Source organism: Elgaria multicarinata, chromosome 11 (assembly GCF_023053635.1).
Source record: "Elgaria multicarinata webbii isolate HBS135686 ecotype San Diego chromosome 11, rElgMul1.1.pri, whole genome shotgun sequence".
NCBI classification, from domain to species: domain Eukaryota; kingdom Metazoa; phylum Chordata; class Lepidosauria; order Squamata; family Anguidae; genus Elgaria; species Elgaria multicarinata.
The window spans coordinates 19,264,015-19,335,420 of record NC_086181.1 but is presented as its reverse complement, the minus strand read 5'-3'; the positions used below and the strand labels follow the sequence as shown (position 1 = coordinate 19,335,420).

Here is a 71,406-nt window from a genome sequence, read left to right as displayed (position 1 = left end):
GGAAAGTTGCTCGTCACCCTTAGCAGAGCTTTCTGGGGGTCCCACCGCGCCTCTTTCTGAGCCAGTGGACGGGGCAGAGCGGCTGCCCTCCTCCTAGCAGGCACGAAGGGAGGGCAGGGAAGGCTCACCCAGCGCCGCTCGGCCCCCGTGCCACGCCCAGCCACCAACCTGAAACTCCGTAAAAGGCTCTCTCGGAGACGGTCAGGAGGACGAGGAGAAGCAGGGAGGACGCGAGCGGGACTCGACGGAGCCGGCTCATGTCGGGATCTCGGGCGGCAGCGCGCGCTGAGCGGCTCCATCCCTCCCCGGCGGCGGGGAGTTTATACGCTCCTGGCACGCCGCGCCCGGCAGGATGGGGCGACCTCCCCAGCCCACCCCAGGGCTGTGCTGGCAAGTCCCGCCCCGTCGGGCTGCCTTTGTGTGCGGGAGCCCGGGACGGCCACTGGGTTGTCCAGCACTCATGGAAAAGGAAACAGCGAAGCCGTTGGCCGGGGGCCAGGAGAATCGGGGCGGAACGGCCTGCAAGGGCGGCGGGCGGCCGCTTTAGATTACCTTATGGGTTTCTTCAGTCATGCAGAACGCGGGTAGCATTTCCTCCACCATCACCACCGTCATCCCATGCTTTGAAACGGTACAGTCCTTCTACCTTGCAGAAGGGGGCAACTCTTGGCCCTCCGGAAGTCCTGGCCTACAACCCCCATGAATCATCACCCTTGGCTCTGCTCCCTAGAGCTGATGGGAGTCGTAGGCCAACACCGCTCAAGGCATCGGAAATTGCCCACCGCGTTGTTAGAGCAAACAGCAATAAACGTTGGCCATCCCTTGAAAAGATTCTGAGCCTGTGCAGTTTCACGTGTGCAGAGTCATAGGCCAAAACCTCTCAAGGCATCGGAAGTAGACAACCCAAGCGTTAGACCAAACAGCAATGCAGAAGAAGGATAGGCATATTCCCTTCCTGGTGAGCCTTCATCAGATATTATGACCTGGTTCGCACTTCACAGTAAGCAATATTCTAGGGTAATCCCAGGGTTGTTTAACTCTTGGAAGCGTGGGTGCAGCTCAGCTAGCTTCAAAAATAAAAAGGCTGATACGTCCATATGGAATGGGAATGGAGGGACTCCAATCTCCCTTGGCTGTGATCCGTGCTGACCTTCCTTCTGATTCTGGAATGATATGCGAGCGTCAGAAGGAAGTAGGAACTGAGGTCCACAATTCTACTTCCTTTTTCTTCATGCTCTTGCCTCTCAGAGAGGAGATGTCCCTGGGTCCCTCCATCTTGAGTTGGGGACCCTCTTACACAACATATATTTCCTGCAAGGAATGCAAGCTTTTTTTTCCCCTTTGGCCCAAAGTTCCCTGCTTAAAGCGTGCTCCTTCAGCTAAGATTCCATGCAGCTCAGCCCTTGTCAGGTTCTCATTGTTGCGCCAACACACACAACACGACAAGCCACAGCATGCCTCCACTGCAGTCTGCATATACAGTCTGCATATTCAGCCTGCATATACAGTCCTTCTACCTTGCAGAAGGGGGCAACTCTTGGCCCTCCGGAAGTCCTGGCCTACAACCCCCATGAATCATCACCCTTGGCTCTGCTCCCTATAGAGCTGATGGGAGTCGTAGGCCAACACCGCTCAAGGCATCGGAAATTGCCCACCACGTTGTTAGAGCAAACAGCAATAAACGTTGGCCATCCCTTGAAAAGATTCTGAGCCTGTGCAGTTTCACGTGTGCAGAGTCATAGGCCAAAACCTCTCAAGGCATCGGAAGTAGACAACCCAAGCGTTAGACCAAACAGCAATGCAGAAGAAAGATAGACATATTATTATTATTATTATTATTATTATTATTATTATTATTATTTATTCATATAGCACCATCGATGTACATGGTGCATATTCCCTTCCTGGTGAGCCCTCATCAGATATTATGACCTGGTTCACACTTCACAGTAAGCAATATTCTAGGGTAATCTTAGGGTTGTTTAACTCTTGGAAGCGTGGGTGCAGCTCAGCTAGCTTCAAAAATAAAAAGGCTGATACGTCCATATGGAATGGGAAGGGGGGGACTCCAATCTCCCTTGGCTGTGACCCGTGCTGACCTTCCTTCTGATACTGGAATGATATGCTAGCATCAGAAGGAAGTAGGAACTGAGGTCCACAACTCTACTTCCTTTTTCTTCATGCTCCTGCCTCTCAGAGAGGAGACGTCCCTGGGTCCCTCCATCTTGAGTTGGGACCCTCTTACACAACATATATTTCCTGCAAGGAATGCAAGCTTTCTTATTTCCTTTGGCCCAAAGTTCCCAGCTTAAAGTGTGCTCCTTCAGCTAAGATTCTACGCAGCTCAGCCCTTGTCAGGTTCTCATTGTTGCGCCAATACACACAACACGACACCACTGCAGCCTGCATATTCAAAATGGTGGCCGGCAGGTGTCTGGGAACCCCACAGGTGAATAAATGCTCAGTGGATTATCATGGTGCTACCAAGCAGAAGACATTGTGCAGCTCTGTAAAATTCCGTGAATGAGGAAGGTTGGGGGCTTGAAAAAGAGGCTTGTCTGGAAGCACCTGGAGGCTTTTATCATGCAATTGTCCCACCTCTTTCATAGAATTTGATGGGGGGGGGTGTCAGATAACATGCATCTTGTAAACCTCATCTTTGGTCTTTTTTCATTCCACCAAAATAAAAACCCTTAAGAAGGGAAAGAGAAAAGCTGTACCTTGTCTTTTGGTTGGTAGCACTAGGAGTCCTCTGTCTGGAAGCACAAAACGTGATAGGAAAAAGGACAGAGGATGAAGTGGATTGTTATCTGGAACCCTCCATCAAATTCCATGAACAAGGCAAGATGATTGCGTGATAAAAGCCTCAGGGTTAGATCGGTGCCGTGCTTTGGTTCCAGATCCAAAGCCTTTACAGCTACCATAGTTTCCTACATTTTATTTCAGAAATTAGATAGCCTCCAATTTTATTAAAAAAATGGTGGCTCTCAGAGAAGCGGATGGCTGCTGGGTGTGAATGGTTGGGTCAGGTATGTTCTGGCCGCTCACTTGGCTCAGTGGGCAAAGGGCAACAGCTTGGTGGATTCAGAGGGAGGGTACCCTATGGACTCCTGGTTGGCCTCGTGCCTGGAAAAGGACCTGCTTCGTATGTCCGGATCTCGCTCCAGATCCTAAGCTGGTTAGACCAGGTCTGGATCAGGCTGAGGCAGTTTGGGGCCAATTCAGAAGCTCCAAATCGGCCTTCAGGGGCACAACCCTACTCAGGGTGCTTCCAGAGAAAAAGACAAAAGAAGTAGGAAAACGTGGAAGTTACAAATGGAAGACAGCTTCATGTGGATCCCCTGTAAGAGTCCATCAATAAGTCAGGGCGATGGCATGATCAGAAACCTTGTCTGGAAGCACCTTCTCTTTGCCACATTTGTGCATAACACTTTGAGGTGTGCTTGCATTGCCCCCATTCACCAGCCAGAAAAGGAACAGCTGCCTACTAGGGATGGATGGACTCACCCATGTCCAGCCCCGTTGGACACTCACCAAGCCAGCGCCCACTACAGCTGGCTATGAAGCTACGGGCCCTTTCACGCCTTTCATCTTTTTAAACTGGGGCCTTTATGGCCACCATTTACACAAGGTAGAAAAGACGTGATTTCCAAAGCCTCCATTGTGCACAACCATGGAGGCTCTGGACGAAGGTGGACGGCTGCCGGGTGCTCGTTAGGCCACTGGGTGCTCAAATAGCCTGCCCCCAAATGTGCTGCAGCCCAGCGTGCCAGGTCAAGGCGGACGCATGGAGTCCGTCTGACTTCGGAACCCAGTCAGACATCTGCAGTATCCCTTGCTACGCAGCTAGCTCTCCCCTTCACCCCCTTTTTTCTTTTATGTCATGTCTCTTAGATCGTAAACTGCCCTATCTTTTCATCTTTGCAAATCACTAAGAAAGGTTTAACTGCTTCCTATGTGTATAACAACAAGTAGAAGAATTCATCTTTTTTGAAACACGATCAGTCTCTTACAAAACATAAGACATAAAAATCAAAACTGCGAAAAAGAGAAGTTTAGGAATTAAATGTACTAAAGTAAAGTATCAAAAGCAGCAGCAATAAAAACAGACCAGCTGAAAACAATAGTCATTCGAGGTTCTAAAAGCATATAAGGAAGCACTAAAAGCATAAAGCAGGAAGAGGAGAAGAACGGTGTAAGATCTACACATGTTAGGGCTCTATGGCTCCTTCTTGTGCAAGAAGGATCTATCCCACACCTCCTTCAAGAGCTGCTCCTCCGCTCAAATCTTAGGGCATCTTAGGTTCCTTTCTTATGTAGTGTTGGTAGGACTGGAGCTGCTGCAATGTGTTTACCGTACTTTTGTCTTTGAAACCAAATCAGATCCCACTCTGTGTATATTAAATTCCCCATATCCTGCCCAGCTATATATAGGCGGTAGGGATGTGCTCCGCTTCTCCTCAAACCGGAGAAGCAGGAGCGGAGCGGGGGGCTTCGCCTGCCCTTAAGGCGGAGGCGAAGAGGATTGGGGGGCCGGCGGAGCTTGGCGAAGAGGATCGAGGTGAAGGCGGATCCTTCGCCTCGATCCGGAGCTCCTCCAGAAAGGTAAGGGGGGTTTACCTGGCCCTGCCGCTGTCGCCCATGCGGCGACAGCGGCAGGGCCCGGTAAACCCCCCCTCCTTGCCCTTACCTGCGTCCATCCGCGGTCCCTTGGCTTCTTCAATTGAGCCCGTGGTTCAACCAGGAAATCTAGGCTGCACTTGCGGCCCAGACTTCCTGGTTGAACCGCGGGCTCAATTGAAGAAGCCGAGGGACCGCGGACGAACACAGGTAAGGGCCCCTCCCCCTTGGTCCCTTACCGGGCTCTGCTGCCGTCGCCGCACAGGCGGCGACGGCGGCAGGGCCCAATAGCACTCCCCCTGCCCTCTTCTCCCTGCCTTACCTGGCGCCACTCCCCTCCACTGCAGAGCTCCGATTCGGAGCTGGAGCTCCGCGGCGAAGAGGAGCGGAGTATGGGCGGAGCGGTGCGGAGCGGAGTGGGCCGATCCGAAATTTTTGGATCGGCCCGCGGGGCGGAGCGGGGGGTCCGTGCACAATCCTAATAGGCGGTGTTGGATCCAGATTTATGTTGGGTCAATTGCACCAATCGAAGTGTACTTGGCATCCCCTCCCGCCCCCGCAAAATGCTACAAAGTCAGGAAAGCCTGCTCAGTGGGGTGATCTCTGGAGTGGGGGGTGGGAATCTGGGTGGTAAAACTTCATGAGTGTTGCCCTTCCTTCAGCAGAAGGCAGTTCCTGAATTCAATGCAATACATATCACACACAGAGAGAGAGAGAGAATACAGAATCCAATTCTGGATCCAGCAACAATGTTTGTACATGGAAAGCCATTGGTAAAATCTTTAAAAGGAGGAAATAATATCAAGCCAGTGGATAAAGTTCAGGCAATAGTGATGATGAACAGAATGTCCGTACATATTGGAGGCCCACCAATAGCTAGGAACTGCAGCAAAAAAGAAATGAGATATGGAATACTTTGGAGGAGTGTTTGAATTAGAAACAAGAGTTTTTTAGTCAGGCAAAAGCATTGGTTCCACAGGTCTCGCTTTCGTGCAACTTAATGCTTGTTTAATGAGAACTGTTAGCTTCCTTTCTGGCTAGAAGCCACTAGCTATTGCACAGTGTACCTTCTTGGGTGGTGGCTGTAGGGAACACTTTGCTAGTTTAAAAGTAAGGGGGGGGAACGAGAAGCAAGTCTGAGTTTTTACTGCCTGCTGGAAAGGAAGAGCCTTGGGAAAGCTTCAAGGCGATGCTGCTTTGCTTTAGGGGACATTATACTCCTTTAAAGAATGCCTGTGTCTGCCATGCTGCCTGCTTTTCTCAGCATATGCATTTGTGAATAGAACGTTAGCACAAAACACTGCAAATCTCTAGAGACTCATCTACACCAAGCAGGATATTCCACTAGGAAAGCGGTATATAAAAGGCAGGAGCCACACTACTGCTTTATAGCAGTATTGAAGCACACTGACAACTGTTGGGGCCTACTGACACATGCCATATACCACTTCCATACCACTTTCATAGTGTTAAACCCAACAATGTAGATGTGTCATGGGCCCCAACAGTTGTCAGTGCACTTCAGTACCACTATAAAGAAGTAGTGTAGATCCTGCAGCGCACTTCAATACCGCTATAAAGCAGTAGCCCTAGGAATCTCCCTGCCCAAGGGAACTGAGTGGGGAGCCTCCAGCTAACTTGATGAAATGAACTTAAGAAAAGCCCTGCTGGATCAAATCGAGGGTCCATGTAGTCCACTATTTTGTTCACAAAGTGACCAATGAGCTGTTGGCGAGGAATCAACAAGCAGGACGCAGTGCAACAGCATCCTCCCATCCATGTTCCCCAGCAACTGGTGTATACTGCTTCTGATACTGGAGGTAGCACCTGGTCATCAAGATTAATAGCCATTGATAGCCATCTCCCCCAGGAATTTGTCAAACCCCCGTTTAAAGCCATTCAAATTGGTGGCCATCACTACATCTTGTGTTAGCAGATTCCATAGTTTAATCAGATGCATGCTTACCTTTGAGTAAACCCCATTGAACAGAGAGGGACTTACTAAAATGGGGTTTACTCAAAGGTAAGCAAGCATCTGATTTTAGTAGGACTTGGATGCAAATGCAGTTGAAAGCAATAGGATTTACTCTTGAGTAAGGGAACCAGCAGATCTCTATTTTATGAACTTGGAGATGCACAGCTTCGCATGATCAAATGAAAGGAAAATCGATCCTTCACTAATGCAAACAGGTGGAATTTCACACAGGTGGAATTTCGCACTGGTGGACTTGCGCACTGGTGGACTATCAGGAAAAGGGTTTAAGGGGCGGAATTAAAAAAAATCTTAAAAAGTCAAGGGATGAACTGATCTGATTCAAAACCCTCCTTAAGAGCTATCACCATGCCTAGTTTGATCTCTTTATCTTTAAAACTTGTGCAGATGTCTGCATTTTGGTTACATTGGAGCAAAGGAGGGGACCTGACCACCTTTACAAAAGAAATAAGTTAAAATGATTGTTCATCTGCCCACCCTTTGAAACAAGCAAAACAAACCTTTGCTCTTCTTCCCCTGTAAACCTTTCCCATGGGGTGGGGCAGGAGATTTCACCAGCATAGTAGCACTCCAGGTGAAAAGATACATGAGCTGAAGGAGCGCAACAACACAGAGACATGGAAATGCCCAGCACTCCACTCGCTAAGGAAACAGAGGGGGAAACTGCGGGTGAAAACTGGATAAAAAAAGGTGTGATGGAGCCCTAAAACGGCTACATTTCTACTGAGCTAATCTTGGGATATTGCTGCCTTATTTAGCTTAATGTGTTAATTTATTGTTTTAACGGTTTTAAACAGATTAATGCTTTAATGTTCTTGATGTTTATGATGTTGTAATGGTCATTGGCTACAAACAATAAAAAAACGATTCTGATGTGACAGGATCATGGCATTCAAGCAGTGGGAAGAGGAAAGTTGAGGTAATGAAACTAAATGGGTGCATGTCTTCTGTAAACTTCAATTATTATTTTTAAAAATGGTTTGACTAGTAGGGATAAGGACTTTGGGAATTGCAGTTTGGAAAAAGAACTGAGTATTTTCTGTTGAAGTTCTCTCTCACATACACACACACTTCTTTAGATGAGTGTTTCATCGCACACTCATGACTGTCCACTCACAGATCTTTGCGGTTCATTTTGATAGTGCATCAACCCTACTGCCTGTCTCCTGCTTCTTCTGTTGTTTTTTACCCTACAAAATAAGACCTGGGAAACCCGTTTCTTCTTGGCTCTGACGATAATTGGTGCCATTTCCTGCTGTGTGCAGGAGAAGCTGCGCTATAAAAATGCCCACTGAATTGGTCACATGGTTGTTACTTGCTTCCTCATGTGAAGAAAAAGGATGTGGATTGTCCCTATCGTGGGACGGAAGTAGGAGGCAAAGCAATAGTAGGACAATGGGATTCCCCCACCCCAACTGAAACGCTCACGCATAGTTCCCAAGGAATGGGGCATGAAACCAATTTTATGCATAGGAATATCTTCCTGAAATCAAAACCAATAGCAAACCAATTTCAGCATCAGCATCAGCATTATTATTTCTTTTTTGAAAAAACTAATACTTTCTCACAACTACATTTTTGGGGCTATAGAAGAAAGCTGAGATGTAAATGAATTGCTATTCCTTTATTTTTTAGAAAGCAATGGTCAGGGCTGCACACACACACCCATTTCCAATTCACTCCAGAATCCAATATAAACTTCTCCTGTTGACCTTCAAAGCTTTTCACGGCCTAGCTCCTGCCTAGCTCTCCTCTCTCATCTCACACTATTGCCCCGCTCGTGCTCTCCGCTCCTCTGATGCCATGCTTCTCGCCTGCCCAAGGACCTCTGCTTCCCTTACTCGGCTTCGTCCTTTTTCTTCTGCTGCCCCTTACGCCTGGAACGCTCTTCCAGAACACTTGAGAACTACAAACTCAATCACAGCTTTTAAAACTCAGCTAAAAATTTTCTGTTCCCTATAGCTTTTAAATATTGAGTTTGTTCTGACTCTATAATGTTTAGCTTCACCCTACCCAGTGCCTGTTTACACTTCCCTGTGCCTGTTTGCATTCTCTTTCCCTCCTTATTGTTTACTACAACTTTATTAGATTGTAAGCCTATGCGGCAGGGTCTTGCTATTTACTGTGTTATCTGTACAGCACCATGTACATTGATGGTGCTATATAAATAAATAATAATAATAATAATTTCCCCCACCAACTGGTGTACATAAGCATATTGACTCTGATACTGGAAGCAGCATATAGCCCTCAGGACTAGTAGCCCTTGATGGCATTGTCCTTCATGGATTTATTCAATCCCCGTTTAAAGACATCCAAAGTAGTAGACATCACAAATGGGTTCCCACCAAGTTGTGTTCTGTCCCCTCAATCATATGGTTGGCCTTTTCTGCTCCTTTTCCCAACACTCCAATACCCCTTTTAGAGGTGTGGTGACCACAACCACACATGTTATTCCAAAAGTGGACATAGCAGAGTTGAGATCACATCACTGAATAAGTGGACCTTGGACTATCCAGCATATAATTGATTCTCCAGACAATAATTAAAAAAATCAGCTCCACAGACCGAGATTAGAAAAATTTATTTTCATGTGTGCAGTGTGCCACTCCTTCATCAAATCATTTTTTCCCCAATCCAGGAGAATTAGCAGGAAAACTTCCTGTTGGTGTCCTCTGGCATTTGGATGTTGTAATGCGTGATCAAAGCCTCCATCATTGCGCTGGCTTATTTTCAGTACGCTAGACAAGGTTGCAGATGAAAGCATGAGAAACTGCAAAGAATTTGGCCACTATTGGTTCTCATATCGCCTCATCAATATCTGAACTTTCTCTTGCATCTACTTCATGCTCCCAACTAGAGTCACCATAGTACTTCAAGAGCAACGTGTTGCCAGCCTGCAGTCAAAGGGACTAGTGCCATTGACTGTAAATCACTTGGTATCTGTAAGGAGGTGTTCTGGCTAGGTAGACAGTATGCTTGTCATCCCTATGATAGTGGATCTACAGATAAAGCAATTCATAAAGGTCCCAGGGCATGGTCTGCAGGCACACAATTCAGCTAAGCAGGTTCTGTGTGTGATCGGTGCCTGGCTTTTAAAACTACTTATAGATCAATCTCAGGGGGGGAGTGCAGATGGACCTGTAGCCAAGACAGAGCCAATTGCAAGAGGTGTCAGCATGCTCAGGGGAACCATGGAGTTTGCCGAAATACAGAAGAGGGGGGAGGAGGGGGGGGGACACAACAAAATCTACAAAACAACTCATTAGAGAGCTAGTGTGATATAGTGGCTAGATAGTTGGACTGTAAGTCGGGAGATCCGGGTTCTAGTCCCCATTCAGCCATGGAAACTCACTGGGTGACGTTGGGCCAATCACAGACTCTAAGCCCAACCTACCTCACAGGGTTGTTGTTGTGAACATAAAATCGAGAGCGGGAGGATTATGTATGCTACCTTGGATTCCTTGGTGGAAAAAAGGTGGAATATAAATGCAAAAATAAATAAATTTGCACTGTCAAATGGAAAATAAAGGCCAAACGTCACCCGTACAACTACCTACTACACCGCTATTGTGGACTACATATTGAATAAATACAATTATATATTACCTATCACTATTAACTCACACTTATTGCTATAGACTGTGATGAATAAGAGAACACACATTGGCTGCATTCACACTTAATGATAAACCAGGAATCCTAGATTAATAAACCGCAGTGTGAATGAGCCATGTGCTGGTGCACACTGCCTGTTTGCATTTATTTTCTTCCTTTGCAGGAGCCTCTAAACAAACCAGTAAGCTGTGAGCTTCACATGATGTCCAAACACAAATTGTGGTTAAAGGTTCCCAAACAAGCCTGGTTTAAACGGGGCTGACTAGTTCGGGTGCGCTTGACCATAATCCTGGATTCGGATTCACATGGAGCTCTCCGCTTCCTGGTTCAATTACCCAGTCAGCCAAAGGAAGGAGCAAATGGGCTCCATGCACCAGCACATAACTCATTCACAACATGGTTGATTGACCAGGATGCCGGGCTGATGGTTATGCAAAACAGGGCCTATTGAAAACAAAGCTGCAGTCATACACGCAGGGTGCTTAAATTTTCATGTAGAAAAATAGGAATTCATTTTATATCATGTCAAATTGTGTATCCAGCATAGTATTTTCCCCAGCCTTGTCTGGAAATGGGAGGGCTTGAATCTGGGAGGGTTTGAACCTTGCATGGAAGGCAGGGGCTCCATCACTGAGCTACAGCCCTTCCCTGTACTCCAATAACAGTGAACTGTGCCTCAGGCTGCAGCCCAGGTGTTATTTCAAAAGGGCTCCGCCATGTGCAGCTATTGTTCCAAAGGGCTCTTTCTAGCCTAGGCGTCTGTTGTTCAGTTCACTCCTCGCAATGCTGAACTTACCTCTTGAACTTTGTCCACTAGCTCCTGGACCCATTTTGCTTTGGGATCCAGGCAGGTTCTCTTCAAATTCTTCAAGAAGATTCTGAAAGATAAAGCAGTAGGAATACCCTGATGAGTGAAGAGCATTCGCACAGACATTGTTTGTTGGAAATGATTTTTCAAAAGAGCTAACCGGGATAGGGATACTTGCATGATTTCGATACGTTGGCAGAAAGGCTGCTTGGAGAAAATCACTATACCAGCCATGCGGCTCTGTGGGACAAACTGAGACTCCAGCCGGAAGCACTTGCAATCTAGATTCAAATGAGCTGGATATAGAAAGAACAGAGATTCATGGGATATAATTTGCAAGTCCCTCTCCTGGACACAAACCCTCACAACCCTCACCTAACTGCCCCAAGGGAGTGCAAGGAAATAACCCCCCACTGACAGATGCAGGAAGTGCATTTTTAACTGGGGGGTGGGGGGGATAGATTTCTTTTCTCTCTCTTTTTCAATGTAGCATGTTTCATTTTTAGGAGTACATTTTTATACTTCACAGCTGCATGCGGAGTTCTACGCATGCACACGCACGTACACACTTGGAATAGTAGCTGTAGCTCTCTAATCCTCCTTCTATTCTTGATCTGAGCCAGGTCTCAGACAATTTTTAACCCAGGGCTCAGGGCTACACTACATGCTACATTAAATGAAGAGTGTGGAGTTGCTTCTAATCCCCCCCCCCCAATCTAGCTGGAGAACAAGACACAGAGATAGGGTGTGTTAAACCTCCCCAACCCTAAATTCTATCCACTTACATTCACCCCTCCTCAGGGCCAGGCAATGTTGGTATTAGGCCCGAGCCAGATCATAGAATAGCAGAGTTGGAAGGGGCCTACAAGGCCATCTGCTCAATGCAGGAAAACAGATGGGAATATTGGCCCCATTTCAAACTGCTCATTAAGTATTTTTTAATCAGTTCTACATACATACGAACTAAAACAATTTATAAAAAAGGTAATGGCAAGCAGTTTTTTTTCAAGATGTTGATAAGACATCACTTCTCCACTTTCAGAAATGCTTTAAGTACTTTTCTTTGGGCAAATTCATCAACAACAACAACATCGCTTGATCTAGCCTTTTGTGATTGCTCTCAGCCCCATTTATGTGCTTTTGTCTCATCTCTGCTGGAGATGGGGGGTGAAGACACCTTGGCTTTTGGGCTGTCTCAAAATGGAGTCGGTACTGCTCATTCACGGGTGAGCTATTCTGGGAGATGCAGTCCAACACATCTGGAGCGCCCCAGGTTGAGGGAGGCTGCTCTAGAGGCTCATCTACACCAAGCAGGATATTCCACTATTATTATTATTATTATTATTATTATTTATTTATATAGCACCATCAATGTACATGGTGCTGTACAGATTACACAGTAAATAGCAAGACCCTGCCGCGTAGGCTTACAATCTAATTGTACGGTAGAGATCTGAACCCCAAGTTCCACATTTCCAAACCCAACACTAGCCCTATTCAGGAATTTTGCCTAAACACCATGAGGCCACAAAGTGTGTAGGGGGCCTGGGGCCTGCATCCCAGCCCTACCCACTCTACGCCTGACCTTCACATGTTTTGAGTGTGAACAAAATAATTCAGTTTTAGTTCATCCACTAATAAAAACCTCTCTGGGCAGATTACATGATAAACGAATACAAATAGGACACAATGAGAACAATATTCAGCACAGGAAATATTAAAATATATAATAGCAGTCACGATAGCATTCTACAGGCGTAGCTAAACTATAAGAGCCGGAATCTAAAGTGCCTAGGAGAAAAAGTGGCAAAAGAAAAGTAGCGTGGGTGTAAGGCAAGCTTCCTTCCAAACTATGAAAGGCAGGAGCCACACTACTGCTGGCTGGGGCATTCTGGGAGATGCAGTCCAACACATCTGGAGCGCCCCAGGTTGAGGAAGGCTGGCCTATGCCAAGTGGCCCCACTGCCCCCCCCCATGCTCAGCCTTGCTCCTCCTGCTAAAGAAAAAAACCAAAAAACTCCATTCTATGTTTAACCCATCCATGTCCATCCACGTGCAGTAGTCTCCATTCAGGCTGAGGCCCTGCATGCTTCACTAAGGTGATGTTCACTAAGGCGAGGTGATGTTTGCCCTGTCCTGGATGGGGTTGCACTCTCCCTAAAGGATCGGGTCCGTAGTTTGGGGGTGCTCTTGGATCCAGAACTGTCACTTGAGGCACAGGTGAACTCAGTGGAAAAGAGCACCTTTTATCAGCTTAGGCTGATATACCAACTGCGCCCTTATCTGGACAGTGATAGCCTAGCTACAGTTATCCATGCTCTGATAACCTCTCGTTTGGATTACTGCAATGCGTTATACGTGGGGCTGCCTTTGAAAACGGTCCGGAAGCTTCAGCTGGTACAAAACAGGGCAGCCCGTTTACTAACAGGGACTGGCTGGCGAGATCACATTACGCCAGTCCTTTTACAACTTCATTGGCTGCCAGTCCAGGTCCGGGCCCGATTCAAAGTGCTGGTATTGACATTTAAAGCCCTAAACGGTTTGGGGCCAGGTTATTTGAAGGAACGCCTCCTCCCATAGGTACCTACCCGGACCTTAAGATCATCTACAGGGGCCCTTCTCCGTGAGCCCCTGCCAAAGGAAGTGAGGCAGGTGGCTACTAGGAGGAGGGCTTTCTCCGCTGTGGCACCCCGGTTGTGGAATGAGCTCCCCAGAGAGGTCCGCCTGGCGCCTACACTGTACCCCTTTCGTCGCCAGCTGAAGACCTTTTTATTTTCTCAGTATTTTAACACTTAATTTTAACTTAAATTTAAATTATACTGTTTTAACTCTGTATTTTAACCTTATATCAATTTTGCTGTGTGGTTTTATCCTGGTTGTGCTTTTTATATTGTATTTTGTATTTGTGTTTTTAACTTGTTGGTTGTTTTATGATGGTTTTAATTTTTGTGAACTGCCCAGAGAGCTTCGGCTATTGGGCGGTATAAAAATGTAATAAATAAATAAATAAATAAACTAAAGTAAGAAAAAGAAGTTAGGATCAGTGACATGCCACACAAACGGCTTTGCAGAGTTGGTCCGAAGATATGATTAGGAAGAGTCTTATGCACTGCTTTGACTCCCCGGAGGAAGCACAGCATAAAAACGTGTGATAAATCAAGTCTCTAGATTATTTCCCAACCTTTTTGGATGCGTGGAGGCATTTGGGAATTTAGGATACTGCTGTGGGCAACACCACAGGATGCCAAATCAATGGGCTGCGTCTTATTCAGCAAAAACATTTGCTCCCTTTCTGTTGGATACTGTGACATCTCTTTCATAAGGGATTGTCTAATTCAGCCAAGTGCTGGAAGTGCAATACAGGTAATAAATGCATTGTTAAAGCTACATTCTGGCAATGTCCAGTAGATGCTTCTTTCTGTGGGGAGGCTGTTACACGGGGTGGGGGGACACACATACCAAAGTCTTTAATATTCACTGACCTCCTAGATTTTAATTAGACTTTATAGTCAACGTAAATGGATTTTCCGCAACCTTTTGAGTACTATGAGACTAATATTAAACACTGGAAGGATAAACGTTCAATTCCTACAGAATAATGCAATGGATTGAGGACCTCACAACACTTCCATCATTGAAAGGGTGGCAGATAGATGTCACTTTCAAATGGATTCTTGTTAGGATATTTGGTCCACTTTTGTTTCATTGTATGTGTATTTTTTAATATGGAATCAAACAGGGATATGCATACAGATCCACCACGTTGGGTATCCACATGCACAAGGACACCCATGGCACCATGCTGGGGACCCCTGCATTATTTGATTATGGATTATATAACCATTTGCAAAATACAGTACTTATACTATTGCATAACCTCAGTCAGCCCATACACACCTGGACTAAGAATGGAGGCTTGAATTTGGCACTCTTCTTTCTATGAATTAAGCTTTGCCTCCTCTCTTCACTCAGCTCATAATGTTTTATTATTCATTGGCTTGGAACCAGATTTACTCTGGGTAAACTGCACTGGTGGAAGTGGAATTCTGCTCCCCCACTTTCCACCGCAGCCCTGCCAGCCCCAACAAAGTGCTACACAGAGAGTCAGAAGACCCTGGGGAATGGGGTGAGCTGTGGTGGTGGGGAACCCAGAAAGCAGGTGGAGATCCTGGATCCAGCCCCTTACATCCATGCATTTATTACGTCAACTTCCACAATCCCTTCCAGCTCTAAAAAATGTTCTATCCCATCCCCCCTCAAGGCGCTCAAAGTGGGTGCACATGGTTCTCCACTGCCACTGAATCCTCACAACAACCCTGTAAGGTAGAGAGTGACTGGCCCATGGTTGATCCACGAACTTCATCTTTGGGGCGGAGGGTGGCGGACAAATTTAGTAGTACTTACTATACCGCCCAATAGCTACAGCCATCTCAGCATGTCATAAACATGCGTAGGACTAGCACTGGACACTACCCTTCGTGTTTATTATTACTTTGGTGCCTAGGAATACGCGCGGCAAGACCGTTTTTGCTGGCGCAGTGCAGATCGCGCTTTATACAGGGGGGAAAGTTGCTCGTCACCCTTAGCAGAGCTTTCTGGGGGTCCCACCGCGCCTCTTTCTGAGCCAGTGGACGGGGCAGAGCGGCTGCCCTCCTCCTAGCAGGCACGAAGGGAGGGCAGGGAAGGCTCACCCAGCGCCGCTCGGCCCCCGTGCCACGCCCAGCCACGAACCTGAAACTCCGTAAAAGGCTCTCTCGGAGACGGTCAGGAGGACGAGGAGAAGCAGGGAGGACGCGAGCGGGACTCGACGGAGCCGGCTCATGTCGGGATCTCGGGCGGCAGCGCGCGCTGAGCGGCTCCATCCCTCCGCGGCGGCGTGGAGTTTATACGCTCCTGGCACGCCGCTCCCGGCAGGATGGGGCGACCTCCCCAGCCCACCCCAGGGCCGTGCTGGCAAGTCCCGCCCCGTCGGGCTGCCTTTGTGTGCGGGAGCCCGGGACGGCCACTGGGTTGTCCAGCACTCATGGAAAAGGAAACAGCGAAGTCGTTGGCCGGGGGCCAGGAGAATCGGGGCGGAACGGCCTGCAAGGGCGGCGGGCGGCCGCTTTAGATTACCTTATGGGTTTCTTCAGTCGTGCAGAACGCGGGTAGCATTTCCTCCACCATCACCACCGTCATCCCATGCTTTGAAACGGTACAGTCCTTCTACCTTGCAGAAGGGGGCAACTCTTGGCCCTCCGGAAGTCCTGGCCTACAACCCCCATGAATCATCACCCTTGGCTCTGCTCCCTAGAGCTGATGGGAGTCGTAGGCCAACACCGCTCAAGGCATCGGAAATTGCCCACCGCGTTGTTAGAGCAAACAGCAATAAACGTTGGCCATCCCTTGAAAAGATTCTGAGCCTGTGCAGTTTCACGTGTGCAGTCATAGGCCAAAACCTCTCAAGGCATCGGAAGTAGACAACCCAAGCGTTAGACCAAACAGCAATGCAGAAGAAAGATAGACATATTATTATTATTATTATTATTATTATTATTATTATTATTATTATTATTATTATTATTTATTCATATAGCACCATCGATGTACATGGTGCATATTCCCTTCCTGGTGAGCCCTCATCAGATATTATGACCTGGTTCACACTTCACAGTAAGCAATATTCTAGGGTAATCTTAGGGTTGTTTAACTCTTGGAAGCGTGGGTGCAGCTCAGCTAGCTTCAAAAATAAAAAGGCTGATACGTCCATATGGAATGGGAAGGGGGGGACTCCAATCTCCCTTGGCTGTGACCCGTGCTGACCTTCCTTCTGATACTGGAATGATATGCTAGCATCAGAAGGAAGTAGGAACTGAGGTCCACAACTCTACTTCCTTTTTCTTCATGCTCCTGCCTCTCAGAGAGGAGACGTCCCTGGGTCCCTCCATCTTGAGTTGGGACCCTCTTACACAACATATATTTCCTGCAAGGAATGCAAGCTTTCTTATTTCCTTTGGCCCAAAGTTCCCAGCTTAAAGTGTGCTCCTTCAGCTAAGATTCTACGCAGCTCAGCCCTTGTCAGGTTCTCATTGTTGCGCCAATACACACAACACGACACCACTGCAGCCTGCATATTCAAAATGGTGGCCGGCAGGTGTCTGGGAACCCCACAGGTGAATAAATGCTCAGTGGATTATCATGGTGCTACCAAGCAGAAGACATTGTGCAGCTCTGTAAAATTCCGTGAATGAGGAAGGTTGGGGGCTTGAAAAAGAGGCTTGTCTGGAAGCACCTGGAGGCTTTTATCATGCAATTGTCCCACCTCTTTCATGGAATTTGATGGGGGGGGTGTCAGATAACATGCATCTTGTAAACCTCATCTTTGGTCCTTTTTCATTCCACCAAAATAAAAACCCTTAAGAAGGGAAAGAGAAAAGCTGTACCTTGTCTTTCGGTTGGTAGCACTAGGAGTCCTCTGTCTGGAAGCACAAAACGTGATAGGAAAAAGGACAGAGGATGAAGTGGATTGTTATCTGGAACCCTCCATCAAATTCCATGAACAAGGCAAGATGATTGCGTGATAAAAGCCTCAGGGTTAGATCGGTGCCGTGCTTTGGTTCCAGATCCAAAGCCTTTACAGCTACCATAGTTTCCAACATTTTATTTCAGAAATTAGATAGCCTCCAATTTTATTAAAAAATGGTGGCTCTCAGAGAGGCGGATGGCTGCTGGGTGTGAATGGTTGGGTCAGGTATGTTCTGGCCGCTCACTTGGCTCAGTGGGCAAAGGGCAACAGCTTGGTGGATTCAGAGGGAGGGTACCCTATGGACTCCTGGTTGGCCTCGTGCCTGGAAAAGGACCTGCTTCGTATGTCCGGATCTCACTCCAGATCCTAAGCTGGTTAGACCAGGTCTGGATCAGGCTGAGGCAGTTTGGGGCCAATTCAGAAGCTCCAAATTGGCCTTCAGGGGCACAACCCTACTCAGGGTGCTTCCAGAGAAAAAGACAAAAGCAGTAAGAAAACGTGGAAGTTACAAATGGAAGACAGCTTCATGTGGACCCCCTGTAAGAGTCCATCAATAAGACAGGGCGATGCCATGATCAGAAACCTTGTCTGGAAGCACCTTCTCTTTGCCACATTTGTGCATAACACTTTGAGGTGTGCTTGCATTGCCCCCATTCACCAGCCAGTAAAGGAACAGCTGCCACAACTAGGGATGGATGGACTCACCCATGTCCAGCCCCGTTGGACACTCACCAAGCCAGCGCCCACTACAGCTGGCTATGAAGCTACGGGCGCTTTCACGCCTTTCATCTTTTTAAAATGGGGCCTTGATGGCCGCCATTTACACAAGGTAGAAAATCCGTGATTTCCAAAGTCTCCATTGTGCACAACCATGGAGGCTCTGGACGAAGGTGGACGGCTGCCGGGTGCTCGTTAGGCCACTGGGTGCTCAAATAGCCTGCCCCCAAATGTGCTGCAGCCCAGCGTGCCGGGTCAGGGCGGACACATGGAGTCCGTCTCACTTCGGAACCCAGTCAGACATCTGCAGTATCCCTTGCTACGCAGCTAGCTCTCCCCTTCACCCCCTTTTTTCTTTTATGTCATGTCTCTTAGATCGTAAACTGCCCCATCTTTTCATCTTTGCAAAGCACTAAGAAAGGTTTAACTGCTTCCTATGTGTATAACAACAAGTAGAAGAATTCATCTTTTTTGAAACACGATCGGTCTCTTACAAAACATAAGACATAAAAATCAAAACTGCAAAAAAGAGAAGTTTAGGAATTAAACGTACTAAAATAAAGTATCAAAAGCAGCAGCAATAAAAACAGACCAGCTGAAAACAATAGTCATTCGAGGTTCTAAAAGCATATAAGGAAGCACTAAAAGCATAAAGCAGGAAGAGGAGAAGAACGGTGTAAGATCTACACATGTTAGGGCTCTATGGCTCCTTCTTGTGCAGGAAGGGATCTATCCCACACCTCCTTCAAGAGCTGCTCCTCCGCTCAAATCTTAGGGCATCTTAGGTTCCTTTCTTATGTAGTGTTGGTAGGACTGGAGCTGCTGCAATGTGTTTACCGTACTTTTGTCTTTGAAACCAAATCAGATCCCACTCTGTGTATATTAAATTCCCCATATCCTGCCCAGCTATATATAGGCGGTAGGGATGTGCTCCGCTTCTCCTCGAACCGGAGAAGCAGGAGCGGAGCGGGGGGGGCTTCGCCTGCCCTTAAGGCGGAGGCGAAGAGGATTGGGGGGCTGGCAGAGCGTGGCGAAGAGGATCGAGGTGAAGGCGGATCCTTTGCCTCGATCCGGAGCTCCGCCAGAAAGGTAAGGGGGGGTTAGCGGGCCCTGCCGCTGTCGCCCATGCGGCGACGGCGGCAGGGCCCGGTAGCACTCCCCCTGCCCTCTTCTCCCGGCCTTACCTGGCGCCACTCCCCTCCACTGCGGAGCTCCAATTCGAGCAGCGCGGAGCGGCGCAGAGCGGAGTGGGCCGATCCGAAATTTTTGGATCGGCCCGCGGGGCGGGGCGGAGCGGGGGGTCCGTGCACACCCCTAATAGGCGGTGTTGGATCCAGATTTATGTTGGGTCAATTGCACCAATCGAAGTGTACTTGGCATCCCCTCCCACCCCCCAAAAATGCTACAAAGTCAGGAAAGCCTGCTCAGTGGGGTGATCTCTGGAGTGGGGGGTGGGAATCTGGGTGGTAAAACTTCATGAGTGTTGCCCTTTCTCCAGCGGAAGGCAGTTCCTAAATTCAATGCAATACATATCACACAGAGAGAGAGAGAATACAGAATCCAATTCTGGATCCGGCAACAATGTTCGTACATGGAAAGCCATTGGTAAAATCTTTAAAAGGAGGAAATAATATCAAGCCAGTGGATAAAGTTCAGGCAATAGTGATGATGAACAGAATGTCCGTACATATTGGAGGCCTACCAATAGCTAGGAACTGCAGCAAAAAAGAAATGAGATATGGAATACTTTGGAGGAGTGTTTGAATTAGAAACAAGAGTTTTTTAGTCAAGGCAAAAGAATTGGTTCCACAGGTCTCGCTTTCGTGCAACTTAATGCTTGTTTAATGAGAACTGTTAGCTTCCTTTCTGGCTAGAAGCCACTAGCTATTGTACGGTGTACCTTCTTGGGTGATGGCTGTAGGGAACGATTTGCTAGTTTAAAAATAAGGGGAGGGGACGAGAAGCAAGTCTGAGTTTTTACTGCCTGCTGGAAAGGAAGAGCCTTATGAAAGCTTCAAGGCGATGTTGCTTTGCTTTAGGGGACATTATACTCCTTTAAAGAATGCCTGTGTCTGCCATGCTGCCTGCTTTTCTCAGCATATGCATTTGTGAATAGAACGTCAGCACAAAACACTGCAAATCTCTAGAGACGCATCTACACCAAGCAGGATATTCCACTAGGAAAGCGGTATATAAAAGGCAGGAGCCACACTACTGCTTTATAGCGGTATTGAAGCACACTGACAACTGTTCGGGCCCACTGACACATGCCATATACCACTTCCATACCACTTTCATAGTGTTACACCCAACTTGATGTAGATGTGTCACGGGCACCAACAGTTGTCAGTGCACTTCAGTACCACTATAAAGCAGTAGCCCTAGGCATCTCCCTGCCCAAGGGAACTGGGTGTGAAGCCTCCAGGTAACTTGATGAAATGACATTGTTTCTGAAGAACTTGCAGGCAATATGGAAGCCGTATTGTGTGGTGTTTGTTTTGAACTTAAGAAAAGCCCTGCTGGATCAAACTGAGGGTCCATGTAGTCCACTATTTTATTCACAAAGTGACCAATGAGCTGTTGGCGAGGAATCCACAAGCAGGACGCAGCGCAACAGCATCCTCCCATCCATGTTCCCCAGCAACTGGTGTATACTGCTTCTGATACTGGTGGTAGCACCTGGTCATCAAGATTAATAGCCATTGATAGCCATCTCCCCCAGGAATTTGTCAACCCCCCGTTTAAAGCCATCCAAATTGGTGGCCATCACTACATCTTGTGTTAGCAGATTCCATAGTTTAATCAGATGCATGCTTACCTTTGAGTAAACCCCATTGAACAGAGAGGGACTTACTAAAATGGGGTTTACTCAAAGGTAAGCAAGCTGGTATTGACATTTAAAGCCCTAAACGGTTTGGGGCCAGGTTATCTGAAGGAACGCCTCCTCCCACATGTACCTACCCGGACCTGAAGATCATCTACAGGGGCCCTTCTCCGTGAGCCCCTGCCAAAGGAAGTGAGGCAGGTGGCTACTAGGAGGAGGGCTTTCTCCGCTGTGGCACCCCGGCTGTGGAATGAGCTCCCCAGAGAAGTCCGCCTGGCGCCTACACTGTACTGCTTTCGTGCCAGCTGAAGACCTTTTTATTCACTCAGTATTTTAACACTTAATTTTAACTTAAATTTAAATTTTACTGTTTTAACTCTGTTTTAATCTTATATCAACTTTGCTGTGTGGTTTTATCCTGGTTGCGCTTTTTATACTGTATTTTGTATTTGTGTTTTAACCTGTTGGGTGTTTTACTGTGGTTTTAATTTTTGTGAACCGCCCAGAGAGCTTCGGCTATTGGGCGGTATAAAAATGTAATAAATAAATAAATAAATCTGATTTTAGTAGGACTTGGATGCAAATGCAGTTGAAAGCAATAGGATTTACTCTTGAGTAAGGGAACCAGCCGATCTCTATTTTATGAACTTGGAGATGCACAGCTTCGCATGATCAAATGAAAGGAAAATCGATCCTTCACTAATGCAAACAGGTGGAATTTCACACTGGTGGACTTTCGCACTGGTGGACTATCAGGAAAAGGGTTTAAGGGGCGGAATTAAAAAAATCTTAAAAAGTCAAGGGATGAACTGATCTGATTCAAAACCCTCCTTAAGAGCTATCACCATGCCTAGTTTGATCTCTTTATCTTTAAAACTTGTGCAGATGTCTGCATTTTGGTTACCTTGGAGCAAAGGAGGGGACCTGACCACCTTTACAAAAGAAATTACTTAAAATGATTGTTCATCTGCCCACCCTTTGAAACAAGCAAAACAAACCTTTGCTCTTCTTCCCCTGTAAACCTTTACCATGGGGCGGGGCAGGAGATTTCACCAGCATAGTAGCGCTCCAGGTGAAAAGATACATGAGCTGAAGGAGCGCAACAATGCACAGACATGGAAGTGCCCAGCACTCCACTCACGAAGGAAACAGAGGGGGAAACTGCGGGTGAAAACTGGATTAAAAAAGGTGTGATGGAGCCCTAAAACGGCTACATTTCTACTGAGCTGATCTTGGGATATTGCTGCCTTATTTAGCTTAATGTGTTCATTTATTGTTTTAACGGTTTTAAACAGATTAATGCTTTAATGTTCTTGATGTTTATGATGTTGTAATGGTCATTGGCTACAAACAATAAAACAGTGATTCTGATGTGACAGGATCATGGCATTCAAGCAGTGGGAAGAGGAAAGTTGAGGTAATGAAACTAAATGGGTGCATGTCTTCTGTAAACTTCAATTATTATTTTTAAAAATGGTTTGACTAGTAGGGATAAGGACTTTGGGAATTGCAGTTTGGAAAAAGAACTGAGTATTTTCTGTTGAAGTTCTCTCTCACTCACACTTCTTTAGATGAGTGTTTCATCGCACACTCATGACTGTCCACTCACAGATCTTTGCGGTTCACTTTGATAGTGCATCAACCCTACTGCCTGTCTCCTGCTTCTTCTGTTGTTTTTTACCCTACAAAATAAGACCTGGGAAATCCGTTTCTTCTTGGCTCTGATGATAATTGGTGCCATTTCCTGCTGTGCGCAGGAGAAGCTGCGCTATAAAAATGCCCACTGAATTGGTCACATGGTTGTTACTTGCTTCCTCATGTGAAGAAAAAGGATGTGGATTGTCCCTATCGTGGGACGGAAGTAGGAGGCAAAGCAATAGTAGGACAATGGGATTCCCCCACCCCAACTGAAACGCTCACGCATAGTTCCCAAGGAATGGGGCATGAAACCAATTTTATGCATAGGAATATCTTCCTGAAATCAAAACCAATAGCAAACCAATTTCAGCATCAGCATCAGCATTATTATTTCTTTTTTGAAAAAACTAATACTTTCTCACAACTACATTTTTGGGACTATAGAAGAAAGCTGAGATGTAAATGAATTGCTATTCCTTTATTTTTTAGAAAGCAATGGTCAGGGCTGCACACACACACCCATTTCCAATTCACTCCAGAATCCAATATAAACTTCTCCTGTTGACCTTCAAAGCTTTTCACGGCCTAGCTCCTGCCTAGCTCTCCTCTCTCATCTCACACTATTGCCCCGCTCGTGCTCTCCGCTCCTCTGATGCCATGCTTCTCGCCTGCCCAAGGACCTCTGCTTCCCTTACTCGGCTTCGTCCTTTTTCTTCTGCTGCCCCTTACGCCTGGAACGCTCTTCCAGAACACTTGAGAACTACAAACTCAATCACAGCTTTTAAAACTCAGCTAAAAAATTTTCTGTTCCCTATAGCTTTTAAATATTGAGTTTGTTCTGACTCTATAATGTTTAGCTTCACCCTACCCAGTGCCTGTTTACACTTCCCTGTGCCTGTTTGCATTCTCTTTCCCTCCTTATTGTTTACTACAACTTTATTAGATTGTAAGCCTATGCGGCAGGGTCTTGCTATTTACTGTGTTATCTGTACAGCACCATGTACATTGATGGTGCTATATAAATAAATAATAATAATAATAATTTCCCCCACCAACTGGTGTACATAAGCATATTGACTCTGATACTGGAAGCAGCATATAGCCCTCAGGACTAGTAGCCCTTGATGGCATTGTCCTTCATGGATTTATTCAATCCCCGTTTAAAGACATCCAAAGTAGTAGACATCACAAATGGGTTCCCACCAAGTTGTGTTCTGTCCCCTCAATCATATGGTTGCCCTTCTCTGCTCCTTTTCCCAACACTCCAATACCCCTTTTAGAGGTGTGGTGACCACAACCACACATGTTATTCCAAAAGTGGACATAGCAGAGTTGAGATCACATCACTGAATAAGTGGACCTTGGACTATCCAGCATATAATTGATTCTCCAGACATTAATAAAAAAAATCAGCTCCACAAACCGAGATTAGAAAAATTTATTTTCATGTGTGCAGTGTGCCACTCCTTCATCAAATCATTTTTTCCCCAATCCAGGAGAATTAGCAGGAAAACTTCCTGTTGGTGTCCTTTGGCATTTGGATGTTGTAATGCGTGATCAAAGCCTCCATCATTGCGCTGGCTTATTTTCAGTACGCTAGACAAGGTTGCAAATGAAAGCATGAGAAACTGCAAAGAATTTGGCCACAATTGGTTCTCATATCGCCTCATCAATATCTGAACTTTCTCTTGCATCTACTTCATGCTCCCAACTAGAGTCACCGTAGTACTTCAAGAGCAACGTGTTGCCAGCCTGCAGTCAAAGGGACTAGTGCCATTGACTGTAAATCACTTGGTATTTGTAAGGAGGTGTTCTGGCTAGGTAGACAGTATGCTTGTCATCCCTATGATAGTGGATCTACAGATAAAGCAATTCATAAAGGTCCCAGGGCATGGTCTTCAGGCACACAATTCAGCTAAGCAGGTTCTGTGTGTGATCGGTGCCTGGCTTTTAAAACTACTTATAGATCAATCTCAGGGGGGGAGTGCAGATGGACCTGTAGCCAAGACAGAGCCAATTGCAAGAGGTTTCAGCATGCTCAGGGGAACCATGGAGTTTGCCGAAGTACAGAAGAAGAGGGAGGAGGAGGAGGAGGAGGGGGAGGAGGAGGGGAGGGACACAACAAAATCTACAACACAACTCATTAGACAGCTAGTGTGATATAGTGGCTAGATTGTTGGACTGTAAATCGGGAGATCTGGGTTCTAGTCCCCATTCAGCCATGGAAACTCACTGGGTGACGTTGAGCCAATCACAGACTCTCAGCCCAACCTACCTCACAGGGTTGTTGTTATGAACATAAAATCGAGAGCAGGAGGATTATGTATGCTACCTTGGATTCCTTGGTGGAAAAAAGGTGGAATATAAATGCAAAAATAAATAAATTTGCACTGTCAAATGGAAAATAAAGGCCAAACGTCACCCGTACAACTACCTACTACACCGCTATTGTGGACTACATATTGAATAAATACAATTATATATTACCTATCACTATTAACTCACACTTATTGCTATAGACTGTGATGAATAAGAGAACACACATTGGCTGCATTCACACTTAATGATAAACCAGGAATCCTAGATTAATAAACCGCAGTGTGAATGAGCCATGTGCTGGTGCACACTGCCTGTTTGCATTTATTTTCTTCCTTTGCAGGAGCCTCTAAACAAACCAGGAAGCTGTGAGCTTCACATGCTGTCCAAACACAAATTGTGGTTAAAGGTTCCCAAACAAGCCTGGTTTAAATGAGGCTGACTAGTTTGGGTGCACTTGACCATAATCCTGGATTCGGATTCACATGGAGCTTTCCGCTTCCTGGTTCAATTACCCAGTCAGCCAAAGGAAGGAGCAAATGGGCTCCATGCACCAGCATATAACTCATTCACAACATGGTTGATTGACCAGGAGGCCGGGCTGATGGTTATGCAAAACAGGGCCTATTGAAAACAAAGCTGCAGTCATACACACAGGGTGCTTAAATTTTCATGTAGAAAAATAGGAATTCATTTTATATCACGTTAAATTGTGTATCCAGCATAGTATTTTCCCCAGCCTTGTCTGGAAACGGGAGGGCTTGAATCTGGGAGGGTTTGAACCTTGCATGGAAGGCAGGTGCTCCATCACTGAGCTACAGCCCTTCCCTGTACTCCAATAATAGTGAACTGTGCCTCAGGCTGCAGCCCAGGTGTTATTTCAAAAGGGCTCCCCCATGTGCAGCTATTGTTCCAAAGGGCTCTTTCTAGCCTGGCATCTGTTGTTCAGTTCACTCTTCACAATACTTTATGTACCTACCTTTTGAATTGCAGCCAGGATCGCCTTGACCCATTTTGCTTTGGGATCCACGCAGATTTCCTTCCCACTCTTCACGGAGATTCTAAAAGACAAGGCAGAGTGAATACCTTCATGAGTGAAAAGGTTTCGCACAGACAGCGTTCGTTGGAAATAATTTTTGGCTAGGATGGGGATACTTGCATGATTTCAATACGATTACAGGCAGGATTTGGCTGGTAGATCTTTATATTAACCATGCGTTTCACTGGGATACGCCGAGACTCCAGCTGGTAGCACCAGCAACTTGGTCTTCGAGCTGGGTATAGAAAGAACAGAGATTCATGGAATATAATTTGCAAGTCCCTCTCCTGGACACAAACCCTCACAAGCAATCAGTCCACCTAACTGCCCCAAGGGAGTGCCAGGAAATAAACCCCACCCCCACTGACAGATGCAGGATGTGCTTTTATAACTGGGGAGGAGGATAGATTTCTTTTCTCTCTCTTTCTTAATCTCTTAGGCCATAGCTAGACCTAAGGTTTATCCCTGGATCGTCCAGGGGTCAAACCTGTTCATCTAGGTGACACACAGGGGATCCAGTGCTCAGGCAGGGGCAAAACCTGGATGATCCCAGGATAAACCTTAGGTCTAGCTGTGGCCACAGTCAATGTAGCATGTTTCATTTTTAGTACATTTGTATACTTCACAGCTGCATGCAGAGCTCTACACATGCACGCGCACGTACACACTTAGAATAGCAGCTGTAGCTCTCTAATCCTCCTTCTATTCTTCATCTGAGCCAGGTCTCAATTTTTAACCCAGGGCTCAGGGCTACACTACAGGTAATCTCTCAAAATACTAGAACCCAGGGTCATCCCATGAAACTGATTGGTGGGAGATCCAGGACAAATAAAAGGAAGTATTTCTTCACACAGCGCATAGTTAAGTTATAGAACTCACTACCACAGGATGTGGTGATGGCCACCAATCCGGATGGCTTTAAAAGGGGGTTGGATAAAGTCCTGGAGGCAAAGGCTATCAATGGCTACTAGCCCTGATGGCTGTGTGCTATCTCCAGTATTCGAGGCAGTAAGCCTTTTTGCACCAGTTGCTGGGGAACATGGGTGGGAGGGTGCTGTTGCACCATGTCCTGCTTTGTTGGTCCCTGGCCGATGGCTGGTTGGCCACTGTGTGAACAGAATGCTGGACTAGATGGACCCTTGGTCTGATCCAGCAGGGCTCTTCTTATGTTCTTATGTTTTTACATGCTACATTAAATGCACAGTGTGTAGCTGATTCTAACTCTCCCCCTCCCCCCTGATCTAGCTGGAGACCAACACACACAGACAGGGTGTGTTAAACCTCCCCACCCCTAAATTCTGTCCACTTAATTTCATCCCTCCTGCACAGGGGCTAAAGAAAAGAAAACTCCATTCTATGTTTAACCCATCCACATCCATCCACGTGCAGTGGTCCCCATTCAGTTGACCACTGCATGCTTCACTGCATGCTTCACTAAAGTAGGAAAAAGAAGTTAGGATCAGTGACATGCCACACAAATGGCTTTGCGGAGTTGGTCCGAAGATATGACTAGGAAGAGTCTTATGCACTGCTTTGACTCCCCGGAGGAAGCACAGCATAAAAACGTGTGATAAATCAAGTCTCTAGATTATTTCCCAACCTTTTTGGATGCGTGGAGGCATTTGGGAATTTAGGATACTGCTGTGGGCAACATCACAGGATGCCAAATCAATGGGCTGCGTCTTATTCAGCAAAAACATTTGCTCCCTTTCTGTTGGATACTGTGACATCTCTTTCATAAGGGATTGTCTAATTCAGCCAAGTGCTGGAATTGCAATACAGGTAATAAATGCATTGTTTAAAGCTACATTCTGGCAATGTCCAGTAGATGCTTCTTTTCGTGGGGAGGTTGTTACACAGGAAAAAAACATACTGAAGTCTTTAATATTCGCTGATGTACATGCTCTTTGTGGTCAATGTAAATGGATTTTCTGCACCCTTTTGAGAACAAAGAGACTAAGAGCTCCATCGCACCGGGGGTTAACACGCTCCCTACCATTGCTTCTCCGCCCGTGTTTATCTTCCTCAGTTATTTCCTCTTTCAAAAGAGGAAGTACACAACGAGCACGAGGCCCATTGAGTCCGCTGTTCCTCCTGCAAACAGCAGGAGAGAGCAGCAGGGGCGGAAGGCTTGCAGGAGGCAGATGATGTCATGTGCTGGACCTGAGGAAGCTCCGTGACTGCCCAGTAACGAGCGTGCAGTAAAACACTCGTCGGATGGAGCTCTAATATTAAACACTGGAAGGATAAACATTCAATTCCTACAGCATAATGCAATGGATTGAGGACCTCACAACACTTCCATCATTGAAAGGGTGGCAGATAGATTTCACTTTCAAATGGATTCTTATTAGGATATTTAGTCCACTTTTGTTGCAGCCCATGTATAATTGCTAGAAAGCTGTATGCATTTCTTATGTTTCAATGTATGTGTATTTTTTAAAAATGGAATAAAATAAGGATATACATTTCAGATACCTACAGGCACCCGGTTGGGTACCCACAGGCACAATGACACCCACAGGCACCATGCTGGGGACCCCTGCAATATTTCATTATGGATTATATAACTATGTGCAAAATACAGTACTTGCACTATTACATAACCTTGGTCAGTCCATACATATGTAAGAATGCAGGCTCGAATTTGGCACTCTTCTTTCTATGAATTAAGCTTTGCCTCCTCTCTTCACTCAGCACATCATGTTTTATTATTCATTGGCTTGGAACCAGATTTACTCTGGGTAAACTGCACTGTTTTAAGTGGACTTCTGTTCCCCCACTTTCCACCGCAGCCCTGCCAGCCCCAACAAAGTGCTACACAGAGAGTCAGAAGACCCTGGTGAATGGACTGAGCTGTGGTGGTGGTGGTGGGGAACCCAGAAACCAGGTGGAGGGACCTTCCTCTTGCAAAAGTCAGATCCCGGATCCAGCCGTTTATGTGCACAATCCGTTCCAGCGCTAAAAAATATTCTACGTTGTTTATCCCATCCCCCCTCAAGGCACTCAAAGTGGGTGCACATAGTTCTCCACTGCCACTGAATCCTCACAACAACCCTGTAAGGTAGAGAGTGACTGGCCCATGGTTGATCCACGAACTTCATCTTTTGGGGCGGAGGGTGGGGGACAAATTTAGTAGTACTTACTATACCGCCCAATAGCTACAGCCATCTCAGCATGTCATAAACATGAAAAACATAAAATAAAACATAATATAAAACCATTTACAGTTTAAAACAGGTGAAACCAAGGTAAAAGAAAGAAAGAAGAGAAGGAAAAGGAAAAGGAAGGAGAACTAGGAAGAGAAAGGAGGAGGAGGAGGAGGAACACGGAGAATTGGAGCATTGGGGTGGTTATCCAATGTTAGTCCATTGAAAGAACGGGACTTAAGTTAGTCCCGACTATCTTAAGTCTTATTCACTTCAGTAGGTCTGCTCCACGTAGAACTAACACTGGACACTCCCTTTAGTGCTTATTATTACTTTCGTGCCTAGGAATACGCGCGGCAAGACTGTTTTCGCTGGCGCAGTGCAGATCGCGCTTTATACAGGGGGGAAAGTTGCTCGTCACCCTTAGCAGAGCTTTCTGGGGATCTCACCGCGCCTCTTTCTGAGCCAGAGGACGGGGCAGAGCGGCTGCCCTCCTCCTAGCAGGCACGAAGGGAGGGCAGGGAAGGCTCACCCAGCGCCGCTCGGCCCCCGTGCCACGCCCAACCACCAACCTGAAACTCCGTAAAAGGCTCTCTCGGAGACGATCAGGAGGACGAGGAGAAGCAGGGAGGACGCGAGCGGGACTCGACGGCGCCGGCTCATTGCGGGATCCCGGGCGGCAGCGCGCGCTGAGCGGCTCCATCTCTCCGCGGCGGGGAGTTTATACGCTCCTGGCACGCCGCTCCCGGCAGGATGGGGCGACCTCCCCAGCCCACCCAGGGCCTTGCTGGCAAGTCCCGCCCCGTCGGGCCAGTGCGTTGGCCAGCGCTCGTGCAAAAGGAAACACCGAAGCCGTTGGCCGGGGCCCAGGGGAATCGGGACGGAATGGCCTGCAAGGGCGGCGGGCGGCCGCTTTAGATCGCCCTATGGGTTTCTTCAGTCGTGCAGAACGCGGGTAGCATTTCCTCCACCATCACCACCGTCATCCCATGCTTTGAAACGGTGCAGTCCTTCTACCTTGCGGAAGGGGGCAACTCTTGGCCCTCCGGAAGTCCTGGCCTACAACCCCCATGAATCATCACCCTTGGCTCTGCTCCCTAGGGCTGATGGGAGTCGTAGGCCAACACCGCTCAAGGCATCGGAAATTGCCCACCCCATGGTTAGAGCAAACAGCAATAATCGTTGGCCATCCCTTGCAAAGTTTCACATGTGCAGAGTCACCGGCCGAAACTTCCCAAAGCATCTGAAGCCTGCAACACAAGCATTAGAGCAAACAGCAAAGTATGTTGGGCGTTACTTGGGAATAAGTTTCATTTTGCTGTAGAAAAAGGTCATATATTTTTAAAATATTATGTTATTTTTTTTAAAAAAAATGGGCACCTGCGTAACTCTGTACTTTCCCAGCCAGCTCCCCCCCAACTCTAAAGCATTTTCTAAAACAAGAAGGAAAGGATGCTACAGGAAGCAGAATTAGCCCTTTGCTTTGCCACTGTCACTCTCTGAGTGGTCATTTTCACACACTTACATAAGGGCTGCAGGGCTCCAGCCCATGGCCCAAAGTCCATCCCTAGCTCCACCACTGAATACATCCATGCCACAATGAGGCCGGGTTGCCATTGCCATTGATTAAACACTCAATGAGGTCCCCTGACAAATTACAAGAAGGATAGGCATATTCCCTTCCTGGTGAGCCCTGATCAGATATTAAGACCTGGTTCGCACATCACAGTAAGCAACGTTCTACGGTTATCCGAGGGTTGTTTAACTCTTGGAAGCGTGGGTGCAGCTCAGCTAGCTTCAAAAAGAAAAAGGCTGCTGTGTCTGTGTGGAATGGGAAGATGAGGGGGGCACTAAGCTCCCTTGGCTGTCAGATAACATGCGTCTTGTAAACCTCCAGACGACGTGCATCTTGTAAAGCTCATCTCTGGTATATTTTTATTCCTCCAAAATAAAAGCCCTTAAGAAGGGAAAGAGAATAGCTGTACATTATCTTTTGGTTGGTAGCACTGGGAGTCCTCTGTCTAGAAGCACAAAACGTGATAGGAAAAAGTACAGAGGATGAAGTGGGAAAACATGGGAGGTTCGGAAGTTGATTTTTATCTGAAACCCATCAAATTCCATGAACAAGGGAGGACGATTGCGTGATAAAAGCCTCAGGGTTAGGTCTGTGCACTATTTTGGTTCCTGATCCAAACTCTTTATGGCCACCGTAGTTTCCAACCTTATATTTCAGAAATTAGCCCCCATCTTCATTAAAAATGGAAGTTCTCAGAGAGGACGGATTGCTGCTGAACGTGAATGGATGGGTCAGGCAAGTCCCAACCGCTCGCATGGCTCACCAGGCAGGGGGCAGCAGGTTGGTAGATGCAGAGGGAGGGTATTCTATGGACTCCTGGTTGGCCTCGTGCCCGGAAAAGGACCTGCTTTGGCTGTCCAGATCTCGTTTCAGATCCAGATCCGAAGCTGGTTAGACCAGGTCTGGATCAGTCTAACGTGGTCTGGGGCCATTTCACAGGTCTCGCTTTTGTGCAACTTAATGCTTGAATAATGAGAACTCTGAGCTTCCTTTCATGGCTAGAAGCCAGTAGCTATTGCATGATGTACCTTCTTGGGTAGTGGCTGTAGGGAACGATTTGCTAGTTTGAAAATAAGGAGGGAATGACAAGGAAGTCTGAATTTTACTGCCTGCTGGTAAGGAAGAGCCTTAGGAAAGCTTCAAGGTGATGTTGCTTTGCTTTAGGGGACACGATACTCCTTTAAAGAATGCCTGTGTCTGCCATGCTGCCTGCTTTTCTCAGCATACATATTTGTGAATAGAACGTTAGCACAAAAACACTGTAAGTCTCCAAGAATCTCCCTGCCCAAGGCAACTGAATGTGGAGCTTCCAAGTAACTTGATGAAATGGCATTGATTGTTTCGGAAGAACTTGCAGGCAATATGGAAGCCATATTCTGTGGTGTTTGATTTGAACATAACATAAGAAAAGCCCTGCTGGATCAGACCAAGGGTCCATCTAGCCCAGCACTCTGTTCACACAGTGGCCAACCAGCCATTGGCCAGGGATGAACAAGCAGGACCTGGTGCAACAGCATCCTCCCATCCATGTTCCCCAGCAAATGGTGTATACTTGCTCTGATACTGGAGGTGGCACGTGGTCATCAAGACTAATAGCCATTGATAGCCTTCTCCCCCAGCAATTTAGCCACTTGCTCCGTGCCACGCCCAGCCACGAACCTGAAGCTGCCTTACCCTGGCTGTACGAGGCTCTCTCGGAGAAGGTCAGGAGGAGGAGGAGGAGGAGAAGCAGGGAGGATGCTCACGGGACTCGACGGCACCAGCTCATGTTGGGCTCCGTCTCGGGTGGCAGAGACCACTGAGGGGCTCTATCCCTCCGTGGGACTTTTTATCCACTCCTGACATCCCACTCCCAGCAGTATGGGGCGACCTTCTGAGTCCCCACCCCCCAACAAGCGTGACTCTCGGGCTTTGTCTATTTAGAAACCTTTCTCCTTGCAACAGCCCTCCTTAATATGAATGACCAGATAATTAACTTCAATCATTTGAATTACAAGATAAGACAGAAGAAATCACTCAGCATTTCTGTACCTCAGTCCTGTGCGGATGGATGGCTCTCTCCCTCCAGGGACCTCAATGACATGGAAAGAACACTCTGCCCTTGCAACTCTGCCCTTAGAGAGGATGTGGGAGTTCTTCCAAGTCTTATCCGTGAAGGCTTGGCATGGCATACACAATACCCCAGCCTCCTTCCACGTGTTCATATGACATCTGCACAGTGGCTTATGGGCATATACTTGAACATTGAAAGGCCTCCTTCATGCAATCGTAACCTCCATGAGCTTCTCAGGCATTCAGTGGTGGTAATAATGACTGTGTGGAGGGTGAGACTCCTCCCTGGGCTCTTCCCCAACCTCTACAGGTTCATTAGAACTTGCACCCAGAGGCTGCACGTGTGTACCGAAATACATGGTGGCTGTCTATGCATGATCCATAGCCTAGGAAAATGGGAGGGTTCATATCATTCCTACAGGAGCCTGTTTTAAGTTCTATAGATGGATCCTTGATTGTGTGCAGGTGGTGTCATGTCCTGCTGGAGGGATCCTCTTCCTCTGAGGAGCTGGAACCCCCAGAGATGGATGATGCCATGGAGCCAGGCCTGTCAGGTGACCTAGGAGAGCCTGGGGCCTCAGGTGAAATAGCCACAGGTCTATTCTTGCAGCAGGAGGAGAGATCTTCCTTTGAGATGGAGGCTGGATGACCATCTAGCCCCCAAGAGTGTTGCAAATCAAGAAGCATGCCAGAAGGGCTCTTTTAAGAAGTGCTTAACTAGAAGGGAGCATTCCTCATGAGGAAAGGAGTCCTCTGGAGCAAAGTTTATAACATGCTGCAGCTGAGCCCTGGGTGGGGTTCAGGAAGCTCTAGCAATATCACCCTTCAGTATCAGTCTAGCCTTTGCTGGAAACAACATCTTATTTTCAGCTCTAGTCTCCTGTTCTTCTGAACTTGGCTTGTGTTTAGCTCTGTGTCACTTATCCCTGGACTCCTGCCTGACACGGCTTTTGGATTCTGTTTCTCCTTGATTGATCTTCTGCATTTTGACCTTGGCTGCACCTCAGACCTCTCTCTGGAAAATTCCCATTTGCTCGAGGAAACTGTCCTTGACCATTTACATGCTAAATTGCCTTTCCTGTTGTCTTCATCACTGCATTTGCCTAGTTTGAACAGGACAGGTGGGGCTAGTGCACATGATCCCACTGGCCCTATTTCATTTGTTCTTTTCAGGTGGAATCAATACTGAACAGGGCTCGCCGTTGCAAGGTACAAGTTTCATGAAAGGAGTGTGTTCATAGGAAGCTGCCTTCTGTCAGGTCAGAGCATCAGGCCATGGCTAGTCCAGACGATATCCTGGGGATTGCCCTGGGATCATCCCTGTGCATCCACGTGATGCACAGGGCATCCTGGGAGCAGGGAGGGATGATCCCTCCTTTGGCCCGGGATATCGCCCTACCCTTTTTTTCCCACAGTCTCAGGATGACCCCAAGACTGCAGAACGTGTGGCCAGGCGTTGTGGGTTGTCCCAGCTCCTCACGAGTAACTGTGAGGAGCTGGGAACCGGGCATGGGGCACAGAGCTCCTTTTTGTTTGAGCGTTCATGCGCAACTTTTCCTTTAAAACAAAAACCCCAAAATGGTGCCCACGATGTTGCACACCATGTGTAGATGAGGGCGACGATCTCGTGATCAAAAAATCGCAAGATCGTCGCCCTCCAATCCCCTCGTCTAGCCATGGCCTCAGTCTAATTAGCTCAGGATTGTCCGCACCAGGGGTGCAACATGTGCAGTCTACATGTGGCCTGCCAGACCCCCTGCATCTGCTGCAATAGTGGCAGTGCCTGGAGTGTTTCACATTAGCAAGGGAATCCCTAGTTTTGTGTGCATGTGTGACCCCCCTCCCCACGGTACCTTCTTGGGGCTAAAATGTTGTGTGCTCCTGGTCTACGTTTCCTGACAGCAGCTTTCCAGCATTTTGGACAAGTGTCTTTCCTAGCCTTGCTTGGAGATCCCAGGGACTGAACCTGTGACTTTCTATCTTTCTTCCATATGGGCTTTTCTTCCATGTCCTCACTCACTTAAGCCTGCCCATGCAGTGATTCTCTTTATCCACTGAATGCTGGATCTGACCAATCAGCACCAGAGCACCTGGCCACTCTAATGGTGCTTAACCATGAGAGTGAGAAAGAGTAAACCCCCTCCCTGCCATTGATGTACCTGGTAGCAGTGCCACCATAATGGTCCCTATGTCCCCAGCATACACCCCATGTCCCCAGCGTACACCCCATGTCCCCAGTGTACACCCCATGTCCCCAGCATACACACATCAGTTTTCTGAGAAGAGAGGTGCAAGCATTGTAAGCAAGCAGGGTGGAGCTGAAGAGTGCAAACCTTTTTAACCTTTGTAAACCACCCAGAGAGCTTCGGCTATGGGGCGGTATATAAATTTAACAAATAAATAAATAGGCATTGCTGTAGCTAAAACCAAACTAGATCCAGGAAGGCCTGAACTCTCTTCCAGGATCAGATTTCACTCCTCATCCATGGCTGCTATTTCAGTTCAGTTTACAAAGCCATCCACCTGTGAGTTTGCAAACATAGATTTTATTAAGCGTTGAGGTGAAATAAGCAGGGTGTGTCCCCCCCCTTTTCATTTCTGCAATGGAAAAGTGGGCAGAAAGGCCCGTCTCTGAAATATTAGCAATCAATGCTTCTTTGACAGCTTGAAAAGTTCATCCAATTATAGCCACCGAGTATGAAATGAAGATGCAGCTACATCTACATGTGTCAATCATTCAGCCACAATAATCTGTTAAACGCACATTTGCATGTGCATCAGTTAATATTCACATTTCAAGGAAGTTGATTATATAGGTGTCCAGAACAAAATAGCCCTGTCAGTACCTTGACAACAGGAAATTCAGCACAGGCTGGTTTACAAATTACCACTACTTATCAGTTAGCAACACTGAAGTATCTCAGCTTTGATCCTTCTAATAGTTTACTCCAAGCCGAGGCTGCATGTCCTTTTCCTTAACTGTCTATTCACACCACACCTGCTTCTAACAAAGCAACGTCCCCCACCCTTCTTAAGCTCTTCTGCATGATCACAAGGACTGGAAACTTGTTAACTTTTAAAGTCTTTAGTTCATTAAGGATGTGCCAAATACAAAATTGTAATCATTCAAGGAGGTGAAATAATGGTTGTGCACAACTATACAACTGCAGAAGTATTTGAAGTATGAGGAATAGTGTTAATTTTAATAGTTATGTCTATATGTGATTCCTGTGTAAGCCAAAGGTCTGCTGTAGCTGGTCAGGCAAGGCAACATCAGAATTGATGAGCATTTGTGCGCAGTAAAGGAGAAGGCGTGGTTTGTATATCAGAGAGGGAATCTGAGAAGGAAGTGAAGGTACTGTTGGATACACCACTGCTGATTCTGAACTGCTGAAAGGTTGAGATTGAAGTATCCTCAAGAGGACAGAGTCCAAGTAGACTCCAAGGCAAGAGATGAGCACTGGCCGCAGCCTGTGTAAAAAGACTTTAGTCCTAATTGCGGGATAGATGAAAGCAGGATGGAACCAGAGGAAGAGTAGTCACATCCCATTGGTGAATTAGCATAGTGAGAATCACAGATGTCCAGGACATTGGTCGATTACAAAAACCAATCTGGAAAGAGAGGCAAACTGATGAGTCACAAACATATACACACACCCCTGATGGGCATGGATCATGTCCAATGAAGTCAGCGGCTCAAAGGCAAATAAGCTGACCTCCTTTGGCAGTGATAAGAAAATCTGAAAATGCCCCTGTTGAAGCCCTTCAATTTGATGTGAATAAATTGCTCACACACACTCCTGACACTTTCCCTCTAGCCCTCACCTTCATACCTCTAAAAACAAAGAGACACAGGAAGCCTCAAGGCTGTCTTGATCTCCTGGCTCCTTATCTGCCATGGTCACGTGTTACTTTTTCCACAAACACATCTGTTTGTGTTTAGAAACTAGGCTGGGTAACATAGACTTTGGCCTCATCTACACCAAGCAGGATATTGCACTATGAAAGCAGTATATAAAAGGCAGGAGCCACACCAAGCAGGATATAGCGGGATGAAAGCTGTATACGGTATTTGTCAATGGGCCCCAACAGTTCAGTGCACTTCAATACCACTAGTGGCTCCTGCGTTTTATATGCCACTTTCATACTGTAATATCCTGCTTGGTGTAGATGAGGCCTTAGAGGCACGTCGTGTCATCTATTTACCATCAAAAGCCTTCTGACTAGGCATTTCTGAAGGGTCAGAGCATACTCTGGAATTCCTCAAAGAACAGAATGCAACATTTTGCACTGGTCATAGGCTGCCAAAATACGGCATTGTTTATGTAAGAATGGGTTTCTTTTTATGAAACATGTATGGGACCTGCGATCAGTCCCAGGAGGGAGGAGGGAAAAGTATGACTTCATCAGAGCAACTTTGATGAGTATAAATGTATGCTGATGTGAATGATGGGTAGGGAGTTTTCACCATCGGTTGGTACGGGGGTGAGCCTTTCTCCTACGCGCGTAGTAAAATAAACGGTCTCTGTGTCTGGATCGGTTGTTGAAGTCGATCCTTCCCTATCGGGTAAGGGGAAATGTCCCTAACAGCAGTGTCCAGCCTCCAAGCATTCCTGGGACATGTAGCTTCTAGAGTACCACATATGCATATTAAGGACATGAGCATTGTGGGAAAACTACATTTCCCAGAATTCTTGGTGCTTGGGGTTCTGCTATTACAGCCCTCAATGGCCAGATCTACACCAAGCAGGATAGAACACTGTGAAAACGGTTTGAAAACTGTATATGGAGGGTGTCCTGGGCCCCAACAGTTATCACTACTGTTATTAAAGCAGTAGTGTAGGTCCTGCCACCATTCCAAGGAGAAAAGGTTGAGAGAAGGCTGCTTTTTGAGATAGAAGAGTGGGGAAGTGGAGCCATTGCTCCAGCCCAGCAGAAGACCTCCTCTCACTGTCACCACCAGCACCCATTCCAGCTCTCTGTACAGAGGGAGCTGAGAGTGGGAAGCAGGCCCATTCCTCCAACCTTGCTGGAAGACTTCCCCCCCCCTTCCCTCCCCATATCTCTTTCTACGTGTGTTGTGTCTTTTTAGACTGTAAGCCTGTGAGCAGAGACTGTCTTGCTTTCATGATTATATAGATAACCTGCTCCTGGAGCTTTTTTGGCGGAGGAGCAGGATAAAAATACTTCAAATAAAATAAATAAGGAAACAGTAAGGTGGAATCTCCTTGCTGGCATCACTGGGTGGGGGACTGGAGGGAGGCAGGGTTCAGGATCTCTTGGGAGGATGCTCAACCCCTCCTTGGTGGTGCCATTGGGAGAATGACATGACCCAAACATCAGAACTGAGCCCAGGGGGAGATAAACCAAGTTATTTCCCAATTTTGATTTTTTTTTTTAAAGAAACGTGGCTTTGTTGAGCCCAGTCTCATGTGAAGCTAAGGGGAGTTTTCACCTCATTGGTTTCTTCCGACATTAATGCTTTCTCATTCCTTATACACTGATATGTTAAGTATTATGACAACATTAAAAATGCAGGAAGTAACCCCCAAAGTCTGTAGTCTTTTCCAGAAGGTCACCTCCATGTGTGCAATTAGCCGTGAGGAAGGGGAGCGCAGTCAGCTTGCAGGAAAGGGAGCTGACGTCTGGGCGGGGGGCGAGTTGATGAAAGCTTGGTGAACTCCACCTTCCAGATGGATTTCTCTTACATCTCTATGAGATACCCTCCACCCCCGCCCGGAAATCTTCACACATTCACAACGTTGGAAAAGGGGAGCCTGTGGAGGTCCATTGGTACATCAATAAGACGTCCCAAGGGGGAACCCTGGATGTTGAGGGTCCCCAACTACATTGGCAGCCTAGACATGTAAACTGTTTTATACTGTTGTTTTAATATCTTTTGATGGTTTAAAATGTTGTATACTTTTTGACGTTCACGGTTTTTAACTTTTGTAAAAGAGAGCTTCAGCTATGGGGCGGTATATAAATTTAATAAATAAATAAATTATAAATAAACTGTCATAGGAACATAGGAAGCTGCCCTTATACTGAGTCAGACCCTTGGTCCATCTAGCCCTCTATTGTCGACACTGACTGGCAGCAATGGCTTACCAGGGTTTCAGGTGAGATTCCTTTCCTTGCCCTACCTGGAGAAGACAGGGATCGAACCTGGGACCTTCTGCCTGCAAAGCAGGGCCACAGCTAGACCTAAGGTTTATCCTGGGATCATCCAGGCTTCGCCCCTGCCTGAGCACTGGATCCCCTGTGTGTCACCTAGATGAACAGGTTTGACCCCTGGACGATCCAGGGATAAACCTTAGGTCTAGCTATGGCCCAGGTGCTCTATCACACTGAGCTATGGCCCCTCCCATAGTCCCCCTTTTCAGATGTCACACACACATCAGTGGTAAGGTTGAGAGGCGTGTGGATGTCAGAAGTGGCCGGGAGGCGCAGTTCCACTTCCGCCTCTAAGAGTTGGATGTACGTGTGGAGTGCGTCTTCTGAACAGGCTTTGTATGTGTGAACTGGGGTGTTGGGTGTGTGGCAAAATTGCAAAATAACAATAACAAAATAAGAGGAACTATGTCACACACTTACCTCACTGACAGTTCTTTGTCTCTTCTTAGATAAGTGACTGAGACATATTTTGTTGTGGTAAATCTGTTGAAAATCAAATGATATATGTTCAAGGTACGGGTGAGTGAGCAGATTAAATAATGTACCATAGGCCAGATCTACACCAAGCAGGATATTGCACTATGAAAGCGGTATATAAAAGGCAGGAGCCACACTACAGCTTTATAGCGGTATTGAAGTGCAATGACAACTGTTGGGGCCCATTGACACATGCCATATACCGCTCTCATACCACTTCCATACTGCTTTCATAGTGCTATATCCTGCTTGGTGTGGTTCCTGCCTCTTATATACTGCTTTCATTCCACTTTCATAGTTCTATATCTTGCCTGGAATATCCAAATTTTAAAAGCTTTTAGGAAAAAAATACTAGAAAACATCAGGAAATAATCTGATTTGTAATCCATTTCTTGTTCCTTAGGGATAGGTGAAGAAATGAGGCACCCCAAGAAGATGAGAAAATGATAATTAATTATCTTAGGACTATTAGAATTGCAATCAGTTATAAATGGAAGCAAAAAGATGTCCTGTCAATAATTGAATTCATTGTGAGGGTCTGAGGATTGGGCTTTATGTTGAATCTTACAAACATTAATAGAGAGGTTAGACAGGGAAAAACCATCTTGAGAATTGGTCTATTTTGGTATGCAACCTTGTGATATATTGGGAACATTGTAAGCAAGATGATGTAAAGGTATAAGGCAATACAAAGAATGGTCAACTGATTGGAATAATAGCTTGAATGATAGACCAGTGGTAAGAAGTATAAAATTTGACATGAGATTGTATTATTTAATTATAATTTTAAAACTTTGTATTAGACATACTTTACAAAAATACAGAAAAAAGTATAAAGTTTTGTATTGTACTTTTTAAAAGGTAGGAAAATGATGTGGGACTATAACTCCAGAAACAAAACTTCACAGATTGGGGAACCAATAATTCAACTGGAACCTACTGAAAGCTGTTTCGATTCCATCACACGTCATTCTGATCTCACTCTAACTGTCCGTGCCTACTGCTCCAACCACAGTAGTTTCTGAAACACCAACTGTTTTTCCTACCTGAAGGCTCACAGTATTTCCACTTCTGATCGTTATCGTAGTTCCCAGTGAGAGAGCACCAGTACTTCCAGGTGGCGACTCCATCTGTAGTACAAGATGTGTAAGACTTGCTTTTGTAGATGAAAGGAAAGACGCAGGAGCCATTGGGATTTACATTCGATCCTGAGACAGCTGGGGAGGACAGAAAGAGAAAAGGGTGAGATGGGCAACATCAACATGAGAATGTGAGCTTTAGCCAACTATCACCCCACTTTTGATACCTGTGGGGGTGGGGGGACGACATGATCATCTCCCTCCAACTTTGAAAGATGGGTAAGAAAAGATGTATGACAATGGAACCAATGACCTAGTGAGGTGGTGGGCTCTCCCACACTAGAGGCATTCAAGAGGCAGCTGGACAACCATCTGTCAGGGATGCTTTAAGGTGGATTCCTGCATTGAGCAGAGGGTTGGATTCGATGGCCTTAAAGGCCCCTTCCAACTCTACTATTCTATGATTCTACTGTAGGATCATTTCTTCCTACTGGGAGATCATCACCGTACTTTTCTTTCCCTTTTTATATCAAGAAACAGATGCAGATGAACAAATAAAAATCAGACTAGGTTTCTGATGTCGACTAGTTCATGGGTGTGGGTCGCACAGGCAGCAAGGTTTGATGGTGCTCCTGGACAGGAAAAGGAAGGCCTGTCAGTATTCCTTTATGCCTCTCTTGTTCTAGCCTGCTGCTTGATTCCTAGCTAGAATGAAAACCACGCTGATGTCCAAGGAGCTGTTTATGCACCCTGTGTTGTGTGCACACTAGCAAAGCCAGTATCAGGGGGTGGATTTGTTGGGCAGCTGCTAAGTTTCCACAGCAATTGGGCTCACTACCAACCCCACAAACACAGAGACACTGCTGTTCTTTTGCCGTTGTCGCTTGGCCTCCTGCCCTCTCTGAGGGATGATATTCAATGTGTCTTTGCATTTAACATGCATGTTTGCTTGTTTTAAAATGCAAATTGAAGCCTTGGCTGATGGGTGGGGAGCAGGTAATTATTAGGTTCATTATTTAGCCTATTATTATTATTATTATTATTATTATTATTATTATTATTTAGCCCTTTCATCCACTGCTGTAATCCTGTCACTGGGAGGTGTGAGATGGCATGAGAGTGTGTGCTTTAGCCAACCATCATAGCATTTTTGATAATTGAGACAAAAATATGATCATCTGTCTCCAGTCTTTGAAGGTGTCTCAACGGAGCTCCAGGGTGTGTACAACCCGCTTTGCATCTGTGAGCCAAACTGTGAATCCTTCCCCAAACTCCAGGAAATTTTTGTGCAATTTTAAGGGAAGGTTCTGAGATTTTCACGAATCTCTGAGCTATTCATGCAAATTCTTGCTGAATTGGCGCAAATTTGGCCGTAGTTTGAACAAATTATATGAGTCTCGTGTGGCGCAGAGCGGTAAAGCAGCAGTTTCTGCAGCCGAAACACTCCCCACGGCCTGAGTTCGATCCCAGCGGAAGCTGGTTTCAGGCAGCCGGCTCGGGTCGACTCAGCCTTCCATCCTCCTGAGGTCGGTAAAATGAGTACCCAGCTAGCTGGGGGAAAGGTAATAATGGCCGGGGAAGGCAACAGCAAATCACCCCGCTATAAGGCCTGCCAAGAAAACATTAGCGAAAGCTGGCGTCCCTCCAAGAGTCAGCAATGACTCAGTGCTTGCACGAGAGGTTCCTTTCCTTTCCCTTTAACAAATTACTCAGAAATGTTTGCAAATTGCAGAATGTTTGTGGTGGGGGGGGAATGCATAACATTCCCAGAAAATCTATGAAACGGCCTGAATTGTTGCAGTTCGCGTTGGGCACCAAAACAAAATCCGGGGGGCTGAGCCTAGGAAATCCCATTGAACTACATCCTCCAAATGGATTTCTCCAGCTTCCCTATCCTGGAAGCAGGGTGGGGGGACTGCTCTTCTGAAGTTGGTACTTGCGTTGGGAGGAAATCCCCAATGGGGAGTGGGGGTACCCCTCAATGCATGCAGTAGCCTAAGGCCTCTTTTCTTCCCAGGCCGTAGCTCCCATTGAACTCAGTGACAGTAACTTCTGAGGAAACATGTGTGCGATTGGGTGTGTTGTGTTTTCAAGGCCTTCGTGATGTGAGACAATAAAGAGGTCTGCTGTATAGTTCACAAAGCTTGATTCAGTAAATAGACATCTCTTCACACCTGGAGAGAGTGTGAATGCTAGGAGCTATCCTCTAAGCTTAATTAGCCTAACAAATTAAGGCTAATTTGTTAGCCTTAATTTGTTAGGCTAATTAATTTGTTAATTTCTTAATTTGTTAGGGGGTTGGACTAGATGGCCTTGTAGGCCCCTTCCAACTCTGCTATTCTATGATTCTATAAGGCAGTTGCCTATCAACTAAAATGGACACTTTCCCTACAGTGCCAACAGGCTTTTACTGACTCCATCCTTTAGGGAGTTTCTTTGAGGTGAAATCTCAGGCAAGTAGCTGACCTAGGGCCTTGCTAGACCTACCTGCAAATCCGTGCGGGAGGAGGGGCCAGCCCATGCTAAAAGTAGTGCGGGCCATTGCCCCTGTCTACATGTAAGACGCAATGGGCTGCAGGAAGGACCTGTTGCGTCCGCCATTTTTTTTTTTTTTTTTAGTTTAAAGGGGCCATGTGTGCAGGAGCGCACCAATGAGAAAGGCAGGTTTTTTTAAAAAAGGGCTCCCTGCTCCCCCTGCCCCCGATTCCCCCCCCACGCGCAATCTTCGATCCACCCGCCCACGATCTCCGATCCCCATTCCCCCTGGTTCCGTTTCCCCCCATCTCCCCACCCTGCCTTGATGGCTGCAGCGCTCCTGCAGACTGCTGTGTGCTGCTTTTCCCGGCTACTCACGAGTAAATATGGTAGCCAGGAAAAGCAGCACAACAGGCTACACGCCCACGGTCTCGGGCTCAGCCCAAGACTGCAGGAAATACCAGGCCAGAAGCGGTGCCAGTTATCCCAGGCCAAGGGAGGGTTTTCCCTGCCCGAGCCCGGGATCCCCTGTGTGTCATCTGGACACACAGGGGCCGGGCCGGGGCTTGTTCCAGGCTACCCCATCGTCTAGCAAGGCACCTAGTGTACAGTCTTCTGCCTTCTCTCACGTCTGCCCACTTGACCCTGCGGTGGACTCCAACGTTCCCTCCCCTCTGACAGAGACTGAGTTCACTAGGTGGAAGAGGGAGGAGGATGTCTGAACCTGGGCATCCTGTCCAATAAGCTCCTGGGAAGATTCATCCTTGACTCTTGAAGAGTCTTGAAGGATCTCCTCCCCTGTTTTCTGTCTTGGCTGGTGTACTTCTGGTTCTGCTTCTCTGATCCCAACTGAGCCCCCCAAAACACACTAGGGAGAACGGGCCAGATCCTGAAAGGTTGCATGTCTGAAACCAACCTTTCTCTCCTCCAACAACCCCACCTAGGCAATGTGATGCTACCTGATATCGGAACCTCCAGGCGTTTCAGTTCTGTATCAGCGCAGAGGCTCCATTTCTGGTCCTTGTCATAATTAGCTGTAGTGGCACACCAGAATCTCCCATTCCCATCCTCATTGGTGCAGGCTTCAAATATCTGGTTCTTGTAGGTGAAGGGGAAGACACAGGTCTGACCATCGGCGTTCCCACCATACTCTGCAGATATGCCAAGCACAGAAAATGACATGGGGTAGCACTGAGTTCAGTTGCCAGAGAGAAGGGGAGGAAGCAAGAGGCTAATAATTCTAGAAATACAGAATAGCAGACCAGGTGAAATCTCCATTAACAAAACACTCCTAGATGGATTTTAGAAATCCAGTGGATTCATAAGTTGCTTCTCTTCCAATGCCAAGCCCCACTCTCAGATTCCAACTCTGGGCGTCTCTTTCTCATTTTAAGGGTCCAAACAAGGCATGGCATTAATTATGTAATTGCAATTAATACGTCTAGTTTTGTTTTTTGTTTTTTAATTTAATAACAGCTACCGGGGGGGGTATGACAAAATCAGGGCCATGGTGCACCAGAAGGGAGTAAACCTTCACCCCACCCAATTCCATGGCCATGATAACAAGTCCCTCTCTCTCTCTCTCTACCTCCCAAAATTGTTATTCACTTTCGCACCATTGAAAGACATTTTAGATTTGAAATGCCTGCTGAGAAAGAAAAGTTTAAATAGTTTTACATTTTAGAACTCAGCTACACTTTGCATACTTGAAAGCTGTTGCACCGGTACATAGTCCCTATTAGATACGCACAGAACTGGATTGTGCTTTGTAGACTTGGTGGGAAAGTGTACAAACTGGCAAAAATTACATTTCTGCATGTGTGCACAGCTCTATGTGCATGTGTGCATGCATGCGGGCCGCAGGTGTGGCCCGTGGCACCGAAATGGTTGTGCACCCCTCTTTTAGATGCCGAAGGATACAAACATTCTGCACAGCCCCTGGCACTTCAGTGGTAGCAGTCCTGGTAACCGAAGCGGCAGCATTCCTATACAATTGATACTTTCCAAGGCGGGGTGCGTCCCGCCACAACCCAGCCCGGTCACCAACAAAACCTCCTACCTTGAAGGGAGCATGCCTTCCACTTGCTGTCCTTGTCATAGCTTGGGGTTGTGGCACACCACAGTTGCCTATCAAAACTCCCGTCTCTTGTGCATGACGTGTAGGATTTGTTTTTGTAAGTGAAAGGAAATGAGCAGGGGGCAGGATCTGAAGAGGAAAAAACAATTGCGTGGAGAGGGCATTAAAGAGCGGGATTCATGTGTGGCAGGGTGACCAGTGACTAAAGGCCCAGAGTCAAGCCTTAGCTAGACCTACCTGCTATCCCGCAACGGAGGAGGGAAGATCCTGTGTTGTCTTTAACGCGAGATCCCTCCTCCGTTTACACGCAACGTGCGACGACGTCAGAAGCAGAGGCGTCGCGCCTGCCATTTAAATTTTTTTTAAAGGACCAGCAGCGCACGAATGCTCGTGCACAAAAGGTAAGTCCTTTTTAAAATTTAACTTACTTTCCCCACTCCCCCCACCCTACTCCTGAGGAGTGCTGCACCCCGTGCGCGGAGCCGGGTCAACCCGTGGCAACCGGCCACACGTTCCACGGTCTCGGGCTCAGCCCAGGACTGCGGAAAAACTGGGGCCAAAGGGGAGGGCGAGATCCCGGGGCAAGGAAGGGATCATCCCTCTCTGATCCCAGGATCCCCAGTGCATCATGTGGACACACAGGGATGATCCCGGGGCTCGCCCCAGGATAAAGCCCCATCTAGCTACGGCCTCAGTTGTATTCCATAGTCAGGAGTATCTGGGAAACTATGGATACCAGCCAGCTACACAGAGAATTGACTAAACTCTGCATATATTAGTGTAAAGCCTACACAGCTGTGGAAGTTAGTAGTCCTGGTACTTTCCCACTTTTTTGCCCCTCAGTCCCCTCCCTGCAAAGGGGCTCATGAATATTGGAAGACAGAAACAAACTTCCAAGTGATCTTGATAGGCTGGAGCGCTGGGCTGAAAACAACAGAATGAAATTTAATAGGGATAAATGCCAAGTTCTACACCTAGGAAAAAGAAACCAAATACACAGTTACAAGATGAGGGATAGTTGGCTCAGCAATACTACAAATGAGAAGGATCTTGGAATTGTTGTCACAAGCTGAATATGACCCAATAGTGTGATGTGGCTGCAAAAACAGCAACTGCTATTTTGGGCTGCATTAATAGAAGAATAGCTTCCAAATCACATGAGGTATTGGTTCTCCTCTATTCGATACTGGTTAGGCCAAATCTTTAGTGCTGTGTCCAGTTCTGGGCACCACACTTCAAGTATGAAGCAGACAAGTTGGAGGGGGTTCAGGGGAAGGCAACGAGGATGATCCGGGGTCTGGAAACAAAGCCCTATGAAGAGAGATTGAAAGAACTGGGCATGTTGAGCCTTGAGAAGAGAAAACTAAGGGGAGACATGATAGCACTCCTCCAATACTTGAAAGGTTGTCACACAGAGGAGGGCCAGGATCTCTTCTTCAGCTTACTAGAGTGCAGGACACGGAATAATGGGCTCAAGTTACAGGAAGCCAGATTCCGGCCGGACATCAGGAAAAACTTCCTGATTGTTAGAGCAGTACGACAATGGAATCAGTTACCTAGGGAGGTTGTGGGCGCTCCCACCCTAGAGGCATTCAAGAGGCAGCTGGACAACCCTCTGTCAGGGATGCTTTCCTGCATTGAGCAGGAAGTTGGATTCAATGGCCTTTAGGCCCCTTCCAAGTCTGCTATTCTATGAGTCTATGATAATGCAAATGTGGCTCATGCATAGTGAGTGTGGTATTGTGGTAGGTGAATTGCATGTTGGGAGTTGTAGGAGAGGCATGGAGGGGAGCTGAGAAGAAGAGGAAGTAAAGGGGTGGAGTCAGGAAGACTGGAGTGTGTTTGTTAGAGTTGCAGTTGCAGTCCAGGCCGAGAATAAAGGAGTGTTTAAGAAGATGTCTCTGGTGTCTTAAGATTCTTGCAATACAACAGTGAGGCCCATGCCAGTGCAACAGCACCCTCCTGCCCATGTTCTCCAGCAACTGGTGTACATAGGCCTACTGCCTCTGCTTACAGAAGGCTTTCTAAACCTACTCCAAGTATAGAGAGCCCATGTCCACCTTTGTGGGTAAGGAAAAAACATGGGGGAATTTAACTGGCGTGGGCTTTGGAATGACAAAACAAAAGAAAGGAAACATTGTCCATCCTCTCTCAACTGACCCCTGGCTTCTGCTTTTGCTAATTGGTAACTGTCTGAATGGAATCATGTCTAATTCGGATCTGGGGGAGAAAAGTGAGATATTTCTAGCACACTGTACACACTTCCCCACATCTTCTCACATCAGCCAAAGTCCTCCCCTGTTTTGCTTACCTGAGGGATCACAGTATACCCATGTGGGGTTTACATCATAGTTTCGGGAGAGAGAGCACCAGAGCTTCCCATCGGATCTCCCATCTGCTGTACAACCTGAGTATTTCTTGCCTTCGAAGGTGAAAGGAAAGACACACGGCCCTACAGGGTAATTCACATCGAGTCCTGGAAGAGGTGGAGAAATGTGAAAGGGAAGGGCTCCTCCTGTGACCACCACCAACTGTCTCTGGAGAGGCCACCAGTGAGGGAGGAAGCAGCAGCCAGGCACCTCTCCACCGTGCCTGGGTCCAGCTCCAGCTGAGAGCCCCCTCCCTCCTGCTGTCAACTGTCTCTGGAGAGGCCACCAGTGAGGGAGGAAGCAGCAGCCAGGCACCTCTCCACCGTGCCTGGGTCCAGCTCCAGCTGAGAGCCCCCTCCCTCCTGCTACCAACTGTCTCTGCAGAGGCCACCAGTGAGGGAGGAAGCAGCAGCCAGGCACCTCTCCACCGTGCCTGGGTCCAGCTCCAGCTGAGAGCCCCCTCCCTCCTGCTACCAACTGTCTCTGGAGAGGCCACCAGTGAGGGAGGAAGCAGCAGCCAGGCACCTCTCCACCATGCCTGGGTCCAGCTCCAGCTGAGAGCCCCCTCCCTCCTGCTACCAACTGTCTCTGCAGAGGCCACCAGTGAGGGAGGAAGCAGCAGCCAGGCACCTCTCCACCGTGCCTGGGTCCAGCTCCAGCTGAGAGCCCCCTCCCTCCTGCTACCAACTGTCTCTGCAGAGGCCACCAGTGAGGGAGGAAGCAGCAGCCAGGCACCTCTCCACCGTGCCTGGGTCCAGCTCCAGCTGAGAGCCCCCTCCCTCCTGCTACCAACTGTCTCTGCAGAGGCCACCAGTGAGGGAGGAAGCAGCAGCCAGGCACCTCTCCACCATGCCTGGGTCCAGCTCCAGCTGAGAGCCCCCTCCCTCCTGCTACCAACTGTCTCTGCAGAGGCCACCAGTGAGGGAGGAAGCAGCAGCCAGGCACCTCTCCACCGTGCCTGGGTCCAGCTCCAGCTGAGAGCCCCCTCCCTCCTGCTACCAACTGTCTCTGCAGAGGCCACCAGTGAGGGAGGAAGCAGCAGCCAGGCACCTCTCCACCGTGCCTGGGTCCAGCTCCAGCTGAGAGCCCCCTCCCTCCTGCTACCAACTGTCTCTGCAGAGGCCACCAGTGAGGGAGGAAGCAGCAGCCAGGCACCTCTCCACCATGCCTGGGTCCAGCTCCAGCTGAGAGCCCCCTCCCTCCTGCTACCAACTGTCTCTGCAGAGGCCACCAGTGAGGGAGGAAGCAGCAGCCAGGCACCTCTCCACCATGCCTGGGTCCAGCTCCAGCTGAGAGCCCCCTCCCTCCTGCTACCAACTGTCTCTGGAGAGGCCACCAGTGAGGGAGGAAGCAGCAGCCAGGCACCTCTCCACCGTGCCTGGGTCCAGCTCCAGCTGAGAGCCCCCTCCCTCCTGCTACCAACTGTCTCTGGAGAGGCCACCAGTGAGGGAGGAAGCAGCAGCCAGGCACCTCTCCACCATGCCTGGGTCCAGCTCCAGCTGAGAGCCCCCTCCCTCCTGCTACCAACTGTCTCTGCAGAGGCCACCAGTGAGGGAGGAAGCAGCAGCCAGGCACCTCTTCACCGTGCCTGGGTCCAGCTCCAGCTGAGAGCCCCCTCCCTCCTGCTACCAACTGTCTCTGCAGAGGCCACCAGTGAGGGAGGAAGCAGCAGCCAGGCACTTCTCCACCATGCCTGGGTCCAGCTCCAGCTGAGAGCACCTCTCCCTCCTGTTGTCACCTGTAACTGCTGAACTTTCCAACTAAGATTGTAGTGCCTGAATTTGCTTTCCTTTTCCCCCTCCTCCTCCTCCCTCCCAATCCCTTTTCCTTTTGTGTCATGTCTTTTAGATTGTAAGCCTGTGGGCAGGGACTGTCAAGAAATACTTTTGTAAGCCGCTGTGAGAGCCTTTTTTGGCTGAATGGCGGCATAAAAATCCTTAAATAATAAATAAATAAATAAATAAATGCTTCTGTGACCCTATCACAACGCTATGTCTGATTCAGTCATGGAATGTGTCCCGACAACATGATCCACGTAAAGCAGTCTGCCCTCCAGATGTTGTTCAAAGACAACTGCCATCATCGCTGACAACTGGGCGTGCTGGCTGGGGCTAATGGGAGTTGTATTCCAACATTTGGAAGGCACTAGGTTGGGTCTGGCGTGGGCTGGTCCATGAAGTTATGAAGAGTCGGAAGCAACTGAACGAATAAACAACAGGTTGAGGAAGGCTGAGTAAGTTAAACTAGCACAACAACAGTGCAGTCCTATGTATACCTACTCAGAAATAACTCCTGTTGAGTTCAACAGGACTTACTCTCAGGTAAGTGTACAGATTTGCAGCCAGTGTCCCATTGATTCTAATGGGAGAAACATAAACGCATGCTTAATTTCCCACTGAAATCAAAGGGGAAAGTGCTTAACTTTGGCTGGATCATGCCTTGAATTTTACATTCTTCTCATTCATTATTATTATTTCAATTTTATATTCTGCTTATATACAGAATACCCTACACAGGATATAAACGTTTCCATTTCTCACTGCGTTATCCTCCATCCAAGCTGCTGATAAAGACTTCTACTTTCCCTAAGTGCTTCAATACTACTTTAAGCTCCTCTCAGTTCCACTGCTTCTGTGAACACCATCATTGTTGATGCTAAACACAAAGCAGGGCATTTATAATATGTAGGAGCCTTCTGGGGAATGTGGGGAAAAATCTGGCTGTGCGTCATATATACTAGGGCAGCCTTCCTCAACCTGGGGCGCGCCAGATGTGTTGGACTACAACTCCCAGAATGCCCCAGCCAGCTGGCTGGGGCATTCTGGGAGATGCAGTCCAACACATCTGGCACGCCCCAGGTTGAGGAAGGCTGCACTAGGGTGACCATATGGAAAGGAGGACGGGGCTCCTGTATCTTTAACAGTTGTATAGAAAAGGGGATTTCCACAGTTGTCATTTGTATGTATGCAGCACCTGGTGAAATGCCCTCTTCATCACAACAGAAGCCAAGCCCTCTTGACCAGATGCAAAAGAGGGCAGGGCTCCTGCAGCTTTAACTGTTGAGATGAAGAGGGAACTTCACCAGGTGCTACATGCATACAAGTGACACCTGGTGAAGTTCTCTTTTCTATACAACTGTTAAAGATACAGGAGCCCTGTCCTCCTTTTCCATACGGTCCCCCTATGAGCATCATCAGATGGGAGGAAAATTGCAGTTCCCTACCATCACTTCTCCACCCCGGCTCCTGTCCTACATCATTTCCTCTTTCTTCCCACAGAAGAAAGAGGAAGTAAACAAAGACCACGTGGCCCATTCAGGGGGCATTGTTATCACACCAGTTTTCTTGCACACAGCAGGAAATAGTGACACATCCCATTTCCCCCAAAAAAAGTCGGATTAAAAGGAGTCCATTTTGTGACAGAAAAAAGGCAAGAAGAAGTGGGAGGTGCTTGGGAGGCGGACGGCAGTGTCTAAATGATGCGTGAAAAACCATGAGTGGGCAGTAGAAAGCGTGTGATAAAACACTTGTCTGATGAACGCCTATATCTACAACCAACCGTCTTTCAACATCCCTGCCAGGCAACCCCGCTTTCAATTCTAATCCAGCAATCCCCCTGGTTCACATACTGGTGTCAGCACAGTAGCGCCACTTCTTGTCTTTATCATAGCTCCCCGTCGTAGCACACCAGAATCGCCCTTTATGTGCAAATTTGTTGGTGCAAGTGTAGTAAGTATGGCCGAGGTAGACGAAGGGGAAAACGCAGGCTTCTCCATCTGAATTTCCTCCATACTCTAGACAAAGACAAGAGCAGAGATTGTGCATATTTATACTGATCATTTGCTTGCTTGCTTGCTTGCTTCCTAGCCCATGTTTTCAAAAAACAACAACCTTGAATTACATATAGACACTGCCTCTATCTAGGCATTGCCACAGGTGTAGAGCAAGAGCGGGCAGAAAGTAGGTCCCTAGATGGTTTGGACATCAATTCCCAGCATTCCTCACCATTGACCATGCTAGCAGGGGCTTCTGGGAGTTGAAGTTCAAAACATCTGGAAATCTTCCTTCTGCCCATCCTGTCATAGAGGAGAATTAAGCTTTTTTCCCTCCTGAAACAGAGATGTCAAGGACTAACTACAAGCTTCATCCCATGTACCTGCTTCCTTCGGATTATCCCTGTAGTGCTAAGCTTTCGCGGTTGTTGTTGTTTTTGCTACCGGGCGACAGTGATCCTTTGCATACCAAGAAGTGAGTTTAAGAGGGGAAATGTAAAAAAATCATTAAAAAATCAACAGATGACCCAATTCAATTCAAATTTGGTGTGCTTACAGCTCTCCCTAATATCTATTACTGTGCCAATTTTGGTGTCTTTATCTTTAAAGCTTACGCAGATGTAAGCATTTGTTTAAAATCCTGCTCCTGCGCCCCAGTGGCGGCTCGGAAGATACGCTCAAAAAGTAGGGGCTAAATAGGGCGAATCTTTTTGCTTTATTGCACAATTAAGGCAGGATGCATGGGAGAACTTCCCAATCAAAGCAGATTATAAGGTGGAAAACTTCTGAGTCCTTTGCATACAATTCGCGGTGATTGCACAGTATAACGCTGGTGTGATAAAGCTCTACATGCTGCACATAGATGCAGTGAATGCTGCTTAGAAACAAACACAATTTGGGAAGGAGGGATAAGAGTGGAGAAAACACGCCACTTGAACAAAGGCTGGACCAAATGATGCAGATTTTTCTCTTCCCCCCCCCTTTTTTTTTTGACCATTTATTGGGTGGATGGGTGGGGTGAAAATAACCCCCCTCCAAAATAGGGGGAATTTTCTCTGACATTTGGGGGGGGGCAATTGCCTCTTACCTTATTTACCCTTATAAAATGACCAAGGGTTTTTGGTTTTTCCCCTTGGTTTTTTAATATTAAAAAGAAGAAGAAGAAAGCCGTACACCACTCACAACAGACTGAGTAGCCTTTTCTGTAGCCTCCCAATGGCAGCACTGCCTGGAATGCCTTGGGCACAATGCCACATTGTGTCATGTTCCAACAGAATTCTGGGAAATGCGGCGGTGGAAAGTGGCATGAGGCTTTCTCCGTCACGTCCCAGTGGCCACACTTCCCAGAATGCCTTGGGAGCAATACGACCTCATTTTGTGCTGCTCCCAAGGCATTCAAGGAAGTACGGCCAGCAGAATGCTGCACCGACCCACATTGCACCTCTAAAAGTAGCAGCAGGCTTTAAAAAACCCAAAAAAGTTTAAAAAGCAAGGAAAAGAAGGGAGAAACCTCAATCACTTTGTAAGGATAAGGGTGCAATCCTAAGCATGTTTAGACAGAAAAAAGCCTACAATTCATGGCTGGCTGAGACATCCTGAGAGTTGTAGACCTTCTTTCTGTCTAAACATGCATAGGACTGTGCGCTCATTAAGGCAAGTGGCAACATCCCCTCCCTCTACAAAACTCAATGAAATCTCTCCCAATAAAACTATAGAAAATCAGCTACTCCTATTTCTTCTCTTCTATCCATCTCCATCCTAGCATAACTACTTGTATTGGTAGTGGTGCCAAAATTCAGTCCAGGGACTTTCTGGACTAGCCATCAGAAATGGAATCTATTTCTTTTCATAAAACAGAGGACACAACACTGTGAGCTTCATTAAATTCTGTAGGCCATCTAAGAACATAAGACCAATTCTAGCCCACTTGCATTGGCTTCTGGTATGCTTCTGAGCCTGATTCGAGGTGCTGAGTTTAACCTATAAAACCTTACATGGCTTGGAACCGCAATACCTGAACGCCTCTCTCCCAACCTGAACATACCTGAGCACTATGATCAACATCTGCCTCCCCCCCTCTGAATGCCTCCTCCAGGGGAGGGTCAGAGGGTGGCAACAAGACAGAGGGCCCTCTCAGCGGTGTTCCTCCACGTATGGTGAGTGCTCTCCACTCAGGCCCACCTTGTGCCAACACTCATCTTTTCCATGCCAGGTTAAGACTGCCCTCTACTCCCAAGCATTTAATGGCATTTAGTAGCATACGATGGGGCATGTATGCCAGTCATCTAAACAGTATTTTATTGAAATTGGGGGTGGGGGTTATTTAGCTGCCTAAACTGTTTTAAATTTTGAATATGTGTGCTTTTATTCTGTAATTGAAAGCTTCATCCCATGTACCTGTTTCCCTCGAACTATCCCCTACAGTGCTAAGCTGTCGGCATTGTTGTTGTTGTTGCTAGCTACACACCCCGGGTGATGGCAGCACTCCTAAGATCCTTTGCATACCAGGAAATGAGTTTAAGGGAGGAGATGTAAAAAATCATTAAAAAATCAACAGATGATCCAATCACATTCAAATTTGGTATGCTTAAAGCTCTCCTTAAGATCTATTACTGTGCCAATTTTGGTGTCTTTATCTTTAAAACTTATGCAGATGTAAGCATTTGTTTAATTTTTCTTTAAACTGCGCCCCCAGTGGCTGCTCGGAAAACAACAAATGATTCGCTCCAAAACTTATAGCAAAATAGAGCGGGTCTTTTGGCTTTATAGTACAATTAAAGCAGGATGCATGGGAGTACTTCATAGTCAAAGCAGATTATAAACAGGAAAACTACAGAGTACTTCACAATAAAAGCAGATTATAGGATGCACGCAATTCGCAGTGATTGCACCGTATAGTCCTGGTGTGATAAAGCTCTTATGCTACATTTTTATGTTATATTTTAATATTTCATGAGTTGTTGCCAAAGCTGTCAACTAATAGCTTTGGCTGATATTGAAATGAAATGAAATGAAGCCATAAGCAGGTGGTTTACTCCTCTCACCCTTAAGGGCACACAGCTTCCATCGGCGATCCCTGTCATAGTTTTGGGTCGTGGCACACCACAGCGGCTGCTCAGTAGAACCCTCCGAGGTGCATGTAATATAGGATTTCCCCTTGTAAATGAAGGGAAAGACACAGGGTGGCGGATCTGAAAAGGAAAAAGAGGGAAAGGGGGAAACAACAGAAGGTACACTACACCGGCGAGAAATTGAGTGGTAAGGAGAATACAGAATGGGAAGGCTTGTTCACCATAGCTGGTGCCTACCCCCACCCCAAATGCCTTGGGAGGTAGAGTGTTTGGAAACAAAGATGGGCAGAGATGGAATTAAAAAAATAAAATTCTCAATATCATACTGCCCTTATACAAATCTATGGTGTGACCCCACTTGGAAAACTGTGTATAGATCTGGTCACCACACCTAAAAATGGATATTGGGAAATTGGGAAAGACCTTTTTATTCTCCCAGCATTTTAACAGCCTATAAATAAATTTTAACTTGGTGTTTTTAATTTGTAATTTTGCATTACTGCTGTTTTTATCTGGTTGAGCTTTTATATTGTATTTTATATTATGGTTTTATACTGTTGTTTTATACTTTGAATGTTTTTAATTTTTGTGAACCGCCCAGAGAGCTCCGGCTATTGGGCGGTATAGAAATGTAATAAATAAATAAATAGGGCTGAAAAGGGCAACAAAAATGATCAAGGGGCTGAAGCAACTCCCCTATGAGAAAATTTTACAACAGCTGGGACTGGTTAGCTTAGAAAAAAAGGTGAGTACTTGAAGACAAGCTAGAGGTGTACAAAATTATGTGGGGTAGAGAAAGTGGGCTGCGAGAATTTTTTTTATCAATCTCTCATAGTTAAACTTATGGAATTCGCCACCACAAGAGGTGAGAGGCATCAGCTTGGATGGCTTTAAAATTGGGTTAGAACAGTTCATGGAGGAGAAGTTGATCAAGGTATAACTACCTCCATTTCATGGAGAACATGAGTAGGACGGTATTATGACACTCATGTCTTGCTCGTGGGCTTCCCAGAGGCAACTAGTTGGCCACTGTGTGAAGAGAATGCTGGTCTAGATAGCCCTCTGGTCTAATGTAGCATCATCCTTTTTCTGTTCTTTCATAGCTCACAGTGCCTTTTCCCAGCTCTAGCTGGTATATGTGGGTGGGGGGAGACCTAGGCAGCAGGGAGACCCCAAATGCAGCCTCAATGTGGACTGCACTTGCTCAGTGATCACAGAATACAAATTGATAGTTGGTTGGGGGGGAACCCTGGGGGGGGGGGGAAGGAGAATGGAATGAAATATCCTGAACAGAAGCTCTGCTCACTGCTATTCCAAGCTCCACTCCTAAAATTACTGCATTTTATTATGTTTGCAGGTCAGTTCCAAAAAATCTGTTTTATATGTTTTAATATTGAAAAACAAACAAGTGCAGAAAAGCTAACTTCTTTTTAAAAGTCTGGTTGTTAAAGCTATGGTCAGTTGCAAGAGATCTATGGAACAGAGCGATCCATGACATGCTAAAGCAGCTTGGAAGAGCGAATGGGACCAGCGATTCTTACCTTCACTTGCTGCAATTAGTAGGAGAGCCCAGGTGTACACGAGGAAAGCTGCGAAACAGACCATCTCTGCTCTCAGTCAGAGGACCTGACAGGCGTGAGGGATGCACATGATGCTCACTCTTTTTATAAGCCTTCCTTGGCCACATCTTCTTCCCGCAGCTACAACAGAAGGCGATGTTCAGGCTCTGCCATCACTGGGAGGAATAAATAAACAGTGTATTAACCCTTACCTTTGCAAACCTAACTAGGCTGCTACTCCCAGATTAACCTTCGCAGGCAAACTCTCCACTCCTGTACAGTCTGCGCTGCTAATTCAGCAGAGATGGAGCTATGGCTGTGCTGAGGGATCCAAATGGCCAGGGCAAAGAAAACAGCCAGGCCTACACCTATCCCTCTAACAGGGTCCCACATACTCAGAAATCAGCAAGTGAAGCTTTCCAGGGCTCACTAGTTAAGCATGATCGCCTGATAATTGCTGCAGATTGAGCTGTTGTTGAGGGGCCTGGGGTTGTTCACCAGGATGAGGCTGGTGGATGGACATGCACACCTGGAGCACATCTTTGTCCTTGAATTTGTGGCCTGGCCATTTCTGTTTAAATGACAAAATATTCTTTTTTGGAAGATTTCCCTATGGCCCCTAGACAAACAACAAATCTTTTGTTGTTGGAAAGAGTTTTTCCTAGGATTAAAAAAGGATCAAGCAGGTGAAAGAAGTTTTGCTAGGCAATGTGATTGCAGGATTGCAAAGGAAAAAAGCCCCATGGAAATGAATGTGTGAAGCAACCTGCAAAAGAAACAGCTTTAGCAACTTCAGGCTTGTATCATTTGGTGGTGAGAAAATGTTATGTTCAGTGAACAGTTTGATTGTGTTTTGTTACTATTCTCAGCAGGTTTATGGTGACGTTTGAAAAGATAGGAAGCAAGTGAAGTCTTTCCTATGAGGCTAAGTATTGTGCTGGTTTTTGGTAAGGTTACTTGGCTAATTCAGTAAATAAAGGACTTTTAGGTCCCGGTGGAGAAGCCAGTGACAGTTAAAGTTAAAGCACATAGCCACAATTTTTCATAACATGAAAAACACAAAGAAAGTGGAAGTTTATTGTGTAGTTTATTGTGAGACTAAAAGATTTAAACATTTTGAAGAACATTCAATTTCAAACTGCCTCCTTAACTTTTCTGGCAACAAGCCGAGGCTTGAATTTCTTCACCCCTTCTCTAACTGCTTGCGTCTAAACACCTTCCTGCAGCTTAGAGATTTTTGCCCTACTGGCAAACTCGTCTCTTCCTTAAGTCTGCTTCTTTTCTTTTGTTCGGCACTTTCCCTCTGCTGCCTCTCTAAAGAATTCAACTTCTTTACTTTAGAGTAAGAACTAGGCTCATAATTCACACAGCAAGCTTCAAAGCCGTACCGCTTTGGTGGTACGCCTTTATTAACTCTTTGACTGTGTCTTGGAGCTTCTTCCTGCTGTTCTTCGTGCCTTAACTCTTGAGTCTCTGCACTTTGTGGGCTAACCAATAATTCAGGCTCCTGCCTGCTTTCTAGTTCTACCAGCACTTCCGGGTTGCCGTGCACTCTTTTCCAATTCGCTTCACTAAAGTTAGCTGACCTAGAGACCACTATCCTTCCCCCTTCACACAAAAACCTCCAGTTGTTGTGATCATAACCTACAAAGCGTAAACTAATTCCCTTTGGTGATAAATTATGCCTCTGTGAGATTGGAACATTTACAACAGCAAAACTCCCCCAAGTTCTCAAGTGCTTTAGATTTGGTTTCCTGTTGTAAAGCAAAAAGAAAGGAATGTTATTTATGGTTTTAGTCCAAGTCCTGTTACAAAGGTAATTGGCTGCCACAAACGCTTCTCCCCACAATTGTGGCTCTGCTTCAGCGTCCTTTAACAAGCACTCCATTTTTTCTTTAAGCACGCCGATGCGCCTCTCAACATTGCCGTTCTGATGCGGTGTCCTCGGGCTGCATAATTTATGACTTATGCCAGTCTTTTTACAAAACTGCTTAAAACGGGTCGATTGGAATTCGCCTCCCCGATCCGTCATCAGCTCACGTATTTGCTTCTGGAGTTTTCTCTCTATGAATTTAACCCATTCCTGCACCGTGTCTAAACATTCAGATTTGTGCTTTAACAAGTATACCCACGAAAACTGGGTTTTATCATCCAGAATGACGATAAATCTCCAGGGCCCGATGAACTGCATCCAAGAGTAATGAAGGAGCTAGCGGAAGAACTCTCAGAACCTTTGTCTATTATCTTTGCAAAATCATGGAAGACGGGTGAGGTGCCGGACGACTGGAGGAAGGCTAACGTTGTCCCTATCTTCAAAAAGGGCAAAAGGGAGGAACCTGGGAACTACAGGCCAGTCAGTCTAACATCCATCCCTGGGAAAATTCTGGAGCAGATTATAAAGAAGTCAGTCTGTAAACACCTTGAAATCAATGCAGTGATTACTAGAAGCCAACATGGATTTGTCAGGAACAAATCCTGTCAGACTAATTTGATCTCATTTTTTTGATTGGGTAACTTCCCTTGTGGACTGTGGGAATGCTGTGGACGTCATATATCTTGACTTCAGCAGAGCTTTTGACAAAGTACCACATGACATTCTGATTAACAAACTAGCTAAAAGTGGGCTAGATGGAACAACTATTAGGTGGATTCACAGTTGGCTACAGAATCGGACTCAAAGAGTACTTATCAATGGAAACTTCTCAAACTGGGGAGAGGCAACGAGTGGGGTACCACAGGGCTCAGTCCTGGGCCCAGTGCTCTTCAACATTTTTATTAATGATTTGGACGAGGAGGTGCAGGGAACGCTGATCAAATTTGCAGATGACACAAAATTGGGTGGGATAGCTAATACCCTGGAAGACAGAAACAAACTTCCAAGTGATCTTGATAGGCTGGAGTGCTGGGCTGAAAACAACAGAATGAAATTTAATAGGGATAAATGCCAAGTTCTACATTTAGGGAATAGAAACCAAATGCACAGTTACAAGATGGGGGACACTTAGCTCAGCAATACTACAAACAAGAAAGATCTTGGAATTGTTGTAGATCACAAGCTGAATATGAGCCAACAGTGCGATATGGCTGCAAGAAAGGCAAATGCTATTTTGGGCTGCATTAATAGAAGTATAGCTTCCAAATCACGTGAGGTACTGGTTCCTCTCTATTCGGCCCTGGTTAGGCCTCATCTAGAGTATTGCGTCCAGTTCTGGGCTCCACAATTCAAGAAGGATGCGGACAAGCTGGAGCGTGTTCAGAAGAGGGCAACCAGGATGATCAGAGGTCTAGAAACAAAGCCCTATGAAGAGAGACTGAAAGAACGGGGCATGTTTAGCCTGGAGAAGAGAAGATTGAGGGGAGACATGATAGCACTCTTCAAATACTTAAAAGGTTGTCACACAAAGGAGGGCCAGGATCTCTTCTCGATCCTCCCAGAGTGCAGGACACGGAATAACGGGCTCAAGTTAAAGGAAGCCAGATTCCGGCTGGACATCAGGAAAAACTTCCTGACTGTTAGAGCAGTGCGACGGTGGAATCAGCTACCTAGGGAGGTTGTGGGCTCTCCCACACTAGAGGCATTCAAGAGGCAGCTGGACAAGCATCTGTCAGGGATGCTTTAGGGTGGATTCCTGCATTGAGCAGGGGGTTGGACTCGATGGCCTTGTAGGCCCCTTCCAACTCTGCTATTCTATGATTCTATGATTCTATGAGGTAAGAGGTAAATTAAAGCAGGAGGTGCCAACTTCTTCAGCCTGAGGCTAGATCTTCCCTCCACCACGATGTCATCACTCTACCCATTCACATTGTCAGTGGAGGACCAGCCCCAGAAGATGAAGAACACACCCAGTCTAAAATAAGAAGCTGTTGGGGCAACTCATTTAGCTCTGAGCAGGGTCCTGGAAGGATGGAAGGTTAGTCTGAGAGCAGCCAACACCACTTTCTGGTTCCTCTACTACTACTAACATTGCTAGGCCTTACCTCCCAAAGCCATCCCCTCCTGTCCCACTCAATAGCCCAAAGAACTCCAGAAGATAGCATCCTCTTCTTTCAGGCAGGACACCTGCTGGGTGAAAAGTTGTGCCTCACACATGTTGCATGTGTGAGGCACAACTTCTAGTCATCACTTCTGAACCCATGGGCCCATTCGCCCATAAGCCACGCCATTTCACATAGGGTGTTCTAAATATCAGAAGCAGGGGCTTGCACGGTGCTTTGAAGAATGTGGGGTGCCACTTCAGACCCAGCACTAGGTAGCCGTGTGTCCTCCAGAGGCCAATCTTCTGTTTGAAGGGCTATCAGAGGACTCTCCTCGGTTTGATGCCATCCTATCTTTGAAGGCCTGTCCTGTCAAATTGGGCCACGCAATATTTCAGTGTAACCACATTGGCCCCTATGAGCTTTTCTGCCAAGACTCTCGTTCATGCACTGGTTATCTCTCGGTTGGACTATTGCAACCTTCTTCTCTCTGGCCTTCCTTCATCTCACATCAGTCCGCTGGTCTCTGTCCACCACTCTGCCGCTAAGATCATCTTCTTGGCCCGCCGCTCTGACCATGTCACTCCACTTCTGAAATCTCTTCATTGGCTTCCAACTCACTCCAGAATCCAATATAAACTTCTCCTGCTGACCTTCAAAGCTCTTCACGGTCTAGCTCCTGCCTATCTCTCCTCTCTCATCTCACACTATCGCCCCGCTCGTGCTCTCCGCTCCTCTGATGCCATGCTTCTCGCCTGCCCAAGGACCTCCACTTCCCTTACTCGGCTTCGTCCTTTTTCTTCTGCTGCCCCTTACGCCTGGAACGCTCTTCCAGAACACTTGAGAACTACCAACTCAATCACTGCTTTTAAAACTCAGCTAAAAACTTTTCTTTTCCCTATAGCCTTCAAATATTGAGTTTGTTCTGACTCTATACTGTTTAGCTTCACCCTACCCGGTGCCTGTTTACACTTCCCTGTGCCTGTTCGCATTCTCCTTCCCTCTTTATTGTTTACTACAACTTATTAGATTGTAAGCCTACGCGGCAGGGTCCTGCTATTTATTGTGTTATCTGTACAGCACCATGTACATTGATGGTGCTATATAAATAAATAAATAATAATAATAATAATAATCCTACCTCAATAAAGGAGTTAACAGGGCTGATGGAGAAATCTGCAATGGATTCAATTCAGTTCAGATTTCAATGAATCTGACCTGCAGATTCTGCAGCAGACTCAGTTTTTCTGAGTTGCATGGATTCCATGGACTTGGGCCTTAGCTAGATGGGGCAAAATCCTGGGGCAATCCCCAGGATCATCCCTGTGCATTAACAGGGGATCCCGGGATCAGGGAGGGATAATCCCTCCCTTGCCCCGGGATCTCGCCCTACACTTTAAGTACGTTTTTTCCACAGTCCCAGGCTGAGCCCGAGACTGTGGAATGTGTGGCTGGGCATTGTGGTTTGTCCCGGTTCCTCGCAAGGAGCCGGGACCTGCGCATGGGGCACAGAGCTCCTCAGGAGCACTGCACCCATCGAAGGTGGGGTGGGGGGAGCAGGGAAAATAGTTTTTTTTAAAAAATTACGTGTGCATCTTCCCCTTTATGAAAAAAAACCTCAAAATGGCAGGTGCAACACCTCTCCCTCTGAGGTCGTCGTGCACCACATGTAAACGGGGGATCTCATGATAAAAACATTGTGAGATCTTCACCCCTCTGTAGCGCAGTAACAGGTAGGTCTAGCTAAGGCCTTACATACTGGCTGGGTGGGTGTGACTTGCACAAATTCACACTTGCACTAATACAAATTAGTGCTAACACACATTAGCACAGGTAGAACAAAATTCTTGTACATCCCTTTAAAAAGCCCAATTCTGTCAATGAGTGGATGGCGGAATGAAAGAAATCTACAAGAACAGTTGGAACAGATTTAACAACATCCATACAGTCCTAGGAGGGGGTGACATCTACTTGAAGAGGTAGAGATCTGAGAACATCTACTTGAGGAGGGAGAGAATTCTGTTGTCCCCACTTGAAGTAGCTTCATCTGCTATGCATCCTCGAATCTCCCATAGTTGAAGTCAGTAACTCACTTTCATATGAAAATAGATAACATGGCTAACTTGGACACTTGGATTCAGGCGGCCTGGCCCTAATATTAGATAGAGTGAGGTGGCCATCTTAGGAGGCAGGGTGGGAACCAGTTCCAAGGTGTTAGAGGACAGCTGTGTGGGCCATGAGGCCTGCTCTGTGCCCCTTAGATCGCCTGCCAACCTGAGGTGTTGTGGGGAACATTGGCCTGGAACCAGTGTTGAAGTAAGATTCAATTGCCAGTCAGGTTGGCTTCTGTACCTGGAAGGAGTCAGGAGGGCAGTGTCTTGACCTTCATTTCTGGCAGCAGCAGCAATGTTTTGGGACAGCTCTGCCTGAGACATACTGATTTGGCAACTCTAATTTTATGTTTGCCAAGTTCCTTGGCAAACATAAAGGCCCTTTCATGAAAGATCATGCCAAAACAAAGATATGCCAAAAAAAGTAACTTTTGATCTGTGTCTAGCAGCTACGTCTTTCTCCCCATTTTTACTCTGGGGTAGGCACGGGGGATCTGATCCAGATCTTAAAAGACCCCCTCCCCTCCCCATTTGGGTCCTGATCCAGAATGGGCCTTCTGTACTTACCCTAGAGTAAAAATGACGAGGAGGGAAAGGTAGCTGCCAAGCATGGATTTAAACTACTGCTGAGCTTGACTACACCAAGCAGGGTATGACACTTTGAAAACAGTTTGAAAACTATATATGGAGTGGGTCCTGAGCCCGATAATTTTAAGAAGTCTTGATTGTTATTTTGATATTGTATATATTTGATAACGTATAAAATACATAAATTTTATGTATTTGCTTTATATTGTATTGTTGTACTAATGTTCTCCGCCTTGATCCAAAGGAAGAGGTGGGTAAGAAATCATCATCATCATCATCCATTTTAAAGCAATAGTGTAGATCCTGCCTTAGTCGGCAAAACAATGTAGTCAGAACTGCTGTCTCCTGGCCCTGTTAAACTCCCTTTGTTTACATTTGTATATATTGTAGACTGATGTCCATGTATTTATAATCCAACTCTGAAGGGTCCCCAGAGCAGGTAACAATGGACACCTTCAGTGCCAGGGTACTAGTGTAGCAATACAGTGGTTACATCATCACACCTGAGTTCAGATCCCCACTCAGCCATTACACTCACTGGGTGACCATAAGCCAGTCACTGTCTCTCAGCCTAACCTACCCCACAGGGCTATTGGGAAGGAAATAAGAGTGGAGAACCATGTATGCCACTCTGAGCTGCTTGAAGGAAAAGTGTGGTATAAATGTAATAATAATATTAATAATATAATAATAATCTCTTATATTCCTACAGACACTTTTGAAGGAGCTCTGTTCTTACTCACTTTCCCCCAGGTGAGAACCCTTCTCATCAAGCTCTTTCTAACTGTCTAACTGGCCCCCGGAACCCCAACATCCAATCAGATTTCTCATCTGTAAAGTGAGCCAGTTCCTCCAAAAGCCACCAATCATGCAGAAATTCTATAATTTCTCCAGCCAATTGGAATGGTATGTTTTGGATGCTCCTTCCCCCCCCCCCCCCGCCCCAAATGTTTGACTGCATCAAGTCAAGTTTCTTTTTTCCGCGTTAAGGTTTCTCTTTACCCCAGTGATCAACATCTAACTCCAAATATATCCTATACTATGCATCTATAAAAGTGGATGTTTCTCTAAATATAGCCTGTTATTCCTGCCTATTGATATTGTACTGTGCTGTAATTTCTGAAATATTTTCTTTTATTGCCACAATCCCTGTCTAACATCCTGATTAGTAATATCTCCCTGTCTGGCCGTAACATATTAATTCTTGCTCAAAACTTCTCAGAGGGAGCAATCGTATGGCCCCTACATAAAGTTGGGGCAGCTATCCAAGGTGCTGAACCATAGAATCATAGAATAGCAGAGTTGGAAGGGGCCTGCAAGGCCATCGAGTCCAACCCCCTGCTCAATGCAGGAATCCACCCTAAAGCATCCCTGACAGATGGTTGTACCCTACCCCTCTACCCCGCCAAAAATACATTCAGCACTTTGACTTTATCCTTTAGAGTTCTGTCTGCTACTGACTGAAACCCAGAATGGATTCACCCACCGAAATTGGAGCCACCAATTTCCACTGCTTGAAGGCTTATTGGCACAATCCTTTAAAATACACATTTACTGCATTCATTTTCTTTTCACAACCCTCCCAAGCCCTCACAGTATTGTACCCAGCCCCCCAAAGTACATGCTAAGTAAGGCCCAGGCCTAGCATGAAGGCAGTATGAGGAAGCAGCCCACTCAAGCAGCTGATTTTAGGTGCATAAAAGGGCAGCAAACAGTGTTCTTTTAATTCAATATTATTGTGTTTTAATGTCAGGGAGGGGGAGAGGTGCTTATGGGATTTTCCACCACAGGTGCCAAAGTAAGTTGACTGGTTTAAAGCACTGTGTACCTTGAATTGGTGGGGAGGATACCTCTTGCAGCCTGTGTAAGACAGAGGAGCAAAATGTCTGGGGCTGGCCCTGGTTACTATGAGCTTTGCCAACGGCACTTACTATCATGAGAGGAGGAATGAATTTGATAGGATCTTTCCGTCCTGGCTGAAATGATGTTCTGGTTTCATGCTCCAAGGCCTTGTGTTGTGGGTGCCCACTTCTGCATTATTATTATTATTATTATTATTATTATTATTATTATTATTATTATTATTATTATTATTTACAATATTTATATACCGCTCACACAGATTCCAGAGTGGTGAACATAGGTATAACAGTAAAAGAAAGAAGATTAAAAAAGCAAATTAAAATTGTTCAATTTAAAACAAAGAAACCAGAAAAACAGGGGCTAGTCAGTTGAGGAAAGCTTCTTGAAACAGAGTTGTTTTCAGGAGGTGCCAGAAGCAGCTTAATGTTGGCACCTGCCTGATCTCCAGGGACAGGGAGTTCCACAGAGAAGGGGTCACTACACTAAAGGCTCTTCTCCTGGTGGATTCCAATTGGGCAACAGGTCCAAGTGGAACCACCAGGAGCTGCCCTCCAATGACCTCAGTGATCGGGCAGGTTGGTAAGGGAGAAGGCGCTCCCTCAGGTATCCTGGTCCCAAGTTGTTTAGGGCTTTGTACACTAGTACACATCACCCAAAAAGAGGACAAAAGAGGACATAGCTTTGCATAAAAGGTGCATATGCCGATTGATGTGTATGAATGCAAAAGTAGAAATAATGATTCAGATTTAAATAGAAATACAGTGCATCTCTCCATAGTGTGGAAGACCGGGCCCAGGTGACCCGTGTGCCAGCCTGCTCCGTTTTCTGTTCAGGTGCTAACAGTTGATGATGGGCAACTTCAACCTCATGGCAGAACTCTTTATCTTAAAATTGGGGTTGGGCCAGACAACCCTTCAAATAGAGGACTGCCCTCTGTAAAAGAGGACACACGGCCATTCTGCCTTCTATTTCTTACTACCTCTTGAGATCCAAAACCAAGCTTCGGCATGGAGGACAATTTCCATGGCTGCTGCCTGAATGGACGTGAAGCCCTGGCTGCATCAAGCTGAAAAAATGAGTGGAAAGGCTTAAATTCTAAGTCCTGGAATAGATACCTTTTTCCCCCTCCCAATGTGTTTGTTAATGAACTGTAATTAAAAGAAGGAACGAGGCTGAAACACTCCCACTAGTCACACACAATGACCTGAAAGTCATTTCCCCTAATCCATGATGAGTGTAGGCTGCTGTGTTTGCTCTACATGTGCTCAGAGGGATACTCTTTAACGTTATGCATGTGCCCCAGGATTAAGGTTGGAAATGAATACAGGTTCTGGAGGCTGGAGTACGGGAGGGGACCCTCTAACCTTGGGGGAACCTTGAAACAGAGGACAGCTGGGTAGAAGGTAGCTTGGAATCACCTTGTAGATCTTGGGGTGATTTATATTAATTCAACAAGTTTTTCTGACTCCCAACTAAAAAGATTTGTTCCTCTAAACAAGGCTGCTGGCATAGGGCACAGGGGTGGGCGGTGGGGGATATACTTGAAGGGAAACCAGGAGTGGGTTATTTTGTAGAAGGACATGTGCTTGGTTCTGGTACTGATCACAAATCCATGGCTTTAGCATGTGCTCAGAAGTCCATGTACCTTCATTTTTAGCATACGTCTGCCTCCTTGCACCAGTACTTTGCATTTGGGCTCTGGTTCAAAGCCCTCGGGGTTCTAGTAAAAGACAAAGAAGGTCCAGCAAGACTGAAATCTGTCCACACCTGGCACAGAGCGGTGAGTACTGTTTAAATGATGTGGAACAGCACCAGGGGAGAGTGGATAGTGGAAGATGAGTGTCGTCCCATTTCACTAACTCTAGATTTTCTTAACTGTTACCCCCAAATGTGCATTTTTTTTCTAATTTAAGTAGCACTTAACATTAAAAAATGGTTTACAGCAATTATTTATTGATCTATTTATTTACAAGATTTGTATACTGCTCCATATCTAAGACAGGTTCTGGAGCAGTGAACGTAAGGGTAAAACAATTGGTGTTCAACGTGAAGCACAATAATCTGTAAAAGTATATAAAAGTTCGCTATAAAATATATAATGCTCTAAAAGAAATATAGCAAGAGTCATACTTCAGGGGAAACTGTCTAAACAAACAGGTTTTCGCTTCTGTGCCTCACCTCTTGGTCGTAAATTACTCTTTTTTTGGCAGGGAAGAGTTAAATACTTACAAGGAACTTGGCACAAGTCGTTGCTCTTGGAGTAGGCTTTATCACTGTTGGCAAAGAGAACAAAAGCCACTTTTACAAGACAATCAAGTGGTAAGTTTTGTAGATAAATATCTGGAACATAGAATGCCTGAACTTACTTAGGAAGAAATAGTTGTGAAAATAAATAAGAAGATTTCACACAGGCCTCCTACTCCACACACAAAATTATACCCCACTTTGCCTCCTACCCCATGCATAATATCATACCCCCATATGCAACAAATATGTCTGCCATCAAAAATTGGTTGGACATGGCTATCAATGGGCCTGTTCAGACAACACATTAAACCATGGTTAGGACATGTTGAAACTATGGTTATGTTGCCATCATGGTTAGGAAGGGCTCACATGACACACTAAAGTCCTTTCTACACCTATGTAGAATCTCGTGACACTTTGAAGACTAACACGTTTCCCATGGCATTGGCATTAGCAGTCTATGGTCACTTATTCCAGAAGGAATCTGCTAGTCATAAGAACATAAGAAGAGCCCTGCTGGATCAGACCAGGGATCCATGTGTTCACACTGTGGCCGACCAGCTTTCTACCAGGGATGCACAAGCAGGTCATGGTGCAACAGCAACCTCCCACCCATGTTCCCCAGCAACTAATGTATACAGGCTTAGTGCCTCTGATTCTGGAGGTAGCACATAACCATCAGGACAAATAGCAATTGATAGACTTCTCCTCCAGGAATTTATCATACCCCCTTTTAAAACCATCCGACCTGGTGGCCATCACCACATTTTGTGAATCCCATAGTTCAACTGCATGCTGTGTGAAGAAGTGCTTCCTTTTATCTGTCCTGAATCTCTAGCCAATCAGCTTCATGAGATGGCCCCAGGTTCTAGTATTATAATCTTTAAAGTGCCATAGACAATTTGCTAGAACGTCACATTGATGGATCGTCTGGCCAACAATCATTTCAAGAGGAAAACTAGCAGTTTAGAGAAAGCTGTGTTACACAAAATCATATCTACTCCTTACTGCCAAGTCTAAAGGCCATTATTCCGTTCTTATTCTCCTTGATCTAACTGCAGCCTTTGACACGGTTGATCATGATCTTCTCTTAGATTCCCTCCATGACCTTGGATTTTGTGTCTATAACTGGTTTGCCTCCTATCTAGCGGGTCGCTCTTTCAGCGTGTTGACTAATGGCAGCTCGTCTTCCTCCTTTCCCCTTTCAGTAGGGGTTCCGCAAGGCTCGGTGCTTGGCCCGTTGTTGTTTTCCTTATACATGTTGCCCTTGGGCAAGCTTATTCAATCTCATGGCCTCCAATATCATCTGTACGCCGATGATACACAACTATATCTGTCATCTCCGGAACTTTCTCCTGATGTTCACGATCGTATCTCGGCATGTCTTTCAGATATCTCAGCTTGGCTGCTTTATCGTTGTTTGAAACTTAATATGGCAAAGACTGAATTGCTTGTTTTTCCTCCTAAACCTTCTCCTCATCTTTCATTCTCTCTTACTGTCAATGATGTTACGCTTACTCCGGTCAAGGAAGCTCGTAGTCTTGGCTTTATATTTGACTCCTCGCTTTCCTTTATTCCTCATATTGAGGCAGTAGCTAAATCTTGACATTTTTTCCTGTATAATATTGCCAGGATTCGATCATTTTTGTCTGTCTCTTCTGCCAAGACGCTTGTTCATGCACTGGTTATTTCTCGGTTGGACTACTGCAACCTTCTTCTCTCTGGCCTTCCTTCTTCTCACATCAGTCCGTTGGTTTCTGTTCACCACTCTGCCGCAAAGATCATCTTCTTGGCTCGCCGCTCTGACCATGTTACTCCGCTTCTGAAATCTCTTCATTGGCTTCCAATTCACTTCAGAATCCAATATAAACTTCTCCTGTTAACCTTCAAAGCTTTTCACAGTCTAGCTCCTTCCTATCTCTCCTCTCTCATCTCACACTATTGCCCCGCTTGTGCTCTTCGCTCCTCTGATGCCATGTTTCTCACCTGCCCAAGGGCCTCTACTTCCCTTGTTCGGCTTCGTCCATTTTCTTCTGCTGCCCCTTACGCCTGGAACGCTCTTCCAGAAGATTTGAGAACTACAAGTTCAATCGCAGCTTTTAAAGCTCAACTAAAAACTTTTCTTTTTCCTAAAGCTTTTAAAACTTGATGTTGTGCGGACTTTATACTGTTAGTTTTACCCTACCCTGTGCCTGCTTACCCTACCCTGTGCCTGTTTGCATTCTCTTCCCCTCCTTATTGTTTTGCTATGATTTTATTAGATTGTAAGCCTATGCGGCAGGGTCTTGCTATTTACTGTTTTACTCTGTACAGCACCATGTACATTGATGGTGCTATATAAATAAATAATAATAATATCTATCTTGTCTCTATATTGATTGGCAGTGGCTTTCCAGGGTATTCAACAAGCATTTCTCCCAGTCCTATCTGGAGATGCCAAGGCCTGAATTTGGGATATTTTGCATGCAAATCAGATGCTCTTCCCGTGACCTGGAGCCCTTCCTTAATTCTCACTTTTTACATAATCCTTCACCTTAATTCTGGAGAAAATGCATTATATATGGCAAAAGGAAAGAATAACCATGGAATAATGAAACATGGCACTGATTGACACAGAAGTTATATAAAAATTCTATGGCATAGAGTTGTCTAATGCTCCACTCCTAAATTAGACCATTACTTGGATGGAAGCCCTGCTTCTTTTCAAACAATCTTGTCAAGTTTTGCATGTGATTTGGCTTGAAATGCATCTCGCCAATGTGATAAATGGAGAGTTACTAGGTTATTAGGGGATGGACATATGAAATACTGAAGCAAGTCCCACCATGTCCAGAGTTTACTTATATATATACTGACTGGTATTGTCGAGGAAATCAAGCTGGTTCTTTTACCTAATGCCCACAGGTATAGGAAAATGGATCTATAACACACTAGCTCCATACAACATAAAGTCCATGGATTCCTGTTCTTTTAAAACATATTTTTAACACTGCAATTGCTTTTAGAATTAAGTTGATGCTGAAACTGTGTGACAAAACAGGCGGTGTCCACCCCAGCAGTCAGAGGGTGGAGGATGTCTGCAAGGCAAGATAACCGAGAAAGTAACAGATAGAGATGTTTTTCTGTAACTATAGTAATGTAGTATCTTCTAGTCAGAGAAGCATTCAAACTCTGTACATGCCTAAATGCTTGGCTTCTCATTGGTTGTTGTATTTCAAAGCTGTATTATGATTGGTGGGAAAGTTCTGCCATTGTATCTAAGGAGAACTGACCCTATAAATATGTTGACGTTTCCTGAAATTGTTGGGCAGTTCCTCAGGTCTTCTGGGACTGTCACCTTGCAGCACTGCAGGCTGCTCGTAATAAACCTTCTAAAGAGAGAGAAATTGTGTCTTGAGAGTCTGTGACCACCACTCAGCGAACCACAGGAACCCGTGGTTTCAGGTTCCACCACAGTATTAACCCAGGCCGGATCTACACTACTGCTTTAAAGCGCTTTATAACAGTTATAAAGCGCTTTAACTGCTTTAAAGTGCTATAAAACTGTTATAAAGCGCTTAAAGAAATAGTGTAGATCCGGCCCCAGAAAGATGCAGTCTAAGATTGATGTTTGCCATAGAAATCAGAGAGGTTTCAAAGGAAGCATCTCTAGGTTAAACAGACATGATGCAAGAGATGTGTTTGAATGTCCCATTTTTTTGTAGTGTAGTCAGCTGGAGACACTCCAATTGTCATGACAGTAGCGGTTTTGAGGGAGCAGATGTTTAATTCTTCCTCGCACTGCTTCCCCCCCGATCTACTCTGCCCTAGAAGAAGCCCCCACTAAATTTAATAGGATGCACTCCAAGTCATTGTATATTATTGCCTCATTAATCTGCTATTAGCTGCACTGGAGAAAGTAAAAAGTCTTTTTGATGCAGGTACTGCATTTTCCCCTTAGCAAATATTAATAGCAGGTAGTAGCAGAAGAGAGATTAGGAAACGTCTCCTCCAGCTGACCCAGAGTTTGGATAAAAAATTGAGGTTGAAAAAGCTGGTTTATAAGCATATCAAATCCAATGCAAACATCAGGAGAGGCAATTTCACATCTCCCACATCACATTTGCTTTCTCCCTGTAATACATGGTAGATTGCAGACTTCTGATGCCATTCAGAGCACTCACTCTGAATGCTGTTTGGACAGTTCACCTCAAACTACATAGATCTGCATCTTGCAAGTAGATTTGGGCCACAGCTAGACCTAAGGTTTATTCTGGGATCATCCAGAGTTCGCCCCTGCCTGAGCACTGGATCCCCTGTGTGTCACGTAGGTGAACAGGTTTGACGCCTGGACGATCCAGGGGAAAACCTTAGGTCTAGCTAAGTTAGAAGGAATATGAGTGAATTTCCCTTAAAATAGAATTCATGGTGAAATACATATTTCTGCAAAAGCATAGCATCCCCCCCCCAATCTTGGATGACGCCTATGTTTGAACTAAGAAAGAATGCCCCCCATGGAGTTATGACCATTTAGATATTGCTTGGAACCTATTTCCTTTATTGAAGGTTTCTCCCATCCTTGTTGTAGCCACTGGGGTGGGCAATTTGTGCCCATCCAGATGTTTTGACCTATCACTCTCATCAGCCCTAAGTGGCATAGCCAATGGGGAGGTATCATGGGAGTTGTAAGCCCAAACATCTACAGGGCCACAAGTTGTCCACCCATGCATAG

General features: G+C 46.3%; 2 protein-coding genes across 3 annotated transcripts; both read right to left on the bottom strand.

The window, feature by feature from the left end:
- Window positions 1–9,217: 9,217 nt before the first annotated feature.
- LOC134406548 (C-X-C motif chemokine 13-like) lies at window positions 9,218–15,889 on the bottom strand. 2 transcript variants are annotated; one of them, XM_063138022.1, is made up of 4 exons: window positions 15,771–15,889; window positions 11,218–11,335; window positions 11,028–11,109; window positions 9,218–9,354 (listed from the first exon to the last, which is right to left on the bottom strand). In XM_063138022.1, exons 1-4 carry the CDS (start codon window positions 15,859–15,861, stop codon window positions 9,328–9,330), a joined length of 318 nt encoding a protein of 105 aa, XP_062994092.1. In that variant the 5' UTR covers window positions 15,862–15,889; the 3' UTR covers window positions 9,218–9,327. The 2 variants fall into 2 exon arrangements, with proteins under 2 accessions (XP_062994092.1, XP_062994093.1); XM_063138023.1 differs by lacking the exon at window positions 15,771–15,889 and adding an exon at window positions 14,221–14,294.
- Window positions 15,890–29,755: 13,866 nt separating this feature from the next.
- Window positions 29,756–56,028, bottom strand: LOC134406668 (uncharacterized). Its single transcript, XM_063138186.1, has 8 exons — window positions 55,894–56,028; window positions 54,326–54,484; window positions 51,138–51,302; window positions 47,452–47,616; window positions 45,123–45,269; window positions 44,023–44,214; window positions 40,556–40,717; window positions 29,756–30,117 (listed from the first exon to the last, which is right to left on the bottom strand). The coding sequence occupies exons 1-8, from the start codon at window positions 55,955–55,957 to the stop codon at window positions 29,756–29,758; spliced, it is 1,416 nt and encodes a 471-aa protein (XP_062994256.1). The 5' UTR covers window positions 55,958–56,028.
- Window positions 56,029–71,406: the final 15,378 nt, after the last annotated feature.

What these genes read in the sequence shown, in the direction of transcription:
- LOC134406668 (XM_063138186.1), bottom strand. Translation starts at nt 55,957, where the DNA reads ATGGTCTGTTTCGCAGCTTTCCTCGTGTACACCTGGGCTCTCCTACTA. An exon ending in GGTATACTGTGATCCCTCAG is followed by an intron (nt 45,270 to 47,451) that starts GTAAGCAAAACA and finishes TTTCCTCTTCAG; the next exon opens with ATCCTGCCCCCTGCTCATTT. An exon ending in CCTGGAGGTTCCGATATCAG is followed by an intron (nt 40,718 to 44,022) that starts GTAGCATCACAT and finishes CAGCTGTCTCAG; the next exon opens with GATCGAATGTAAATCCCAAT.
- LOC134406548 (XM_063138022.1), bottom strand. Translation starts at nt 15,861, where the DNA reads ATGAGCCGGCTCCGTCGAGTCCCGCTCGCGTCCTCCCTGCTTCTCCTC. An exon ending in TGCCAACGTATCGAAATCAT is followed by an intron (nt 11,110 to 11,217) that starts GCAAGTATCCCT and finishes TTTATCTTTCAG; the next exon opens with AATCTTCTTGAAGAATTTGA. An exon ending in TAGTGGACAAAGTTCAAGAG is followed by an intron (nt 9,355 to 11,027) that starts GTAAGTTCAGCA and finishes AACCTTGTCTAG; the next exon opens with CGTACTGAAAATAAGCCAGC.